The sequence below is a fragment of the Lolium perenne genome, chromosome 7 (assembly GCF_019359855.2).
Source record: "Lolium perenne isolate Kyuss_39 chromosome 7, Kyuss_2.0, whole genome shotgun sequence".
Lineage (NCBI taxonomy): Eukaryota > Viridiplantae > Streptophyta > Magnoliopsida > Poales > Poaceae > Lolium > Lolium perenne.
In genome coordinates, this window is record NC_067250.2 from 13,512,751 (window position 1) to 13,584,839 (window position 72,089).

General features: G+C 43.8%; 1 long non-coding RNA gene across 1 annotated transcript; it reads right to left on the reverse strand.

The window, feature by feature from the left end:
- Positions 1–10,504: 10,504 nt before the first annotated feature.
- LOC127311387 (uncharacterized) lies at positions 10,505–12,434 on the reverse strand. Its single transcript, XR_007857693.2, has 3 exons — positions 12,233–12,434; positions 11,974–12,142; positions 10,505–10,860 (listed from the first exon to the last, which is right to left on the reverse strand). It is a non-coding gene; the product is annotated as an uncharacterized lncRNA (long non-coding RNA).
- Between the last annotated feature and the right edge of the window lie 59,655 nt (positions 12,435–72,089).

A 72,089-nucleotide genomic window follows, 5' to 3' on the forward strand; every position in this document is an offset into this window, starting at 1 on the left:
ACTGTGGACCCCGGTCCATTCTTTTACATCTGAAATACAATCTACTGCAATCATTCTCCACACCATACGTTTAATCCTTTGTTTACAGTAAGCCGGTGAGATTGACAACCTCACTGTTAAGTTGGGGCAAAGTATTTTGATTGTATTGTGCAGGTTCCACGTTGGCGCCGAAATCCTTGGTGTTGCGGCGCACTACACTCCTTCACCAACAACCTTCACGTGGCCTTCATCTCCTACTGGTTCGATAACCTTGGTTTCTTACTGAGGAAAAACTTGCTGCTGTACGCATCACACCTTCCTCTTGGGGTTCCCAACGGACGTGTGCTTCACGCGTTATCAAGCATATTTTCTGGCGCCGTTGCCGGGGAGATCAAGACACGCTGCAAGGGGAGTCTCTCACATCCAATCTCTTTACTTTGTTTATTGTCTTGCTTTACTTTATTTTATTTTCTGTTTTGTTTGCTTTCTTTATATCAAAAACACAAAAAAATTAGTTACTTGCATTTACTTTATTAGTTTACCTTTTTTTATTTCATCATGCTTCACCCTAAGTTTACTTTGAAAGATATATTGGTAGGAAGTGGGTCTATGATTGGAAGAGATAATATAGAAGAATTTTTCACTCCTGGTAGTAGAGTTAAAGATTTTGAAGATAGATCCTTGGTAGAACTTGCTCCTAATTATGAAATTGCTACAGCCTCTTTAGTGCACGTGTTGGAAGCTAGATTTGTTAATCTTAATCCAATAATGCAACATATGTTTCTTACACTCGGTGATATGGAAGAAGGAGAGAAGAAATATTTTGTTTTAGAAACCCTTCTTAGATAATTTGGAGAAGTAGCTAGAGAAGCTAGGAAAGTCTTTATTCGACATAAGATGCTAGGCTTTTGTACCAATTTTGCAAATATCCTTGAAAAGAGGGAAAAAGATAGGCTAAGATACACTAATAAAGCCAATTGTGAGGGGGGGATTAAAATACCAATACCTTATAAACTCATAGGAATGCATGAGGCATTAGAAAAGAATTTTGATTGGATTGTTCCTGAAAATTTATTTGAGGAGGATAGTAAGCCTAAAGGTAATGAAAAAAGAGTTTCTTACATAGATAAGATACAATGCATAGTTGAGAAAACTCCAAACTCCTCTGTTGATGCTTCTTCTCTTGATAATATTTGATTTGCGCTTTCTGCGCCTAGCTGAAAGGCGTTAAAGAAAAACACTTCTTGAGAGATAACCCATGTATGTTTTTATTACTGTTTTGTTGTGTCTTGGAAGTTGTTACTACTGTAGCAACCTCTCCTTATCATATTGTTGTGCCAAGTAAAGTCTTTGATAGTAAAGTTGATACTAGATTTGGATTCCTGCGCAGAAACAGATTTTTACCTGTCACGAATTTGAGTAGCTCTCTCTGTAGAAGAATCAAAAAAATCTGTGAAAATTCAAGCGTGATCCTCAGATATGTACGCAACTTTCATTAGTTTTGAGCTTTTTCATCTGAGCCTGTTAAGTGCCTCTAAAAAATTCGTCTTTACGGACTGTTTTGTGTTGACAGATTCTGCCTTTTATTTCGCATTGCCTCTTTTACTGTGTTGAGTGGATTTCTTTGTTCCATTAACTTTTAGTAGCTTTGGGTAATATACAGAAGTGTTAAGAATGATTGTGTCCCCTCTAAACATGTGAATTTTTGATTATGCACTGACCCTCTAATGAGTTTGTTTTGAGTTTGGTGTGGAGGAAGTTTTCAAGAGTCAAGAGAGGAGGATGATATACTATGATCAAGAAGAGTGAAAAGTCTAAGCTTGGGGATGCCCCCGTGGTTCATCCCTGCATATTTCAAGAAGACTCAAACATCTAAGCTTGGGGATGCCCAAGGCATCCCCTTCTTCATCGACAACTTATCAGGTCACCTCTAGTGAAACTATATTTTTATTCCGTCACATCTTATGTTCTTTACTTGGAGCGTCTGTTTGTTTTTGTTTTTGTTTTTGTTTGAATAAAATCGGATCCTAGAATTCCTTGTATTGGAGAAAGACTGATACGTCTCCGACGTATCGATAATTTCTTATGTTCCATGCCACATTATTGATGTTATCTACATGTTTTATGCACACTTTATGTCATATTCGTGCATTTTCTGGAACTAACCTATTAACAAGATGCCGAAGTGCCGATTCTTTGTTTTCTGCTGTTTTGGTTTCAGAAATCCTAGTAACGAAATATTCTCGGAATTGGACGAAATCAACGCCAGGGTCCTATTTTGCCACGAAGCTTCCGGAAGTCCGAAGAGGAGACGAAGTGGGGCCACGAGGGGGCCACACCCTAGGGCGGCGCGGCCCCCTTGGCCGCGCGGCCCTGTGGTGTGGGGCCCTCGTGCCGCCTCCTGACCTGCCCTTCCGCCTACTTAAAGCCTCCGTTGCGAAACCCCCAGTACCGAGAGCCACGATACGGAAAACCTTCCAGAGACGCCGCCGCCACCGATCCCATCTCGGGGGATCCAGGAGATCGCCTCCGGCACCCTGCCGGAGAGGGGATTCATCTCCCGGAGGACTCTACGCCGCCATGGTCGCCTCCGGAGTGATGTGTGAGTAGTCTACCCCTGGACTATGGGTCCATAGCAGTAGCTAGATGGTTGTCTTCTCCCCATTGTGCTATCATTGTCGGATCTTGTGAGCTGCCTAACATGATCAAGATCATCTATCTGTAATTCTATATGTTGCGTTTGTTGGGATCCGATGAATAGAGAATACTTGTTATGTTGATTATCAAAGTTATGTCTATGTGTTGTTTATGATCTTGCATGCTCTCCGTTACTAGTAGATGCTCTGGCCAAGTAGATGCTTGTAACTCCAAGAGGGAGTATTTATGCTCGATAGTGGGTTCAGGCCTGCATTGACACAGGACGGTGATGAAAGTTCTAAGGTTGTGTTGTGCTGTTGCCACTAGGGATAAAACATTGATGCTATGTCTAAGGATGTAGTTGTTGATTACATTACGCACCATACTTAATGCAATTGTCTGTTGCTTTGCAACTTAATACTGGAGGGGGTTCGGATGATAACCTGAAGGTGGACTTTTTAGGCATAGATGCAGTTGGATGGCGGTCTATGTACTTTGTCGTAATGCCCAATTAAATCTCACTATACTCATCATAATATGTATGTGCATGGTCATGCCCTCTTTATTTGTCGATTGCCCAACTGTAATTTGTTCACCCAATATGCTGTTTATCTTATGGGAGAGACACCTCTAGTGAACTATGGACCCCGGTCCAATTCTCTATACTGAAATACAATCTACTGCAATACTTGTTCTACTGTTTTCTGCAAACAATCATCTTCCACACAATACGGTTAATCCTTTGTTACAGCAAGCCGGTGAGATTGACAACCTCACTGTTTCGTTGGGGCAAAGTACTTTGGTTGTGTTGTGCAGGTTCCACGTTGGCGCCGGAATCCCTGGTGTTGCGCCGCACTACATCCCGCCGCCATCAACCTTCAACGTGCTTTTTGGCTCCTCCTGGTTCGATAAACGTTGGTTTCTTTCTGAGGGAAAACTTGCTGCTGTGCGCATCATACCTTCCTCTTGGGGTTCCCAACGAACGTGTGAGTTACACGCCATCAAGCTCTTTTTCTGGCGCCGTTGCCGGGGAGATCAAGACACGCTGCAAGGGGAGTCTCCACTTCTCAATCTCTTTACTTTGTTTTTGTCTTGCTTAGTTTTATTTACTACTTTGTTTGCTGCACTAAATCAAAATACAAAAAAATTAGTTGCTAGTTTTACTTTATTTGCTATCTTGTTTGCTATATCAAAAACACAAAAAAATTAGTTACTTGCATTTACCTTACTTGATTCATCATGTTTCCTTTTAATTTTACCACGAAAGACATACCGGTAGGACGTGGGTCTATAATTGGGAGAAATAATATAGAAGAATTCTTCAACCATGTTAGTACCATTGACGATTTTGAGGATAGACACTTGGTAGACCTTGCCCCTACCTATGAAATTGTTGCTGCTGCTTTAGTTTGCATGTTGGAAACTAAATTTGTTAATCTCAATCCTATAATCCAACACATGTTTCTCACACTTGGTGATATGGAAGAAGGGGAAAAGAAAGATTTTGTTTTAGAAACCCTTCTTAGAGAATTTGGTGGTATAGCGAGAGAGGCTAGAAAGGTCTTTGCTAAATTCAATATGCTTGGTTCTTACACCAATTTTGTTAGTCTCCTTGAAAAGATGGATATGGATAGAATAAAGTACACTAATAATATTAATGATGAAGGGGAGATCAAAGCACCAATACCATGTAAACTCTTAGCTATGAATGATGCACTAGAAAATAACTATGCTTGGCTTGTCCCTGAAAATTTGTTTGATGAGAGTAGCACGCCTAAGACTAATGAAAAGGGAGATGCTAAAACTTATGTATCTAATATACTATGCCTGGTTGAGAAAACTCCACACCCCGCTGAGAATGCACCATCCTTTGATAATACTTGATACACACTTTCTGCGCCTAGCTGAAAGGCGTTAAAGAAAAGCGCTTATGGGAGACAACCCATGGTTTTTACCTACAGTACTTTGTTTTTATTTTGAGTCTTGGAAGTTGTTTACTACTGTAGCAACCTCTCCTTATCTTAGTTTAGTGTTTTGTTGTGCCAAGTAAAGTCGTTGATAGAAAAGTAAGTACTAGATTTGGATTACTGCGCAGTTCCAGATTTCTTTGCTGTCACGAATCTGGGTCTACCTCCCTGTAGGTAGCTCAGAAAATTAAGCCAATTTACGTGCATGATCCTCAGATATGTACGCAATTTTCATTCAATTTGAGCATTTTCATTTGAGCAAGTCTGGTGGCCTAATAAAATTCGTCAATACGAACTGTTCTGTTTTGACAGATTCTGCCTTTTATTTCGCATTGCCTCTTTTGCTATGTTGGATGAATTTCTTTGATCCATTAATGTCCAGTAGCTTTATGCAATGTCCAGAAGTGTTAAGAATGATTGTGTCACCTCTGAATATGTTAATTTTTATTGTCACTAACCCTCTAATGAGTTGTTCTAAGTTTGGTGTGGAGGAAGTTTTCAAGGATCAAGAGAGGAGTATGATGCAACATGATCAAGGAGAGTGAAAGCTCTAAGCTTGGGGATGCCCCGGTGGTTCACCCCTGCATATATCAAGAAGACTCAAGCGTCTAAGCTTGGGGATGCCCAAGGCATCCCCTTCTTCATCGACAACATTATCAGGTTCCTCCCCTGAAACTATATTTTTATTCCATCACATCTTATGTGCTTTGCTTGGAGCGTCGGTTTGTTTTTGTTTTTTGTTTTGTTTGAATAAAATGGATCCTAGCATTCACTTTATGGGAGAGAGACACGCTCCGCTGTAGCATATGGACAAGTATGTCCTTAGTTTCTACTCATAGTATTCATGGCGAAGTTTCTTCTTCGTTAAATTGTTATATGGTTGGAATTGGAAAATGATACATGTAGTAATTGCTATAAATGTCTTGGGTAATGTGATACTTGGCAATTATTGTGCTCATGTTTAAGCTCTTGCATCATATGCTTTGCACCCATTAATGAAGAAATACATAGAGCATGCTAAAATTTGGTTTGCATATTTGGTCTCTCTAAGGTCTAGATAATTTCTAGTATTGAGTTTGAACAACAAGGAAGACGGTGTAGAGTCTTATAATGTTTTCAATATGTCTTTTATGTGAGTTTTGCTGCACCGCTTCATCCTTGTGTTTGTTTCAAATAGCCTTGCTAGCCTAAACCTTGTATCGATAGGGAATACTTCTCATGCATCCAAAATACTTGAGCCAACCACTATGCCATTTGTGTCCACCATACCTACCTACTACATGGTATTTTCCGCCATTCCAAAGTAAATTGCTTGAGTGCTACCTTTAAAATTCCATCATTCACCTTTGCAATATATAGCTCATGGGACAAATAGCTTAAAAACTATTGTGGTATTGAATATGTAATTATGCACTTTATCTCTTATTAAGTTGCTTGTTGTGCGATAACCATGTTCACTAGGGACGCCATCAACTATTCTTTGTTGAATTTCATGTGAGTTGCTATGCATGTTCGTCTTGTCTGAAGTAAGAGAGATCTACCACCTTATGGTTAAGCATGCATATTGTTAGAGAAGAACATTGGGCCGCTAACTAAAGCCATGATCCATGGTGGAAGTTTCAGTTTTGGACAAATATCCTCAATCTCATATGAGAAAATTATTAATTGTTGTTACATGCTTATGCATAAAAGAGGAGTCCATTATCTGTTGTCTATGTTGTCCCGGTATGGATGTCTAAGTTGAGAATAATCAATAGCGAGAAATCCAATGCGAGCTTTCTCCTTAGACCTTTGTACAGGCGGCATAGAGGTACCCCTTTGTGACACTTGGTTAAAACATGTGCATTGTGATGATCCGGTAGTCCAAGCTAATTAGGACAAGGTGCGGGCACTATTAGTACACTATGCATGAGGCTTGCAACTTGTAAGATATAATTTACATGATACATATGCTTTATTACTACCGTTGACAAAATTGTTTCATGTTTTCAAAATCAAAGCTCTAGCACAAATATAGCAATCGATGCTTTTCCTCTATGGAGGACCATTCTTTTACTTTCAATGTTGAGTCAGTTCACCTATTTCTCTCCACCTCAAGAAGCAAACACTTGTGTGAACTGTGCATTGATTCCTACATATTTGCTTATTGCACTTATTATATTACTCTATGTTGACAATATCCATGAGATATACATGTTACAAGTTGAAAGCAACCGCTGAAACTTAATCTTCCTTTGTGTTGCTTCAATATCTTTACTTTGAATTATTGCTTTATGAGTTAACTCTTATGCAAGACTTATTGATGCTTGTCTTGAAGTGCTATTCATGAAAAGTCTTTTCTATATGATTCACTTGTTTACTCATGTCATATACATTGTTTTGATCGCTGCATTCACTACATATGCTTTACAAATAGTATGATCAAGGTTATGATGGCATGTCACTCCAGAAATTATCTGTGTTATCGTTTTACCTGGTCGGGACGAGCAGAACTAAGCTTGGGGATGCTGATACGTCTCCGACGTATCGATAATTTCTTATGTTCCATGCCACATTATTGATGTTATCTACATGTTTTATGCACACTTTATGTCATATTCGTGCATTTTCTGGAACTAACCTATTAACAAGATGCCGAAGTGCCGATTCTTTGTTTCTGCTGTTTTTGGTTTCAGAAATCCTAGTAACGAAATATTCTCGGAATTGGACGAAATCAACGCCCAGGGTCCTATTTTGCCACGAAGCTTCCAGAAGTCCGAAGAGGAGACGAAGTGGGGCCACGAGGGGGCCACACCCTAGGGCGGCGCGGCCCCCCCCTTGGCCGCGCGGCCCTGTGGTGTGGGGCCCTCGTGCCGCCTCCTGACCTGCCCTTCCTTCGCCTACTTAAAGCCTCCGTTGCGAAACCCCCGCACCGAGAGCCACGATACGGAAAACCTTCCCGGAGACGCCGCCGCCGCCGATCCCATCTCGGGGATCCAGGAGATCGCCTCCGCACCCCGCCGGAGAGGGGATTCATCTCCCGGAGGACTCTACGCCGCCATGGTCGCCTCCGGAGTGATGTGTGAGTAGTCTACCCCTGGACTATGGGTCCATAGCAGTAGCTAGATGGTTGTCTTCTCCCCATTGTGCTATCATTGTCAGATCTTGTGAGCTGCCTAACATGATCAAGATCATCTATCTGTAATTCTATATGTTGCGTTTGTTGGGATCCGATGAATAGAGAATACTTGTTATGTTGATTATCAAAGTTATGTCTATGTGTTGTTTATGATCTTGCATGCTCTCCGTTACTAGTAGATGCTCTGGCCAAGTAGATGCTTGTAACTCCAAGAGGGAGTATTTATGCTCGATAGTGGGTTCATGCCCGCATTGACACAGGACGATGTGAGAAAGTTCTAAGGTTGTGTTGTGCTGTTGCCACTAGGGATAAAACATTGATGCTATGTCTAAGGATGTAGTTGTTGATTACATTACGCACCATACTTAATGCAATTGTCTGTTGCTTTGCAACTTAATACTGGAGGGGGTTCGGATGATAACCTGAAGGTGGACTTTTTAGGCATAGATGCAGTTGGATGGCGGTCTATGTACTTTGTCGTAATGCCCAATTAAATCTCACTATACTCATCATAATATGTATGTGCATGGTCATGCCCTCTTTATTTGTCAATTGCCCAACTGTAATTTGTTCACCCAACATGCTGTTTATCTTATGGGAGAGACACCTCTAGTGAACTGTGGACCCCGGTCCAATTCTCTATACTGAAATACAATCTACTGCAATACTTGTTCTACTGTTTTCTGCAAACAATCATCTTCCACACAATACGGTTAATCCTTTGTTACAGCAAGCCGGTGAGATTGACAACCTCACTGTTTCGTTGGGGCAAAGTACTTTGGTTGTGTTGTGCAGGTTCCACGTTGGCGCCGGAATCCCTGGTGTTGTGCCGCACTACATCCCGCCGCCATCAACCTTCAACGTGCTTCTTGGCTCCTCCTGGTTCGATAAACCTTGGTTTCTTTCTGAGGGAAAACTTGCTGCTGTGCGCATCATACCTTCCTCTTGGGGTTCCCAACGAACGTGTGAGTTACACGCCATCAAAGACACGCTCCGCTTTTTCATATGAACACGGGTGTTCTTAGTTCTACTTTTAATGTTCATGGCGGAGTTGAAAACCGCTTCGTTGATTGCTATTTGGTTGGAAACAGAAAATGCTTCATGTGGTAAATGGTATATGGTCTTGAATAATTTGATACTTGGCAATTGTTTTGAGATCTCATAGATCATGTTTAAGCTCTTGCATCATGTAGTTTAAACCTATTAGTGGAGAACTACTGTAGAGCTTGTTGAAATTTGGTTTGCATGATTGGTCTCTCTAAGGTCTAGATATTTTCTGGTAAAAGTGTTTGAGCAACAAGGAGACAGTGTAGAGTCTTATAATGCTTGTAATATGTTCTTATGTAAGTTTTGCTGTACCGGTTCATACTTGTGTTTGCTTCAAACAACCTTGCTAGCCAAAGCCTTGTATTGAGAGGAAATGCTTCTCGTGCATCCAAAAACCTTGAGCCAAAACCCATGCCATTTGTGTCCACCATAACTACCTACTATGTGGTATTTCTCTGCCATTCCAAAGTAAATTGCTTGTGTGCTACCTTTAAAATTTCATTCCTTGTCTTTGCAATACATAGCTCATGGGAAAATAGCTTAAAAACTATTGTGGTATTGAATATGTCGCTTATGTATCTTATTTCTTATAAGTTGCTTGTTGAGCGGTAACCATGTTTCTGGGGACGCCATCAACTTTTTACACCTTTGTTGAATATCATGTGAGTTGCTATGCATGTTCGTCTTGTCTGAAGTAAGGGTGATTTATCATGATTTAATGGTTTGAGTATGCATATTGTTAGAGAAGAACATTGGGCCGCCAACCAAAGCCATGTATCATGGTGGAAGTTTCAGTTGAACAATAATCCTCAATCTCTTATGAGAATATTATCTGTTGTTGAATGTTTAAGCATTAAAGAGGAGTACATTATCTGTTTTCTATGTTTTCCCGGTATGGATGTCCTCAAGTTGAGATCTATCAAAACTGAGAAATCAAATGCGATCTATCTCCTTGGACCTTTGTACAGGCGGCATATAGGTACCCCTTTGTGACACTTGGTTGAAACATATGTAATGCAATGATAATCCATGGAAATCCAAGCTAATTAGGACAAGGTGCGAGCACTATTGGTATTCGATGCATGAGGCTTGCAACTTATAAGAGGTCTTATGCATAACACATATGAATTATTACTACCGTTGACACAATTGTTTCCATGTTTTCAAAATAAAAAGCTCTAGCACATGAGTAATCCATGCTTCCCTTTGCGAAGGGTCTTTCTTTTACTTTATGTTGAGTCAGTTTACCTACTTCTTTCTATCTTAGAAGCAAACACTTGTGTCAACTATGTGCATTGATTCTTACATGTTTACTTATTGCACTTGTTATATTGCTTTATGTTGACAACTATCCATGAGATATACATGTTACAAGTTGAAAGCAATTGCTAAAACTTAATCATCCTTTGTGTTGCTTCAAACACTACTAAGAAATGCCTTACCGCCGGCGTCCCAAAATGCCTTACCGCCGGCGTTTTCGCATTCGCCGGCGATCACCTCGCCGGTGGTAATGTCTTATCGCCGGCGTTTTCCAAATCGCCGGTGGTAACTGCTGTTATCCCCGGCGCTTTCCCAGAATCGCCGGCGGTAATGACTTAGCACAGGCGGTTTGCAAATTCGCCAGGGGTAATCTGCTACAGCGCTGGCGATTTCAATTTCGCCAGGGGTACAGTTTAGGGGTGCCGGTGGTATTGATTATAGGATTAAAAAAATAAAACTCGAAATGTACTGTATATACACCAGAATACACAGTACATACACAGGAATACACACATCAATCAATAACACAGTTATTACTAGAATTACAGCCAGATACACAGATACACAGTTATATAGAAAGTCCCAAATGTTCATAACCTCAAAAAAATGCATCAATAACACAAGTTTAGATAGTAGCTAGTTGACCAAATGGTTCAAACATCGTGACTCGAAGTAGCACATATTATACAAATACATATAAGTTCAGTCGACGACCTAGCTAAACAACAATGACATAGTAGACTAGAGAGGCGGTGGCGGCAAGCATCATCGCGATGAAAGGGGTCCTCCACATCTGGGCAACAAACTGCCATGACCAAGCATACAGTGAAGTCATTTCAAATGCAGCCATTTCTGGATGATCAAGCATCAGCTCCATTAGCATAAACCACATGATCAGAACTACACCACAATCACTTACAGTAGCTTCCAGAAAGTGCTACTATCATAAAATAAATGTCTAGCAAAATTCAGAAGTTCAGAACTACACCACAATCACTTAGAGTAGCTACCATGTTACTTAGACACATGAAGGACAATGTTTTTCAAGTCCAGGCAGTGAGTTGTAATTATTAACATCAAGATTTTCAAAGTTTTGGCTAATTTCAGTATTTTTATGGAGGATTGTTGAAGAGTACTGGGTACATGTCTTCATCTCACCCGAGTGTGATGCCAATGATACACGTCCTATCACTGCCAAATGAGCTACCAAAACTTCATAGTCCTAAATAATAGTACAACTGAACAATTAATTTCTCACTGAAACTAAACCAAGCTTGACAGCGAGTTTGTAATATGTTAGAAGATGCACTTATAGAAGTATTGCTTTATTCCCATCTAATGGACTCATAGTTGTCTTATCCTCTAAAAGTAAAATCTGTTAATATATCTTATTTCTCACTATTTTCACCCACAAAATTGTCAACCAGCCGTTGATATTGAATTAAATTAAAGCCCTGACCTGTTCTCACCCAAATGCAGTAGAATTCTGAACTTGACTGATTTAAGACCTCAGTTGTTGTTTAATCCTTATACAAATAACAATCAATCAGCATACCAACAAGTAAAGCAGTTAGTGTGCAATGAAAGAGGATCTCCATTTCTCTACCACAGTTATTGGACTATATCTGATTTGCAAAATTGCAGGGATTAACAGTAAGGAGATGGAAGAGCTACACGATGACATTGCGATGCATCTCGGTCTGGACAGGGAATGCCAAGTGAATGTCAAGTTCTAGGAGGTACATGTCCAGTTGGAATTATATACATGATAAACTAAATCCTATTTCAGTTGCAAATTTCAGTGAACAAACTAAATGAGCATGCCAATATTCAGACTCATGATTTCAGTTGCAAATTTCAGTGAACAAAATTTCCAGCAAACACCAGATCCATTCATTCATCCTTGAGCAGTCATGCACGCACATAGCACAAGATCGAAAATAAAGGAGTCAGATTTGGGGATACCTTGAGCAAGCGTCTGTGGAGATGCACGGCAGCGAAGATGTGGAGAAGTCAGGGGAGGGAGAGCTGAGGGAGACGAGGCGAGATGCTGCGACGGAGGGCGACGAGGCGAGCTGCTGCGACGGAGGGTGATGGGGCGAGGTGCTGCGACGGAGGGCGACGAGGCGAGGTGCTGCGGCGGAGGGCGACGGGGCGAGGTGAGGAACGGGGCAAGGGAGAGAGGGAGGCAGGGGAGAGGGGGAGGCAGGGGAGAGGGACGCACCTGCGGTGGAGGGCGACGGCAACGACGGCAGCAGGTGGCGGATCGACGGCGGCAGGGGATCGAGATGCGGTGGGGGATTTTTGGTCGATTTGGCTGTGGGGAACGACGGCCACACGACTTAAGTCGTGGAACGCGTACCCCGGCGTTTTGTCGTAAACGCCGGCGGTAACATTTCAGCCACTATCAGGTGGGACCAAGTGCAGTTACCACCGGCGAAAACGACTAATTCGCTGGGGACACGTTTAGTTCCGTAAACCATGTAGTTTCTCAAAAATGATTCAGTAACACAGTGGTTCCACTCACTTGTGCACAGCCGCAGCATCCAGGGTTCGAATCCCTGTGGGCGCAAAAAAGCCACCCTTTTTTACCCTTTTCTAAGACCTCTTTTATTGTTTCTAGTCATTTGAAGCCCACCCGTTACCCCCGGCATCTTCGGTTCGGGTTCGCCAGCGGTAAGGCCCGCTACCCCCGGCGTTTTTGGGCCAAAATCGCCGGCGGTAAGGCCAGGCCCAATTGGGATCCTGCGGCCCATTGCACCCCCGGCGCCTCCGTTCCCATTTCGCCGGCGGTAATGGAGTTACCCCCGGCACCTTCCTACCTCTTTCGCCGGCGGTAGTGTTAGGCCCCCCTGGAAGCTATTACCGCTGGCATCTTCAACTCGTATTTGCCGGCGGTAAGGAGTGCGGCTATAAGCTATTCCCTAGTAGTGAAAACCTTTTATTAAGAATCTATTGCTTGATGAGTTAACTCTTATGCAAGACTTATTGATGCTTGTCTTGAAAGTACTATTCATGAAAAGTCTTTGCTATATGATTCAGTTGATTAGTCATTATCTTTACCATTGCTTCGAATCACTTCATTCACTTCATATGCTTTACAATAGTATTGATCAAGATTATGATAGTAGCATGTCACTTCAGAAATTATCCTTGTTATCGTTTACCTACTCGAGGGTGAGTAGGCTGATACATCTCAAATGTATCTATAATTTCTTATGTTCCATGCTAGTTATATGACAATACTCACATGTTTTATATACACTTTATATCATTTTGATTCATTTTCCGGCACTAACCTATTAACAAGATGTCGAAGCGCCAGTTCCTGTTTTCTGCTGTTTTTGGTTTCAGAAATCCTACACAGGAAATATTCTCGGAATTGGACGAAACAAAAGCCCACGGTCTTATTTTGCACGGAGCCTTCCAGAAGTCCGAAGAGGAGACGAAGAGGGGCGACGAGGCGGCCACACCCTAGGGGGCGCGGCCCCACCCTTGGGCGCGCCGCCCTATGGGGTGGGCCCCTCGGGCGCCTCCCGACTCTGCCCCTTCGTCTATATATTCTCTCCGTCGCGAAAACCCTATCACCGAGAGCCACGATATGAGAAAAGTTACTGTGACACCGCCGCCGCCAATCCCATCTTGGGGGATTCAGGAGATCGCCTCCGGCACCCTGCCGGAGAGGGGAATCATCACCGGAGGGCTCTACATCACCATGCCCGCCTCCGGACTGATGCGTGAGTAGTTCATCCTTGGACTATGGGTCCATAGCAGTAGCTAGATGGTTGTCTTCTCCTCTTGTGCTATCATGTTTAGATCTTGTGAGCTGCCTATCATGATCAAGATCATCTATTTGTAATGCTACATGTTGCATTTGTTGGGATCCGATGAATATTGAATACTATGTCAAGTTGATTATCAATCTATCATATATGTGTTGTTTATGTTCTTGCATGCTCTCCGTTGCTAGTAGAGGCTCTGGCCAAGTTGATACTTGTAACTCCAAGAGGGAGTATTTATGCTCGATAGTGGGTTCATGCCTCCATTGAATCTGGGACAGTGACAGAAAGTTCTAAGGTTGTGGATGTGTTGTTGCCACTAAGGATAAAACATCGATGCTTTGTCTAAGGATATTTGTGTTGATTACATTACGCGCAGTACTTAATGCAATTGTCTGTTGTTTGCAACTTAATACTGGAAGGGGTGTGGATGCTAACCCGAAGGTGGACTTTTTAGGCATAGATGCATGCTGGATAGTGGTCTATGTTCTTTGTCGTAATGCCCTAATTAAATCTCATAGTAGTCATCATGATATATGTATGTGCATCTCTATTTGTCAATTGCCCAACTGTAATTTGTTCACCCAACATGCTATTTATCTTATGGGAGAGACACCACTAGTGAACTGTGGACCCCGGTCTATTCTTTTACATCTGAAATACAATCTACTGCAATCATTGTTCTCTGTTGTTCTTTGCAAACAAACATCATTCTCCACACCATACGTTTAATCCTTTGTTTACAGCAAGCCGGTGAGATTGACAACCTCACTGTTAAGTTGGGGCAAAGTATTCGGATTGTGTTGTGCAGGTTCCACGTTGGCACCGGAATCTCTGGTATTGCGCCGCACTACACTCCTTCACCAACAATCTTCACGTGGCCTTCATCTCCTACTGGTTCGATAACCTTGGTTTCTTACTGAGGGAAAACTTGCTGCTGTACGCATCACACCTTCCTCTTTGGGTTCCCAACAGACGTGTGCTTCACGCGTTATCAGCAACAACGTGGAACCTGCACACAACACAAACAAAGTACTCTACCCCAACTTACAGTGAGGTTGTCAATCTCACCGGTTTGGTGAACACAAAGGATTAGATGTATTGAATGAAAGGAGATGTTTGGATAAAGTAAACGTAACATGATTGCGGTTGGATTTATCAGTAAAGGAAATAGAACCGGGGTTCACAGGTCACTAGAGGTGTCTCTCCATAAAGAAATAGCATGGTTGGTGAACAAATTATAGCTGGGTAATTTACAGAATATCGACCATACATGACAAGATGATTACTATGATATTTGATATTGGGCATTACAACATAATACATATACCGTAATTCATATGCGTCTATGACTAATAATCCACCTTCATGTTAGCATCCGCAATCGCATTAAGCAATGTGTGTAAAGTAAACAATAAAATTACCCTTGGATAAAATATTGTTGTTTTCTCCCTAGTAGCAACATCACATCTACAACCTTAGAAGTTATAAATTCACTCTCCTAGGAACGGAGAGCATAAATACCCCCTCTTGGATTCACAAGTGTCCACTTGGCCAGAGTCTCTACTAGCAACGGAGAGCATGCAAGATCACAAATAACATATGACATGAATATATAATCAATCTCAACATAGTATTCAACATTCATCGGATCCCAGCAAACCAAACATAGAGGATTACATAAAGATGATCTTGATCATGTAGGGCAGCTCACAAGATCGATACATGAAGCACAAAGTGGAGAAGACAACCATCTAGATACTGCTATGGACCCATAGTCCAGGTATGAATTACTCACGCATCACTTTGGAGGCAGGCATGGCAATGTAGATGCCTCCAGCGATGATTTGCCCCTCAGGAAGGGTGCCGGAAGAGCTTCAAAACCCCCCGAGATGGGTTCTGCGATGGCGGCCGCGACGGAACTTTTTGTGGATGGAGGCTCGGGTATCCAGGGTTTTCTCGAGAAGATGTATAAATATGCAGAGGATTGAGATCGGTTGGGCACCTAGTGGGCCCAGACCACCCCTAGGCGTGGGCCAGGCCTAGGCCGCGCCTAGGGCAGGTCTGGCCGACCTGCTGCGCCTCTTCGCCCCCCTGGACTTCGTCTTCGTTTCGGTAAAATATTGACTTCGGCTTTTGTTTCGTCCAATTCCGAGAATATTTTCTGGACAACTTTTTTGAAATACAAAAACAGCAGAAAACAGGAACTAACACTATAGCATCTTGTTAATAGGTTAGTGCCGGAAATCATGTAAAAGTGCAACGAAGTGTAAACAAAACATATATGAATTGGTGTAAAACAAGCATGGAGCATCAGAAATTATAGATACGTTTAAGACGTATCACTTGCTTGCGAGGATGAAGTTCTTTATCCGACTTGCTTGCAAGAATAGGTGTTGTATGGTTCAGCGGCTCACCCACCAAGACATCCGCAAGCTGCTTGTTTTGCGACTAGGCAGTGCAGGCGATGGTACACACACTAGTAGAAAATAGTCTATAGGAGGAAAAGATGGCGGCGGTGCACCACAAGAGGACCACATCACCGGTATTTGGCTAAAATTATATATTAGAACAAATATACCATTGGATTCACAATCAAATCCAATGGTTTTCTAACATATGATTTCATATTTTGCTAACCAAATTTGTCTTTTGACCTTTCCCTTAAACTACATGTCAGCCTAATAAACCGGTACGGATAGTATAATTAGTAATAAAAAAGAGTTGGAATACTTATTGGATCAAAGATGTGCGAACCCATGGCAATTTGATTCAAACGAATGCACACAAGCAAGGTAGCCGCCCTACTTCATTGAGGCTTAAATGCTTCGATTTATGAACTTCCAGAGTGAATTCAACGCGAGGTTGATTTGGCGCAGGTGCGCTCATAAGAATTCAGGTTATTGTTGTGCCTCGCATCATCTCCTCTAGGCGACGCGGGGGCACTGGGGGGAGGGGGAACCTGCTCCCCTTCGCCCTCCCTCCCTTCCTCGCCGCCCCCGGAGGTGCTACCGGTCAAAGACCACGACGCTGATGAAGGGGATGACGGGGATTTCGGCCCTTTAGCTCCTCTGCGTGGCCACATGGAGGGAGGTCACTAAACGTGGCTCGTCGGTGCTAAGGTCATCGCTCCGCGGCTTCCCCTTCGACATGCACTTCTCCCTAGGTCGGTGGCTTCAGTGGCCGCCCTCTCCCATGCGGGGACGCGTGGATATGGACATGTCGAGGCTGGAGCGCTTGCTGGTGCGGGAGATGATGCTGATGGTGGCATCGGTAGGGGGCTCCTGGGCGCTAGAGCGGCGGCTTTGGGTGGTGGTTTTTGGCGATGTCTCTGTCAACACCCGGATTTTTAAGTCCAGATGCCTATTATGCCATTCATCGCAATCCCAGGAATATTGTTTTTGCGAGACATAATAGATTAATATTACAGAACATCATTCATTACAACATCGTAATTGTCTTACAACAAAGGATCACATGATCCAATCTCATTACAATAGTAGATGATCTATTGATCAATTACAAAACACATAGCGGAAGCGAAGTAGCGTAGTAGTAGTCCATCTATTCCACAGGCAACTGTTGACGTCAGGAGTGATCCTAGTTGTCGTAGACGTCCTGCTGTCCATCTTCTTCGTACTGCTGTTCTCCTTCATAGTCTGGCCATTTGAATAGCCAGGGACAAAGCCATGAGTACTTTAAAGTACTCGCAAACTAATACTAATGTAAGCACTATCAACTATTGTAAGGGGGTGCTAAGCTCTAAGTTTATTTGCATAAAGCCAATTTTAGTTCACAAACATTTAGTAAAAGCCTCTTCATTTGCTAACTAACTCAAGTGGGAACATTAGTGTCATTCCCACAACTCTGTTGTGATTCAAATCAAATTCACCATCTCAAGTTCAAATCACAAGTCACCCTTCACATGTCACATTTTTGAAAATGGTCTGATGACGGAACAGTATGGCCTTTCCAACCGTCCATAACCATGGACGCGGCTATTCGAATAGTTCTACACTCCGCAGAGATCGTACACTTGTGCCACAATATTTGCAATAATCCGTCAGGGTTAACTGGCCCTGATTTATCACACTCCGTGTGCGGACTACCAGCCATAACCTTTCACTTACATACCCTAGTATAGGCACCTCTCCCCATGAGCTTGGCCTCCCAGTGAAGACCAACTGTCAGCCTGGGAACTGCACAGGGCTTGGGGCGGACATTCACCTCGTTTCACGTCATTTCTCATCATTTCTTTTGTTGTAGAGGCAGCCTCCAGCCTAACCCCGGTGACGCTTGTTTAGAGGGAACCCATACTAAGATACATAAACTTCTAGTTAAGCCCTTACCCATATTCAGGTATTGTGGGGGTACTTGCAAAATTGGAATGGTATCGCATCCGAACCCAACCATCAGTTTTTGTAAAGTTCACCATGTCATTCACCAGTCATATTCACCTTCAAAATCTTTCAATAGAATGACTCATCATTCCAAGGTTTTCAAAGTCATTTCATTTCACAAGTTCCCATCTATAGTAGTCAATTTTATTTGTTAGCACTAGCAACTAATCATGAGGGGTGCTATCTAGCTTTCATTGCTCTAGGCTAAATTTGATGATCTTGTTCTACTCTAGACCAAGTGAATCATGAATCAAAAAGTAAACTTTGATAAATCAAAATCAATAAAGCTTGTAAAGTAAAACTTGGGATGGGATCATTAAGCATAAAGTAAAAGGTGGTGGTGCCTTGCTCTTGTAGAGCTTTGCACTTAGCAAGAATATTAGCTTGCCTTGGTTGGCGTATTGATCAAAGTGGTCTTCTTCTCCTTGGAAATAGACCTCCTCCTCCTCTTGATATTCCTCGGTACTAGCGTCTAAAATACAAATACGGGGTACACAATCATCATACCAAACTTATTTACTAAACTAAGCACACACATGATTCACACAACTTAAACTAGCATCACACATTACTATTAAGTGGGTAGATGTGTTTTTCTTATTTAAGAAAAATAATTTCCTCTCATACTAATTAGGGTGTTACTTTTAATTACTTAGAGAAATAATTTCCTCTCATTATCTTATTAAGATTTAATTTCTCTCATGAATAATATATGACCTTGGTTGACTAAGTCAACCTCTTCATACTCATCCTTTAAGAAAATGATTTAAATGAGGTGATGCACCTCATGCAATTTAATCCTAACATGGTAATGATTTAATATCATCAAACAAATCATATGAGACCTAAATGACCAGAGTCTCTACCTCATTTTGAATTGTTTGTGACAAGATTTAAATGAGAGAAACACTCCCATAGGATTTATTAATAGTTTTGGACAATATCTTTGACTAGAACTAGCCATATAGTCCTTTTAATTAAACTAGGCCATGATCATTCAAAGTAAGCATGGCATATTTTTGTAGAAACAATTAGTATAAGTGAAAAGTGAATTATAGGAGTTGGAATTAACTGAAAAGCATTTATGGTTGATTTTTTTAGAATTATTCTAAGGCAGAAAAGTCCCTGCCTTGTTTATTTTCTCACTTTAATTCTATAGCAGATCTAGGGTTCAATCCAGTGGCATTGTGTAGATAAAATCCTAAGCTTTCCAAATATATAAGATTTGTAAAATTTGGCCAAGTAGGTTTGTCCCTATTAAATTTCAAAGTTAACATCAGCTTGCATATTACATCTATATGGAAATTTCGAATTTGAATAGCTGGGCTGGCGGGAAAAGCAAATGGGCTGCACAGGGGAGAAAGAGGTGGGCCGGCCCAGTTCTGCGTCTAGCGCAACGGTAAGGGAGTTGCTGGCCGTGCGATTAGGCGACAGATCGACGGCCCAGAGGGGTCGTCATCTCCGGCGAGACGGGGACTTACTGGAAGCGGAGGTAGGGGGTCGGAGGGCGCGTCGGAGCTCCGGCGAGCGTCGGAGTGGTGCGCCGCGTCGTTGTCGAGGACGAGGATCACCCTGGTAGCAGCGGCGTGTCCTGGGGTGGCCTCCTTCTCCGGCGAGCTCCGTGTACTGGCGGCGGCGGCGAGCTCGCAATTGGAGCAGGGTGGTGGCTAATCGAACGAATTGAGGTGGCGAGGAGATCTGTGGTGAGGAGGGGAAGTGAATAGTGTGCTCGGATTGAGAGGAGGAGTCCTCCTTTTATAGGAGCGGGAGGTGGCTGTGGGGCGGAGCTAGGGTCGCCGGCGTCGTTGTCGGTCCAGGGCTGCGAAGGGGCAAGGAGTGGGTGCGTCTGGTTGCTGCTGTACTGGCGACGATGACGCGCTTGATCGTGGCTCCGCAGAGGCTCTGAGGCGATGGCGCGTTTGATGGGAAGGGGCAGTGCCGTGGCGGGTCTCGTCGACGATGACGACGGTCCTGGCGTTCCCGCGGTCAAACGGGGGTGTCCACGAGCGAGCTGGTGTCTTGGCGCGTCCACTGGCGAGAGATGGTGAGCGGAGGTTGATGACCCACAAGTATAGGGGATCGCAGCAGTCTTCGCGGGTAGTAAAACCCAATTTATTGATTCGACACAAGGGGAGACAAAGAATACTTGAAAGCCTTAACAGCGGAGTTGTCAATTCAGCTGCACCTGGAAACAGACTTGCTCGCAAGAGTTTATCAGTAGTAACAGTTTTATAGCAGTAGCAGTAGTGAAATAACAGCAGCAGAGTAACAAAGACAGCAGCAGTGATTATAGTAAACAGCAGGATTAAAATACTGTAGGCACGGGGACGGATGAACGGGCGTTGCATGGATGAGAGAAACTCATGTAACAATCAAAGCAGGGGCATTTGCAGATAATTATAAAACGGTATCCAAGTACTAATCAATCAATAGGCATGTGTTCCATATATAGTCGTACGTGCTCGCAATGAGAAACTTGCACAACATCTTTTGTCCTACCAGCCGGTGGCAGCCGGGCCTCTAGGGAAACTACTGGATATTAAGGTACTCCTTTTAATAGAGTACCGGAGCAAAGCATTAACACTCCGTGAACACATGTGATCCTCACATCACTACCATTCCCTCCGGTTGTCCCGATTTCTGTCACTTCGGGGCCATTGGTTCCGGACAGCGACATGTGTATACAACTTGCAGGTAAGATCATAAACAACGAATATCTTCATGAATCAATAACATGTTCAGATCTGAGATCATGGCACTCGGGCCCTAGTGACAAGCATTAAGCATAACAAGTTGCAACAATATCATAAAAGTAACATCTACGGATACTAGGCACCATGCCCTAACAATCTTATGACTATTACATGACCAATCTCATCCAATCCCTACCATCCCCTTCAGCCTACAGCGGGGGAATTACTCACACATGGATGGGGGAAACATGGCTGGTCGATGGAGAGGCGTCGGTGGTGATGATGGCGATGATCTCCTCCAATTCCCCGTCCCGGCGGAGTGCCAGAACGGAGACTTCTGGCTCCCGAGACGGAGTTTCGCGATGTGGCGGCGTTCTGGAGGGTTTCTGGCGACTTCGACTTCTCCCCGTGCGTTTTTAGGTCGAAAGCGATAAGTAGTCCGAAGGAGGGCGTCGGAGGCCGGCCGAGGGGGCCACACGCTAGGGCCGCGCGCCCCCCTCCTGGGCCGCGCCGCCCTAGGGTGTGGGGCCCTCGGGCCTCCACATGACTTGCCCTTCTGGCTCCGTAAGTATTCTGGGAAAATAGGGCCTTCTGTATAAATTCCGAGGATTTTCCTGAAAGTTGGATTTCTGCACAAAAACGAGACACCAGAACAGTTCTGCTGAAAACAGCGTTAGTCCGTGTTAATTGCATCCAAAATACACAAATTAGAGGCAAAACAATAGCAAAAGTGTTCGGGAAAGTAGATACATTTTGGACGTATCAACTCCCCCCAAGCTTAGCTTATTGCTTGTCCTCAAGCAATTCAGTTAACAACTGAGCAATAAAAGAACTTTCACGAACACATTTGTTCATATGATGTAAATATTCTCATGCTATGGCTAACACTTAGGCAGTTCATAATAAGATACATGCAAATAAGATCATCTAATAGCTATGTCAATCATGGAAAGGTACCAACAATTAATAATAAGCATCATGAATCATGTATATAAGCAGGATTGCAATGTTCATAAAAGAGTATGATAGAGTGGTATCTCGCTTGCCCATATTTGATCAGCAAAACATAAATGCTCAGGCACCTCTGAAGTTCATATAAAGACTAGAAATAGTGATTGTCAAAGATAAAAGCATCAAAGTTATACCACAATCAATCATATTTTGAGACAAGCATATTACACTAAGAATGACAGTTGTGCTCTCAAGAAAGTACTCAAAGAAAAGATGGAGACTCAATGTAAAAGTAAAAGATTGACCCTTCACAGAGGGAAGCAGGGATTAACATGCGCTAGAGCTTTTCATTTTTATAAAGACAGAAGTAAAATGGTTTTGAGAGGTGTTTGTTGTTGTCAATGAATGGTAATGGGCACTCTAACTACCTCATCAACCGGACTTTCAAGAGCGGCTCCCATGAAATTTTATTTTTGGGTGGCACTCCTTCCAACCTTGCTTTCACAAACCATGGCTAACCGAATCCTCGGGTGCCTGCCAACAATCTCATACCATGGAGGAGTGCCTTTTTATTTTAGTTTTATTTAGATGACACTCCTCCCCACCTTTGCTTTCTCAAGCCATGGCTAACCGAATCCTCGGGTGCCTGCCAACAATCTCATACCATGGAGGAGTGTCTATTTGTAAATTTATGAAAGTTAGTTAATTGGGGCTGGGAACCCCGTTGCCAGCTCTTTTTGCAAATTTATTGGATAAGTGGATGTGCCACTAGTCCATTGGTGAAAGTCCGTCCGGAGTAAATGACAAGATCGAAAGATAAACATCACATACTTCCTCATGAGCTATAAAACATTAACACAAATTGAGAAGCATTTTGAAGGGTTTTAAAGGTAGCACATGAGAATTTACTTGGAATGGTTTGAAATGCCATGCATAGGTATTTATGGTGGACACTCTGGAATAACTTGGTTTTCATGTGTTTGGAGGCATGAGCAGCGTTCCCGCTCAGTACAAGTGAAGGCTAGCAAAAGACTAGGGAGCGACAAATCAAGAGAGCAGTAACTGTCATAATCATGCTTGCGGCAAAATAAATTAACAGAGGCATAAAAGTGATACAAGGACTCTGAAGCAATGTAAATCATTGAGGCTTAATTGACTTTTGTTCAGTCATATGCATGCGTGAGCATGTGCCAAGTTAATTCAAACGAATTATTCAGAGGAGGATACCACAATATCATATCTATTTATGAATAAAACAATGCAAGCAAACATCCATGACATGCTACTCATATTAATAAATTGGAGCTTAACATGAGAGATCATGAACTACTAGACTTTCTTAAGTCACATATACCTCACATGAACCAACCAAGCATGCTCACATGGAATAGTATATGTACAAAAATGAAAACAAATAGAGTTCATACCAGCCTCTCACCACAATCAGATTGTCGTAGATCGTCATTATTGCCTTTTCACTTGTGTAGCTTGAATAATATGGAATGAAAACCACGCTCCAGCCACCGAAGACCATTGAACTCATAAAGAACTTTACAAAACCAAAGAAGAACAGCAAATATTTTTGGTGTTTTCGAATTTCAAACAAGAACAAAAGGAAACAAGCAAACAAAGCAAAATCTTTTTGGGTTTTCTTATAGCAAACTAACGATAGCAAATAAAGCAAAATGAAAGCAAGAAACCAAAATAACAAATGGTAAAGAGAAACAACAGAAATATTTTTGGTCTTTTTGTGTTTTAGGAAAGGAACAAAACAAAAACAAGAGAATGAAGACTAGAAGAAACACATAAAAGCAGGATGACAGAAATCTGCCAAAACCTGACAGCAGTACAGAAATCGATTTTTACAAAAATCTTCCGTAGCTCAGATCGAAAAGTGTTCAACTAATGAAAGTTAGATAACAACCTGGGGAACATGCAAAAAAATTGGCAGCTCAAAATAACGTTCTGGCTGTGCGCACGAATATTTCTAGTAACAGTCCAGAATCTGTTTTCAGGCAGCACCTCCCCAAATATCATCTCCCTCTCATTAGAAAACCACTCAAAGAAACTAAACAAGTATATACAAGTATCCAGCAACCATAATATACAAAGAATGAGTGATGCCGGTATACCTCCCCCCAAGCTTAGGTTTTTGGCCTAAGTGGAGATCAATCCCATGGTGCCCATGAAGTAGCACCTCCGTAGTACGAAGATGGATCATATTCCGGGCATGTGCTAGAAGAAGCACCCGGATACATGACGGTGTAGTCGTAGGAGGGCTCGGCGTCCTCGGAGTCATGCTGCTGGTGAAAGCCTTGTATCTTCAATTGCTCATCCACCTCCTCCTTAGTGCGCGACCATGGTTTCCTGTCAATACTGACCAAATCTGGCTGCGGCAAAAGGATTTCCCTCTCTTCCCCGTCAGCAAACAATATTCTATAGACAATCTTATCTAAACTAGAGTCTGTTGTAACAAATTGATGACTCTTCATAGCAGCATTATCGAGCCTCGTCGAAAAATAGGACCAACAGTATAATTTTTGTGAATTTTTGAAAACTTTGAAAAATGCACATTTCTGGGTATTAAGTTTATTATTACTGGCCAGGAATTTTTTTGAAATCTCTAACTAACTAAGGAACTTTACAAAACAAGAGTGCTACAGCAAGTAGAACAAGTGGAGGAAGAAAGAGATGTTGTTTACCTCCTCTATGCATATAAAAAGTATTTGTTAACAAGGTTGGTCAAGTCTTGCCACCAAATAAATTTTACATAGCATAAGAAGAAATAAACCTCAAATCAATCATGTTACCTTGAATTGTATTGATATGGATCCAATCACAAGAGTTTGATATTCTTCTTTAGGCTCATATATAGGACAATCAATGGTTCCCACTTTGATAGTTCTCACATTTGAAATAGTATTAACTCCACATACTTTATCAACCCTCTTGGGGAAATAGACAGTGTGCTCCCTATCATCAACATTGAAAGTAACCTTTCCTTTATTGCAATCAATAACAGCCCCTGCGGTGTTAAGAAAAGGTCTCCCAAGAATAATAGACATATTATCATCTTCAGGCATTTCCAACACAACAAAATCAGTTAATATCAAGCAGTTATTAGTAACTTGAACAGGAACATCCTCATATATACCAACAGGAATAGCAGTAGATTTATCAGCCATTTGCAGAGATATATCAGTAGGTATCAACTTATCTAAGTAAAGTCTCTTATAAAGAGAAAAAGGCATAACACTAACACCCGCTCCCAAATCACATAGAGCAGTTCTAACATAATTATTTTTAATTGAACAAGGAATAGTTGGTATACCTGGGTCGCCAAGCTTCTTTGGAACCTTACCATTAAAAGAGTAATTAGCAAGCATAGTGGAAATCTCCTCATTAGGAATTTTCCTTTTGTTAGTGACAATATCTTTCATATACTTTGAATAAGGAGGCAATTTAATAGCATCAGTCAAAGGGATTTGCAAGAATAAAGGTTTCATCCAATCACAAAATTTATTATAGTGTTCTTCTTCCTTTGATTTTAATTTCTTAGCAGGAAAAGGCATTTGCTTTTGAACCCAAGGTTCTCTTTCATTACCATGTTTCTCAGCAATAAAATCTTCTTTAGTGTACTTTTTATTTTTAACATGCTTTTCAGGTTCTTCTTCAACCTCTTCTTTATCAGAAGCATCATTCTTATCATTATCTTTATCATGTTCATTACCACTTTCAGTTTCAGCATCAGAAATAGAAATACTATTAGGGTCATTAACAGGTTCAGAGGATTCTACAACATTTTTATGTTTCTTTTTCTTTTTCTTGGATGGAGCACTAGTTTTAGTTTGTTGAGAATCTTGTTCAACTCTTTTGGGATGCCCCTCAGGATAGAGAGGATCCTGGGTAGAAACACCACCTCTAGTTGTTACTTCATAAGCATGTTTTTCTTTAGAATTATTTCCCAACAAGTCATTTTGCACTTTAGTGAGTTGATCAATTTGAGTTTGAACCATATGAAAATGTTTAACAAGTATCTTAACATCATTGGAGGTTCTCTCCACAATATCATGCAATTCACTAATAGCTCGAGAATTTTCCATTAAATGATTCTCCACTCTCATATTAAAATTTTCTTGCTTAACAATATAATTATCAAACTCATCTAAACATTGTGCAGGAGGTTTCGAATACGGAATATCTTCCCTAGTAAAGCGTTGAAGAGAGTGTACCTCAATCATGGATGAAGGGGGAGTTATCTTACATAAATCTTCTATAGGAGGTAAATTCTTCACATCTTCGGATTTAATACCCTTCTCTTTAAGAGATTTCTTGGCTTCCCTCATATCTTCATCATTTAATTTAATCATACCCCTCTTCTTCAATATTGGTGTCGGGGTTGGTTCAGGTGTAGACCAATCATCATGATTCCGGCCTATTCTAGCCAATAATTCTTTCGTCGTGCCTGAGTTCTTTTCCTGAAAACACAACCAACACAACTATCCAGGTATGCCCTAGACTCAATGGTTAGTCCACTATAAAATATATCAAGTAAATCATGCTTTTCCAAATCATGTTCAGGCCGAGCTCTAATAAGAGAGCAAAATCTCGCCCAAGCCTCAGGCAATTTCTCTCCATCTTCCTGGTCAAAATTATAAATTCTCTGCAAAGCAATATGTTGAGCACTAGCAGGAAAGTATTTCCGAAAGAAAACATCAAGCAATTCTTTTGGACTATTAATAGAATCAGGTGGCAAACTATTATACCAAGTTTTAGCGTCATCCTTTAATGAGAATGGAAAGATTTTAGCAACAAAGTAAGTACGCTTCTTAACATCATCAGAAAACAAGCTACTCAGAGTAGATAGCTCAATCATGTGTTCAACAGCACTTTCTTTTTCAGTACCACAAAAGGGTGTTTTCTCAACAATAGCTATATGAGATAGATCAAGAGAAAAATCATAATCTTTATCCTTAATGTTTATAGGAGATGTGGCAAATTTAGGATCAGGAGACAGTTTATATCTAACAGCATGTTCTGCAAGCAACTTTTTAATTTTTCTTGCATCAGTAGTAGCATTGCATTTTTCAATAAAATCATCATCAAGTTCCACATAATCTTCATCAAGATCATCACTATAGTATTCAACAGACTCAGGTGAATTAACAGGTGTAGCAGCATTTTCATTAGGAGTTTCAGTATTTTCAATTTGTCTAGACCTAGCAATTGTAGCATCTAGAAAAGATCCTAACGAACCATCATTATCAAGCATAGCAGAAGCATCATCAAAATTATAAGAGGAGTTTTCAGATTCAGCAGAAGTACCAGCATTTGAAGCTTGTGGTGGTGAAACAAGTTTACTTATCACAGATGGCGAATCAAGAGCTGCAGAGGTACTAAGAGTTGTACCTTTTCTTGTAGTGGATGGTAATATGGCGACCTTAGTATCGCGAGGTTTACCCATGATGGAGAATTTGCAGCGAACAATATCAATCCAATTGAACTTCCAAATAAAGCTATGCTCCCCGGCAACGGCGCCAGAAAATAGTCTTGATGACCCACAAGTATAGGGGATCGCAGCAGTCTTCGTGGGTAGTAAAACCCAATTTATTGATTCGACACAAGGGGAGACAAAGAATACTTGAAAGCCTTATATGAGTTGTCAATTCAGCTGCACTGGAAACAGACTTGCTCGCAAGAGTTTATCGAGGTAATGAGTTTTATAGCAGTAGCAGTAGTGAAATAACAGCAGCAGAGTAACAAAGACAGCAGCAGTGATTATTGTAAACAGTAGGATTAAAATACTGTAGGCACGGGGACGGATGAACGGGCGTTGCATGGATGAGAGAAACTCATGTAATAATCAAAGCAGGGGCATTTGCAGATAATAATAAAACGGTATCCAAGTACTAATCAATCAATAGGCATGTGTTCCATATATAGTCGTACGTGCTCGCAATGAGAAACCTGCACAACATCTTTTGTCCTACCAGCCGGTGGCAGCTGGGCCTCTAGGGAAACTACTGGATATTAAGGTACTCCTTTTAATAGAGTACCGGAGCAAAGCATTAACACTCCGTGAACACATGTGATCCTCACATCACTACCATTCCCTTCGGTTGTCCCGATTTCTGTCACTTCGGGGCCATTGGTTCCGGACAGCGACATGTGTATACAACTTGCAGGTAAGATCATAAACAACGAATATCTTCATGAATCAATAACATGTTCAGATCTGAGATCATGGCACTCGGGCCCTAGTGACAAGCATTAAGCATAACAAGTTGCAACAATATCATAAAAGTAACATCTACGGATACTAGGCACCATGCCCTAACAATCTTATGACTATTACATGACCAATCTCATCCAATCCCTACCATCCCCTTCAGCCTACAGCGGGGGAATTACTCACACATGGATGGGGGAAACATGGCTGGTCGATGGAGAGGCGTCGGTGGTGATGATGGCGATGATCTCCTCCAATTCCCCGTCCCGGCGGAGTGCCAGAACGGAGACTTCTGGCTCCCGAGACGGAGTTTCGCGATGTGGCGGCGTTCTGGAGGGTTTCTGGCGACTTCGACTTCTCCCCGTGCGTTTTTAGGTCGAAAGCGATAAGTAGTCCGAAGGAGGGCGTCGGAGGCCGGCCGAGGGGGCCACACGCTAGGGCCGCGCGCCCCCCTCCTGGGCCGCGCCGCCCTAGGGTGTGGGGCCCTCGGGCCTCCACCTGACTTGCCCTTCTGGCTCCGTAAGTATTCTGGGAAAATAGGGCCTTCTGTATAAATTCCGAGGATTTTCCTGACAGGTGGATTTACGCACAAAAACGAGACACCGGAAACAGGTTCTCAATAAAACAGCGTTAGTCCGTGTTAGTTGCATCCAAAATACACAAATTAGAGGCAAAACAATAGCAAAAGTGTTCGGGAAAGTAGATACGTTTTGGACGTATCAACTCCCCCCAAGCTTAGCTTATTGCTTGTCCTCAAGCAATTCAGTTAACAACTGAGCGATAAAAGAACTTTCACGAACACATTTGTTCATATGATGTAAATATTCTCATGCTATGGCTAACACTTAGGCAGTTCATAATAAGATACATGCAAATAAGATCATCTAATAGCTATGTCAATCATGGAAAGGTACCAACATATAATAATAAGCATCATGAATCATGTATATAAGCATCATGAATCAGAGGTGACGCAGGGGCTCTAGGCGGCTATCGCTCTGGCGCGTCCAGAGTTGGCGCCACGCGCGCTCTGGCGAGGCATGGGCGTGTTCTGGGCGCTACTAGGCGCGTGTGTTCTGGCGTCTCTGATTCAGGGTTTCGTCGAGTCATGGTCTGGGCAGTGTCAGGTGAGTGAGAGGGAAGGGAAGGGCATGGTGGTGCAGGCCAGAAGTGGCCAGAGGCGATGGTGGCATGCCATGCCACGACATGGCAAGCTTTGGTCAAGTTTGGTCATCTCCAGTGCTTGGCAAGTGGTGGCACTGGTGTGGGGAAGTGAGAGGGGGCTCCAGGGGTGCAGAGAGGCCCAGGCTTGGACCAAGTCCAAGGTAAAAATCAGTATGGGCTGCAATTTTACTGCTGCCAGCAAGGTGTTTGATGTAATGCCCGCAAGAAAATAAATTTCGAATTTTGAGAATATTTTTGGTGGAGTGTAATCATATATTAAATGGAGTATATTGGTGGTGATGGTGATCAAAATGGAATTGGAATGCAAAAACCCAATTTGCATATGATCTTGTATTTGTTAAAAAGTCTCCACTTTGCTTGCTTGTCATTTGAAATAGAGACAGAATTTGGGGTGATGGTTTTGGGCAAATTTGTTCACCATGTTGTTGTCTTGGATGAGGTGCAAAGAGTGGGCAAAGTGTAGAAGTGAAAACTCACAAACCAGGGGCTCAAAGTGAGCATCAGACTAAAATTCTCCCATATGACCATAATCACATGTGAGCTCATATTTGATTCAATTTTGATTTGAATGGAGTTTGATTGTTTCCAAAGTTGTTAATATGTGTTTAGTATCCATTTACAACCAATGGTGCAAACCAAAATGGTCTAGATTGAAGATTTGCCAAATTGGCCATAGCCACATATATGTGATGAAGTGCATTTTTCTTAATTTCTTATTTTCTTTTTCTTTGCTTCACTTAGGCATGGTTTAGGGTTTATTTAGTATTAGATTAGGTCTAGAGATGGTTTCACACCATTTGGGCAAAGTAGGAGTGCATAGGACAAGATTTGATAAAATGGCTAAGTGCCACATATGCTTCTATGCATATGTTTAATTTTCTTTTATTTCTTTTCGTTTCACCTTGGTTTTGATTGGGGAAGTACTAGATGAAGTTTGTTGATGTTTTCAAAACATCAAAAAAAAGGTAGAAAGGTCTAATTAGAAGTTTCACAAAAATAGTCATAGGCACATAGGCCTTTTTCTTATTTAATTTCTTTTTATTTTAATTTGACTTGGGTGGTGAGACTAGGGGTGAGGTTTAGGGTTTAAGATCATTTCAAAGTAATAAACAAACCATCATGGCAATAACACAAGTATCAAGCACAAGTAGTATGCATAGCACCTCATTCAGAAAAGTTTTTGTTGGTTCCAAAATTTGGAAATAGGGAAATTCATTTTCTTTGTTTTGAAATTTTTGAGATGTTACAAACCCTTCCCCCTTAAACAAATCTCATCCTGAGATTTTAAGAAAAGTTAGGTTCCTAAGAGAGATTGAGCATTTTGATTAACAGGAAAACATACTGGGCATGGTTTGGGGTGCTTCCTGGGCTTCAGTGGCAGTCATGTGGTAGTAACGACCGTTGCGGTTGTTCGGGTAGTTTGGGGCAAACTTCCTTCCAGTTGCGACACAGCGCTGCTGCTGGGCAGGTGCAACGGTATTGGGGGCAGTCTTGGCAAGCTTCTTGGAGCATTCATTGGAGTAATGACCTACAGTTCCACATTCATAGCAGGTTACCGTTGACTTGTCCTTTTGGGCAATGGGTACAACATTGCTTCCAGTCCTTGGGGCATTGTTGGCGGCTTTCATTGGGCACTTATTAGAGTAATGACCAGTAACACCACATTCATAGCAAGTCACAGTGGACTTGTCTCTGGGGGCATGGTTGGGTATTGGGATGAGCTGCTCCAGTGATGCTATCCTCACGCGGAGGCGAGCAAGGAGGTAGTCCTTCTTGGCGTGCTGATGGCGAAGTGCCTTGCGCTCCATTGCAAGGATGTTGATGGTGTCAGTCATCTTGGCGTGCTCAATGTGCATCCGGTTGGCCTGGGCACGGGAGTTGTTGCGGGTAGGAGGGGCCATCTGAACAATGAGGTAGATCATAAGATAAGAGGGAAATTTCTAGGGTTTGTTTGAGATAAAATTTGAAAAGTTTCAAAACTTGAGTAGTGTTGAGGGGGTAAAAGCCAACAACACTTTTTCATTCATACCAAACATCACACATTACAAAGCTAACACACCGTTGGTTTTAAGAACCATTCATCGCTCTATGATACAAGGGGATCCTAATACAAAACTCACTCTAGTGCTCTCTTGCGTAGGTGTGAGTTCTACTAAAGTGATCAAGTGTGCAAAATTTTAGGTAGAATTTCAAGGAAAAGTAGAGCATGGATTTCTTGTTTTTAAAAGATCTCAAGGATAAGAGTGAGAATAAGTTTTCATAAATATCTACTTCATTGGTTTTGAAACTAAGTTTTTCAGACGTCCATTCTAACTAGGGTCTCCTAAGGTCAAACAATGGCTCTGATACCAACTTGTCAACACCCGGATTTTTAAGTCCAGATGCCTATTATGCCATTCATCGCAATCCCAGGAATATTGTTTTTGCGAGACATAATAGATTGATATTACAGAACATCATTCATTACAACATCGTAATTGTCTTACAACAAAGGATCACATGATCCAATCTCATTACAATAGTAGATGATCTATTGATCAATTACAAAACACATAGCGGAAGCAAAGTAGCGTAGTAGTAGTCCATCTATTCCACAGGCAACTGTTGACGTCAGGAGTGATCCTAGTTGTCGTAGACGTCCTGTTGTCCATCTTCTTCGTACTTCTGTTCTCCTTCATAGTCTGGCCATTTGAATAGCCAGGGACAAAGCCATGAGTACTTTAAAGTACTCGCAAACTAATACTAATGTAAGCACTATCAACTATTGTAAGGGGGTGCTAAGCTCTAAGTTTATTTGCATAAAGCCAATTTTAGTTCACAAACATTTAGTAAAAGCCTCTTCATTTGCTAACTAACTCAAGTGGGAACATTAGTGTCATTCCCACAACTCTGTTGTGATTCAAATCAAATTCACCATCTCAAGTTCAAATCACAAGTCACCCTTCACATGTCACATTTTTTAAAATGGTCTGATGACGGAACAGTATGGCCTTTCCAACCGTCCATAACCGTGGACGCGGCTATTCGAATAGTTCTACACTCTGCAGAGGTCGTACACTTGTGCCACAACATTTGCAATAATCCGTCAGGGTTAACTGGCCCTGATTTATCACACTCCGTGTGCGGACTACCAACCATAACCTTTCACTTACATACCCTAGTATAGGCACCTCTCCCCATGAGCTTGGCCTCCCAGTGAAGACCAACTGTCAGCCTGGGAACTGCACAGGGCTTGGGCCGGACATTCACCTCGTTTCACGTCATTTCTCATCATTTCTTTTGTTGTAGAGGCAGCCTCCGGCCTAACCCCGATGACGCTTGTTTAGAGGAAACCCATACTAAGATACATAAACTTCTAGTTAAGCCCTTACCGATATTCAGGTATTGTGGGGGTACTTGCAAAATTGGAATGGTATCGCATCCGAACCCAACCATCAGTTTTTGTAAAGTTCACCATGTCATTCACCAGTCATATTCACCTTCAAAATCTTTCAATAGAATGACTCATCATTCCAAGGTTTTCAAAGTCATTTCATTTCACAAGTTCCCATCTAGAGTAGTCAATTTTATTTGTTAGCACTAGCAACTAATCATGAGGGGTGCTATCTAGCTTTCATTGCTCTAGGCTAAATTTGATGATCTTGTTCTACTCTAGACCAAGTGAATCATGAATCAAAAAGTAAACTTTGATAAATCTAAATCAATAAAGCTTGTAAAGTAAAACTTGGGATGGGATCATTAAGCATAAAGTAAAAGGTGGTGGTGCCTTGCTCTTGTAGAGCTTTGCACTTAGCAAGAATATTAGCTTTCCTTGGTTGGCGTATTGATCAAAGTGGTCTTCTTCTCCTTGGAAATAGACCTCCTCCTCCTCTTGATATTCCTCGGTACTAGCGTCTAAAATACGAATACGGGGTACACAATCATCATACCAAACTTATTTACTAAACTAAGCACACACATGATTCACACAACTTAAACTAGCATCACACATTACTATTAAGTGGGTAGATGTGTTTTTCTTATTTAAGAAAAATAATTTCCTCTCATACTAATTAGGGTGTTACTTTTAATTACTTAGAGAAATAATTTCCTCTCATTATCTTATTAAGATTTAATTTCTCTCATGAATAATATATGACCTAGGTTGACTAAGTCAACCTCTTCATACTCATCCTTTAAGAAAATGATTTAAATGAGGTGATGCACCTCATGCAATTTAATCCTAACATGGTAATGATTTAATATCATCAAACAAATCATATGAGACCTAAATGACCAGAGTCTCTACCTCATTTTGAATTGTTTGTGACAAGATTTAAATGAGAGAAACACTCCCATAGGATTTATTAATAGTTTTGGACAATATCTTTGACTAGAACTAGCCATATAGTCCTTTTAATTAAACTAGGCCATGATCATTCAAAGTAAGCATGGCATATTTTTGTAGAAACAATTAGTATAAGTGAAAAGTGAATTATAGGAGTTGGAATTAACTGAAAAGCATTTATGGTTGATTTTTTTAGAATTATTCTAAGGCAGAAAAGTCCCTGCCTTATTTATTTTCTCACTTTAATTCTATAGCAGATCTAGGGTTCAATCCAGTGGCATTGTGTAGATAAAATCCTAAGCTTTCCAAATATATAAAATTTGTAAAATTTGGCCAAGTAGGTTTGTCCCTATTAAATTTCAAAGTTAACATCAGATTGCATATTACATCTATATGGAAATTTCGAATTTGAATAGCTGGGCTGGCGGGAAAAGCAAATGGGCTGCACATGGGAGAAAGAGGTGGGCCGGCCCAGTTCTGTGTCTAGCGCAGCGGGCCACCTGATGGGGTGGGGGCCACCTGTCAGCGGGTTTTCCCCAGCGAAACGGTAAGGGAGTTGCTGGCCGTGCGATTAGGCGACAGATCGATGGCCCAGAGGGGTCGTCATCTCCGGCGAGACGGAGACTTACTGGAAGCGGAGGTAGGGGGTCGGAGGGCGCGTCGGAGCTCCGGCGAGCGTCGGAGTGGTGCGCCGCGTCGTTGTCGAGGACGAGGATCACCCTGGTAGCAGCGGCGTGTCCTGGGGTGGCCTCCTTCTCCGGCGAGCTCCGTGTACTGGCGGCGGCGGCGAGCTCGCAATTGGAGCAGGGTGGTGGCTAATCGAACGAATTGAGGTGGCGAGGAGAGCTGTGGTGAGGAGGGGAAGTGAATGGTGTGCTCGGATTGAGAGGAGGAGTCCTCCTTTTATAGGAGCGGGAGGTGGCTGTGGGGCGGAGCTAGGGTCGCCGGCGTCGTCGTCGGTCCAGGGCTGCGAAGGGGCAAGGAGTGGGCGCGTCTGGTTGCTGCTGTACTGGCGACGATGACGCGCTTGATCGTGGCTCCGCAGAGGCTCTGTGGCGATGGCGCGTTTGATGGGAAGGGGCAGTGCCGTGGCGGGTCTCGTCGACGATGACGACGGTCCTGGCGTTCCCGCGGTCAAACGGGGGTGTCCACGAGCGAGCTGGTGTCTTGGCGCGTCCACTGGCGAGAGATGGTGAGCGGAGGTGACGCAGGGGCTCTAGGCGGCTGTCGCTCTGGCGCGTCCAGAGTTGGCGCCACGCGCGCTCTGGCGAGGCATGGGCGTGTTCTGGGCGCTACTGGGCGCGCGTGTTCTGGCGTCTCTGATGCATGGTTTCGTCGAGTCATGGTCTGGGCAGTGTCAGGTGAGTGAGAGGGAAGGGAAGGGCATGGTGGTGCAGGCCAGAAGTGGCCAGAGGCGATGGTGGCATGATGGTGGCATGCCATGCCACGACATGGCAAGCTTTGGTCAAGTTTGGTCATCTCCAGTGCTTGGCAAGTGGTGGCACTGGTGTGGGGAAGTGAGAGGGGGCTCCAGGGGTGCAGAGAGGCCCAGGCTTGGACCAAGTCCAAGGTAAAAATCAGTATGGGCTGCAATTTTACTGCTGCCAGCAAGGTGTTTGATGTAATGCCCGCAAGAAAATAAATTTCGAATTTTGAGAATATTTTTGGTGGAGTGTAATCATAGATTAAATGGAGTATATTGGTGGTGATGGTGATCAAAATGGAATTGGAATGCAAAAACCCAATTTGTATATGATCTTGTATTTGTTAAAAAGTCTCCACTTTGCTTGCTTGTCATTTGAAATAGAGACAGAATTTGGGGTGATGGTTTTGGGCAAATTTGTTCACCATGTTGTTGTCTTGGATGAGGTGCAAAGAGTGGGCAAAGTGTAGAAGTGAAAACTCACAAACCAGGGGCTCAAAGTGAGCATCAGACTAAAATTCTCCCATATGACCATAATCACATGTGAGCTCATATTTGATTCAATTTTGATTTGAATGGAGTTTGATTGTTTCCAAAGTTGTTAATATGTGTTTAGTATCCATTTACAACCAATGGTGCAAACCAAAATGGTCTAGATTGAAGATTTGCCAAATTGGCCATAGCCACATATATGTGATGAAGTGCATTTTTCTTAATTTCTTATTTTCTTTTTCTTTGCTTCACTTAGGCATGGTTTAGGGTTTATTTAGTATTAGATTAGGTCTAGAGATGGTTTCACACCATTTGGGCAAAGTAGAAGTGCATACGACAAGATTTGATAAAATGGCTAAGTGCCACATATGCTTCTATGCATATGTTTAATTTTCTTTTATTTCTTTTCGTTTCACCTTGGTTTTGATTGGGGAAGTACTAGATGAAGTTTGTTGATGTTTTCAAAACATCAAAAAAAAAGGTAGAAAGGTCTAATTAGAAGTTTCACAAAAATAGTCCTAGGCACATAGGCCTTTTTCTTATTTAATTTCTTTTTATTTTAATTTGACTTGGGTGGTGAGACTAGGGGTGAGGTTTAGTGTTTAAGATCATTTCAAAGTAATAAACAAACCATCATGGCAATAACACAAGTATCAAGCACAAGTAGTATGCATAGCACCTCATTCAGAAAAGTTTTTGTTGGTTCCAAAATTTGGAAATAGGGAAATTCATTTTCTTTGTTTTGAAATTTTTGAGATGTTACAGTCTCTCCGAGCGGGTGGCCGTGCGTGGCTCACGTCCCTGGCCGTGAGGGCGGCGGGGCAACGCGGCCTTGGGTGCCGGGTGGAGCCCCAGGCAATCTGGTTGTCTCTGCTCCATGGGTGGGCATTGTTGTCGACGCTGCTCTAAGGGTGGACAGCGCTCGCTACAGCTCGATTGTTGCCTGCCATGGTCGTGCGGGCAAAATGGGCATGCCGCCGAACATGGTAGCCCCCGTTTTTGGAGACAGTATGCAGTTTAACATTTGTTTCGGCTAACCAAACTTCGGAGAACATTTACCCTTATTTGATATCATGATACTACTCTTCAAAATTTAAATTATAAGTGTTAAAAAATCTGGAAATAAAATTTTGGGTGTTCACAAGATGTGTGTTCAGAGAAACAAAAAAGAGAAATCCAACATGAATAATGTCACATAAAGACAAAAACACAAAATGCCACTATTTACATAGCATGTCTTTTTTTGTTTGTCTTTGTGTATTTTAAATTTGGATCTTGAAAATTCCAAACAATGTAAACACACATCTTGTGAACAGCCACAAATTTATTTTAAATTTTTATAACACGTACAAATTTGAATTTTATGAAGTGGTAGATATTTTCCCCCAACCTCGCAGAGAACTTGCAGTTGTAGGAGGCAGCACCATTTTCAGATTGTCCTCTGCATTTAGCTAGAAAAACATGCAAAAAAAAGAGAGCCGGCATATATGTGGGGCTAAGATGGGCGAACCTATGGGGCAGAGCCGAGTGGCCAGCAGAGGTACTTGTGTTACGGCTGGGAGCTATAGGCCCGCAGCACCATTGCCCTCCAAGCCATGGATGCTAAAGTTTCACACGCATTTTGATCCATGAAGAGCGACAGGCTCAAGAGTCCACCCCCAAGCCCGAAGCATGGATGCTAAATTTCGACAGAATCTTTTGATCCATCAATGCCCCGGGAGGCTCGAGCCCACCTCAACCCAAACTCACAAACATGCCGACCCTGGCCCTCCGAGGCTGGAGTCATAGGCGCGCACCACCGCGCCTGGCCGGTAACCCAGGTTAGAGTCACGTATATATGCTAGTTCGCGTGCATCTCAGCTACCGGTATGGTACTATTTATCTTTTCTGTGCTAGTATAATAAACCGAGTCGATGAGGCAGAGTGACCATTATGCTCTTTCTGAAAAACACAATGTATCCATTGTACTGAAGCCCGCTAGAGGCCCATCGTCTAGTGTGCGAGGCCGTTCACCGGATTTTGACTACCGCGTTCAGCCCTTCACTAGAGGAGCCTTGAGCTCCCTTGCCATTTGGTCAAATTGTTAGGCCATCTGAACCTACACGGATGGCTCCCCTAAGGTTTTGAGGATGTTCTCTTTACTCATGAAAGAAGTACTCCCTCCGTCCCAGTTCGCAAGGCAAAGTTCCAAAAAATATTTATCCTAAAATGCCTCACCTCCTAGGCACATTTCCATTTAATGTGGGAGTAAAACTGATTCATTATTGCATGCAAAAGACTCCTCCTTTCCTATCCCACCGTCTCCAACGTATCTATAATTTCTTATGTTCCATGCTAGTTTTATGACAATACCTACATGTTTTATTCATACTTTATATCGTTTTGATGCATTTTCCGGAACTAACCTATTAACGAGATGCCGAAGTGTCAGTTCCTGTTTTCTGCTGTTTTTTGGTTTCAAAAATCTTACAAAGGAAATATTCTCGGAATTGGACGAAATCAACGCTCAGTATCTTATTTTTCCCGGAAGCTTCCAGAGCACCGAAGAGGGGCCAGAGGGGAGCCAGGGGGCCCACCCCACAAGGCGGCGCAGCCAAGGGGGGGGCGCGCCCCCCTATGGTCTGGCTCCACCAGGACTCCTCCGAGGCTGCCCTTCCGCCTATATAAAGCCTCTGTCGCGAAAACCCTAAAAGAATAAGCCACGATACGAGAAACCTTCCAGATCCACCGCCATCGCGAAGCCAAGATTCGGGGGACAGAAGTCTCTGTTCCGGCACGCCGCCGGGACGGGGAATTGCCCCTGGAAGGCATCTCCATCGACTCCATCGCCATCTTCATCGCCGCTGCTGTCTCCCATGATGAGGAGGGAGTAGTTCTCCCCCGAGGCTAAGGGCTGTACCGGTAGCTATGTGGTTAATCTCTCTCTCATGTACCCCAATACAATGATCTCATGAATTGCCTTGCATAATTGAGATCCATATGATGAGCTTTGTATCACTATTAATCTATGTGCTACTCTAGTGATGTTATTAAAGTAGTCTATTCCTCCTTCATGATGTAATGTGGACAGTGTGTGCATCATGTAGTACTTGGCGTAGGTTATGATCGTGATCTCTTGTAGATTGTGAAGTTAACTATTACTATGCACTCTAGAGTTACTTTATATGAACTCCGGAATTACTCTCTATGGTGTGACAAAGGATGTTGTTTGCATCTTGTGTGATTCCTTTATGACGTTGTGGAGCTTGTTTACTCCGGCTTGAGGGTGCTCTCGTAGCCCTACACAATGAATGGTGTTTGTTATCCAACAATAGAGTCTTTGAAAGTAGTACAAAGGAAGAGAACTTATTTATTATGTGATCAATGTTGAGAGTGTCCACTAGTGAAAGTATGATGCATAGGCCTTGTTTCCAAGCACTGAAACTCCGTCTATCTACTGTTCTGTTGCATGTTTACTCGCTGCCATCTTTATTTCAGATTGCTATTACCACTCATATTCATCCATATCACTTGCATCTCACTATCTCTTCGCCGAACTAGTGCACCTATACATCTGACAAGTGTATTAGGTGTGTTGGGGACACAAGAGACTTCTTGTATCGTAATTGCAGGGTTGCTTGAGAGGGATATCTTTGTCCTCTACCTCCCTGAGTTCGATAAACCTTGGGTGATTCACTTAAGGGAAACTTGCTGCTGTTCTACAAACCTCTGCTCTTGGAGGCCCAACACTGTCTACAGGAATAGAAGCGTGCGTAGACATCAAGCTATTTTCTGGCGCCGTTGCCGGGGAGGTAAGGTAAAAGGTATTCACATCCTCCGACTACTAAGCTATTTCCTAGCACTGTTGCCGGTGTGTGAGTGCTCGAAGCTATTTCCTTTAGATCCTGCAATTGCATCTTTTTGTTTCTTGTTTTTATTTTTCACTAGTTAGGCATAATGGAAAACAACAAAAAATTTGGTGAGCTTTTTAATCTTTTTCCTGAGTTAGAATTGTTTGATGCGAAAATTAAAAAACCTATGGAACCTTATTTGCATGCTAGTAGCAATGTTATTAGTATGAACGCAATTACTGCTAATGCTATGGAGAAGTCTAAGCTTGGGGAAGCTAGTTTTCATGATCTTTTTAGCTTCCCATCTTTAGGGGAGAAAATTTGCTCTGATAATACTTTATCTTCCATATGCGATAACTCTAATAATGCTTGTGATATTTTAAATCCACCTACTGAAAGTGTTCCTTTCAAGATACCCATGAAAATTATTGAACGAGTTATAGATAACCGCTATGAAGGGGATGGAACTGTTCATCCTGGGGATCATTTACTGTTTCTACATGAATTATGCGGGTTATTCAAGTGTGCAGGTATTTCTATGGATGAAGTTAGGAAGAAATTATTCTCTATGTCGTTGTCTGGTAAAGCGGCGCATTGGTATAAACTGCTGAAGGATGGGCATTCTCTTGATTGGAAGGATATTGTGCCTCTATTTTATTCTAAATTCTATCCTCCAAGTGAAATTCACAAAGACCGAAACCGCATATACAATTTCTGGCCTCATGATGGAGAGAGTATTGCCCAAGCATGGGGAAGATTGAAGTCTTTAATGCTCAAATGCCCCATTCATGAGCTTCCTGGTAATATCATCATTGATAATTTCTATGCAAGACTTTCTTTTCAAGATAAAACCTTGCTGGATACTACTTGTTCTGGATCATTTACACGCAATGAAGAAGAGTTTAAAAGGGACCTTCTTGATCGGATTCAGGAGAATACTGAAGGATGGGAGAACAACAAAGGTAAAGAGTCAGGTATAAATTATGATTATGAATGCATTGAAACTTTTATGGATACTGATAAAATTCGAAATATGAGTGCTACTTATGGTCTTGACTCTCAAGTTGTTGCAAATCTTTATAAAGCTTTTGCCTCTCATTTTGAATTGCCTAGGAAGAATTTTGATAAGTATCATGAACCTTTCAAAGACACTTGCATGGAAAATGAAATTGTTGTTAATGATTGCAATAAACATGCTCAAACTTCTGAGAATGCTATTTCCTATAAGCATGATAATTTTTGTGGAATACATAGACCTTGTGGAATTAATCAAATCAAAGATGAATATTGTATCCATCACAAAAATGAAAAAACTAGAAAGTGGTCTAGGGCTCTAGATGATCTTGGTAAAAAAGTTTGTGCCCTCTATCCTTTTATTTGTGAACTTTGCCATAGAGCGGGACATTTTAATTTTCAATGCTCCTCCAATGATAATTCGAACCCCATGAGTGCTGCAAATTTGTATTGTGATGATGAAATTACTCCTAATCAGCATGATGAACTTACTTTATTTTTGTGGTGTGAAGAGTTATCAAGAAAAATCTCTTTGTTACATATGAGTGATCTTGATATTGATGATGTCCTGCATGGGTGTTTTTCTTATTGCATTGATAATTGCCATACAAATACTTACATACAAAGTATTTTAGAAGATGACACTTTGCCAAAATATGATAGGACCTCTGTGTGTTTTGAACTCATTAATGAAAAGGAGGAATCCTCCCAAGTTTCTTCTATTGTTTCTGGAAATAAAACAGGTTATGTGGAGAAGCCTCTCGTCAAGCCTCTCCCTCCTAAAGAAAGGAATGAGGAGAATGAGAAGAAGAAGAAGGGAACGAAGAAGAAGAAGAAGAGGAATAAAAAAAGAGGTAACAGCATATCCCCGCGTGTATGAGATAACGATAGGTAACCGTAAGTATGTTGCTCCTGATGATTATTATGATAATGAATCTGAGTACAATGATCTTTCTATGCCCTTTACCTACATTAGCGATCATGATTTGAAAGAGCACACTACTTTTGATATTGCAAATCTCAGGGAAACTAATTCTGAAAATGATAATGTTAATAATTGCCATAGTATCAGTACTATCCATGCTTCCTCCCATAATGATATAGAAAGCTCAAAGATTGGGGATGAGGTGTTTGAAAATCCTTTTGCTACTAATCATTATATGTTTGATACATCTCCTTCTAGTAACAATGATGGTATGGTCACAGATGAACATACTATGAAAGATAACTATTCTATTTCTTATGATGACACTGTGCCTCCAATCTTTGATAATTATTATAAAGAATGCTATGATATAGGTTATAACTATCCTTATGAAACTTGTCATAGTTATGATTGGATTGCCAAAAACAATTCCCTTAGTATGCAACTTGTTTACCATCTTCAAATTCTTGATAATGATCCTGCTCCAATTACTATTAATGAGAAGAATTCTTCTTATGCCAAAATTAATGATACTTTTATGCATATGAACCATGATAAGAATGTTTAAGTGATGGTTACATTGTGGATTTCATCAATGATGCTACTGAAAGTTATTATGAGAGGGGGAAACATGGTTATATGCATCTTAATAATATTAAGTTTCCCCTCTTTATGTTGAGAATCTTGAAGTTGCACTTGTGTTGCCTTTCTATGCTTGTTGCATTGTGCTTACATGACTTGTTTATTTACAAGATTCCTTTTCATAGGAAGTGGGTTAGGCTTAAATGTGTTTTGAATTTGCTTCTTGATGCTCTCTTTTGCTTCAATTCTTATTTCTTATGTGAGCATCATTAAAATTACTGAGCCCATCTTAATGGCTATAAAGAAAGCACTTCTTGGGAGATAACCCATGTTTTTATTTTGCTACTGTTTTGTTGAGTCTTGGAAGTTGTTACTACTGTAGCAACCTCTCCTTATCTTTATTTTATTGCATTGTTGTGCCAAGTAAAGTCTTTAATAGTAGGGTTGATACTAGATTTGGATTACTGCGCAGAAACAGATTTCTTACTGTCACGAATTTGAGTAGAATTCTCTGTAGGTAACTCAGAAAAATCTGCCAATTTACGTGTGTGATCCTCAGATATGTACGCAACTTTCATTCAATTTGAGCTTTTTCATCTGAGCAAGTTAAGTGCCCCAGAAAAACTCATCTTTACGGACTGTTCTGTTTTGACAGATTCTGCCTTTTATTTCGCATTGCCTGTTTTGCTATGTTTGATGGATTTCTTTGTTCCATTAACTTTCAGTAGCTTTGGGCAATGTACAGAAGTGTTAAGAATGATTGTGTTATCTCTGAACATATGAATTTTTGATTATGCACTAACCCTCTAATGAGTTTGTTTTAAGTTTGGTGCGGAGGAAGTTTTCAAGGGTCAAGAGAGGAGGATGATATACTATGATCAAGAAGAGCGAAAAGTCTAAGCTTGGGGATGCCCCCGTGGTTCATCCCTGCATATTTCAAGAAGACTCAAGCATCTAAGCTTGGGGATGCCCAAGGCATCCCCTTCTTCATCGACAACTTATCAGGTCACCTCTAGTGAAACTATATTTTTATTCAGTCACATCTTATGTACTTTACTTGGAGCGTCTGTGTGCTTTTATTTTCGTTTTTTTATTTTCATTCTCTGAATAAATTCATGCTTGTGTGGGAGAGAGACACGCTCCGCTTTTTCATATGAACACTAGTGTTCTTCGCTTTTACTTTTAATGTTCATGGCGGAGTTGAAAACCGCTTCGTTAATTGCTATATGGTTGGAAACAGAAAATGCTTCATGTGGTAATTGGTAGATTGTCTTGAATAATTTGATACTTGGCAATTGTTGTGCTCAAATAGATCATGTTTAAGCTCTTGCATCATGTACTTTGCACCTATTAATGAAGAACTACATAGAGCTTGTTAAAATTTGGTTTGCATGATTGGTCTCTCTAAGTCTAGATATTTTCTGGTTAAGGTGTTTGAACAACAAGGAAGACAGTGTAGAGTCTTATAATGCTTGCAATTATGTAAATTTTGTTGTACCGGTTTATACTTGAGTTTACTTCAAACAACCTTGCTAGCCTAAGCCTTGTATTGAGAGGAATTCTTCTCGTGCATCCAAATCCTTGAGCCAAAAACTATGCCATTTGTGTCCACCATACCTACCTACTACACTGCCATTCCAAAGTACATTACTTGAGTGCTACCTTTAAAATTCTATTCTTTGTCTTCGCAATACATAGCTCATGGGAAAATAGCTTAAAAACTATTGTGGTATTGAATATGTTGCTATGTATCTTATTTCTTATAAGTTGCTTGTTGAGCGGTAACCATGTTTCTGGGGACGCCATCAACTATTACACCTTTGTTGAATATCATGTGAGTTGCTATGCATGTTCGTCTTGTCTGAAGTAAGGGCGATTTATCATGATCAAATGGTTTGAGTATGCATATTGTTAGAGAAGAACATTGGGCCGCTAACTAAAGCCATGAATCATGGTGGAAGTTTCAGTTTGGACATTAATCCTCAATCTCTTATGAGAATATTATCTGTTGTTGAATGCTTATGCATTAAAGAGGAGTCCATTATCTGTTGTCTATGTTGTCCCGGTATGGATGTCTAAGTTCAAAATAATCAAAAAGCGAGAAATCCAATGCGAACTTTCTCCTTAGACCTTTGTACATGCGGCATAGAGGTACCCCTTTGTGACACTTGGTTGAAACATATGCTATGCAATGATAATCCATGTAAATCCAAGCTAATTAGGACAAGGTGCGGGCACTATTGGTAATCTATGCATGAGGCTTGCAACTTATAGGATGTATTATGCATAACACATATGAATTATTACTACCGTTGACAAAATTGTTTCTATGTTTTCAAAATGAAAAGCTCTAGCACAAAAATAGTAATCCATGCTTCCCTCTGCGAAGGGCCATTCTTTTACTTTATGTTGAGTCAGTTTACCCACTTCTTTCTATCTTAGAAGCAAACACTTGTGTCAACTGTGTGCATTGATTCTTACATGTTTACTTATTGCACTTGTTATATTGCTTTATGTTGACAACTATCCATGAGATATACATGTTACAAGTTGAAAGCAATTGCTGAAACTTAATCATCCTTTGTGTTGCTTCAACGCCTTTTACTTTGAATCTATTGCTTTATGAGTTAACTCCTATGCAAGTCTTATTGATGCTTGTCTTGAAAGTACTATTCATGAAAAGTCTTTGCTATATGATTCAGTTGTTTAGTCATTGTCTTTACCATTGCTTTCAATTACTTCATTCATCTTATATGCTTTACAATAGTATTGATCAAGATCATGTTGGTAGCATGTCACTTAAGAAATTATCCTTGTTATCGTTTACCTACTCGAGGGTGAGTAGGAACTAAGCTTGGGGATGCTTGATACGTCTCCAACGTATCTATAATTTCTTATGTTCCATGCTAGTTTTATGACAATACCTACATGTTTTATTCATACTTTATATCATTTTGATGCATTTTCCGGAACTAACCTATTAACGAGATGCCGAAGTGCCAGTTCCTATTTTCTGCTGTTTTTGGTTTCAGAAATCCTACAAAGGAAATATTCTCGAAATTGGACGAAATCAACGCCCAGTATCTTATTTTTCCCGGAAGCTTCCTGATACGTCTCCGACGTATCGATAATTTCTTATGTTCCATGCCACATTATTGATGATATCTACATGTTTTATGCACACTTTATGTCATATTCGTGCATTTTCTGGAACTAACCTATTAACAAGATGCCGAAGTGCCAGTTCCTGTTTTCTGCTGTTTTTGGTTTCAGAAATCCTAGTAACGAAATATTCTCGGAATCGGACGAAATCAACGCCCAGGTTCCTATTTTGCCCGGAAGCATCCAGAACACACGAGAACCGCCAGAGAGGGGGCACAGGGCCACCAAACCCTAGGCCGGCGCGGCCAAGGGGGGGCCCGCGCCCCCCTATAGTGTGGGCCCCCCAGAAGTCCACCGACCTTGCCCTTCCGCCTATTTAAAGCCTCCGTCGCGAAAACCCTGATACGTTCGACGAAACCAGAGAAAACCTTCCAGAGTCGTCGCCATCGCGAAGCCAAGATCTGGGGGACAGAGTCTGTTCAAGACGCCGCCGGGACGGGGAAGTGCCCCCGGAAGGCTTCTCCATTGACACCGCTGCCATCTCCACCGCCATCTTCATCACCGCTGCTGCTCCCATGAGGAGGGAGTAGTTCTCCATCGAGGCTCGGGGCTGTACCGGTAGCTATGTGGTTCATCTCTCTCCTATGTACTTCAATACAATAATCTCATGAGCTGCCTTACATGATTGAGATTCATATGATGATGTTTGTAATCTAGATGTCATTATGCTAGTCAAGTGAATTTTACTTATGTGATCTCCGGAGACTCCTTGTCCCACGTGTGTAAAGGTGACAGTGTGTGCACCGTGTGGGTCTCTTAGGCTATATTTCACAGAATACTTATTCACTGTTATGAATGGCATATTGAAGTGCTTATTTATATCTCTTTATGATTGCAATGTGTTTTGTATCACAATTTATCTATGTGCTACTCTAGTGATGTTATTAAAGTAGTTTTATTCCTCCTGCACGGTGTAATGGTGACAGTGTGTGCATCCGTGTTAGTACTTGGCGTAGACTATGATTATGATCTCTTGTAGATTATGAAGTTAACTATTGCTATGATGGTATTGATGTGATCTATTCCTCCTACATAGTGTGAAGGTGACAGTGTGCATACTATGTTAGTACTTGGTTTAGTCGTATTGATCTTTCATGCACTCTAAGGTTATTTAAATATGAACATTGAATTGTGGAGCTTGTTAACTCCGGCATTGAGGGTTCGTGTAATCCTACGCAATGTGTTCATCATCCAACAAGAGTGTAGAGTATGCATTTATCTATTCTGTTATGTGATCAATGTTGAGAGTGTCCACTAGTTAAAGTGTAATCCCTAGGCCTTGTTCCTAAATACTGCTATCGCTGCTTGTTTACTGTTTTACTGCGTTACTACTACTGCAATACTACCACCATCAAATACACGCCAGCAAGCTATTTTCTGGTGCCGTTGCTACTGCTCATATATATTCATACCACCTGTATTTCACTATCTCTTCGCCGAACTAGTGCACCTATTAGGTGTGTTGGGGACACAAGAGACTTCTTGCTTTGTGGTTGCAGGGTTGCATGAGAGGGATATCTTTGACCTCTTCCTCCCTGAGTTCGATAAACCTTGGGTGATCCACTTAAGGGAAAACTTGCTGCTGTTCTACAAACCTCTGCTCTTGGAGGCCCAACACTGTCTACAGGAAAAGGAGGGGGCGTAGACATCAAGCTATTTTCTGGCGCCGTTGCCGGGGAGGAAAGGTAAAAGGTACTCACACTCCGGATCTCAGCTACTAAGCTATTTTCGCCGTTGTAAGTACTCGAAGCTATTTCCTTTAGATCCTGCAATTGCAACTTTTTGTTTCTTGTTTACACTAGTTTGGCATAATGGACAAGAATGAGCTTCTTATGCTATTTTCTGATTTAAAACATGGATTGTTTGATGCGAAAATTAAAAAACCTATGGAATCTTATTTGCATGCTGGTAGTAATATTAGTATGAACGCTTTGAACACCATTGTTGATAATGATATAGAAAGTTCTAAGCTTGGGGAAGCTGGTTTTCATGATCTTTTTAGTCCCCCAAGCATTGAGAAGAAAATTTTCTTTGATGATACTTTGCCTCCTATTTATGATGATTATAATGATAGTAGTCTTTTGTTGCCACCTACTATGGAGAGTAAATTTGATTATGATTACAATATGCCTCCTATATTTGATGATAGCTACTTTGTTGAATTTGCTCCCACTATTACTAATAAAATTGATTATGCTTATGTGGAGAGTAATAATTTTATGCATGAGACTCATGATAAGAATGCTTTGTGTGATAGTTACATTGTTGAGTTTTCTCATGATGCTACTGAAAGTTATTATGAGAGAGGAAAATATGGTTGTAGAAATTTTCATGTTACTAAAACACCTCTCTATGTGCTGAAATTTTTGAAACTACACTTGTTTTATCTTCCTATGCTTGTTACTTTGCTCTTCATGAACTTGTTTATTTACAAGATTCCTATGCATAGGAAGCATGTTAGACTTAAATGTGTTTTGAATTTGCTTCTTGATGCTCTCTTTTGCTTCAAATACAATTTCTTGCGAGTGCATCATTAAAACTGCTGAGCCCATCTTAATGGCTATAAAGAAAGAACTTCTTGGGAGATAACCCATGTGTTTATTTTGCTACAGTACCTTGTTTTATTTTTGTGTCTTGGAAGTTGTTTACTACTGTAGCAACCTCTCCTTATCTTAGTTTTGTGTTTTGTTGTGCCAAGTGAAGCCTCTAATCGAAGGTTGATACTAGATTTGGATTTCTGCGCAGAAACAGATTTCTATCTGTCACGAATCTGGGCTGTTTTCTCTGTAGGTAACTCAGAAAAATATGTCAATTTACGTGCGTGTTCCTCAGATATGTACGCAACTTTCATTAGTTTTGAGTTTTCTTATCTGAGCCACGGAAGTATTTATTAAAAATTCGTCTTTACGGACTGTTCTGTTTTGACAGATTCTGCCTTTTATTTCGTATTGCTTCTTTCGCTGTGTTGGGTGGATTTCTTTGTTCCATTACCTTCCAGTAGCTTTGAGCAATGTCCAGAAGTGTTAAGAATGATTGTGTCACCTCTGAACATGTGTGTTTTTGATTATGTACTAACCCCTCTAATGAAGTTTATGAGAAGTTTGGTGTGAAGGAAGTTTTCAAGGGTCAAGAGAGGAGGATGATATACTATGATCAAGAAGAGTGAAAAGTCTAAGCTTGGGTATGCCCCGGTGGTTCACCCCTGCATATTCTAAGAAGACTCAAGCGTCTAAGCTTGGGGATGCCCAAGACATCCCCTTCTTCATCGACAACATTATCAGGTTCCTCCCCTGAAACTATATTTTTATTCCATCACATCTTATGTGCTTTTCTTGGAGCGTCTGTGTGCTTTTGTTTTTGTTTTTGTTTGAATAAATGCTTGTGTGGGAGAGAGACACGCTCCGATGTAGCATATGGACAAGTATGTCCTTAGTTTCTACTCATAGTATTCATGGCGAAGTTTCTTCTTCATTAAATTGTTATATGGTTGGAATTGGAAAATGATACATGTAGTAATTGCTATAAATGTCTTGGGTAATGTGATACTTGGCAATTGTTGTGCTCATGTTTAAGCTCTTGCATCATATGCTTTGCACCTATTAACGAAGAAATACATAGAGCATGTTAAAATTTGGTTTGCATATTTGGTTTCTCTAAGGTCTAGATAATTTCTAGTATTGAGTTTGAACAACAAGGAAGACGGTGTAGAGTCTTATAATGTTTACAATATGTCTTTTATGTGAGTTTTGCTGCACCGGTTCATCCTTGTGTTTGTTTCAAATAACCTTGCTAGCCTAAACCTTGTATCGAGAGGGAATACTTCTCATACATCCAAAATACTTGAGCCAACCACTATGCCATTTGTGTCCACCATACCTACCTACTACATGGTATTTTCCGCCATTCCAAAGTAAATTGCTTGAGTGCTACCTTTAAAATTCCATCATTCACCTTTGCAATATATAGCTCATGGGACAAATAGCTTAAAAACTATTGTGGTATTGAATATGTAATTATGCACTTTATCTCTTATTAAGTTGCTTGTTGTGCGATAACCATGTTCACTGGGGACGCCATCAACTACTCTTTGTTGAATTTCATGTGAGTTGCTATGCATGTTCGTCTTGTCTGAAGTAAGAGCGATCTACCACCTTATGGTTAAGCATGCATATTGTTAGAGAAGAACATTGGGCCGCTAACTAAAGCCATGATCCATGGTGGAAGTTTCAGTTTTGGACATACATCCTCAATCTCATATGAGAAAATTATTAATTGTTGTTACATGCTTATGCATAAAAGAGGAGTCCATTATCTGTTGTCTATGTTGTCCCGGTATGGATGTCTAAGTTGAGAATAATCAATAGCGAGAAATCCAATGCGAGCTTTCTCCTTAGACCTTTGTACAGGCGGCATAGAGGTACCCCATTGTGACACTTGGTTAAAACATGTGCATTGCGATGATCCGGTAGTCCAAGCTAATTAGGACAAGGTGCGGGCACTATTAGTATACTATGCATGAGGCTTGCAACTTGTAAGATATAATTTACATGATACATATGCTTTATTACTACCGTTGACAAAATTGTTTCTTGTTTTCAAAATCAAAGCTCTAGCACAAATATAGCAATCGATGCTTTTCCTCTATGGAGGACCATTCTTTTTACTTTTATGTTGAGTCAGTTCACCTATTTCTCTCCACCTCAAGAAGCAAACACTTGTGTGAACTGTGCATTGATTCCTACATACTTGCATATTGCACTTATTATATTACTCTATGTTGACAATATCCATGAGATATACATGTTACAAGTTGAAAGCAACCGCTGAAACTTAATCTTCCTTTGTGTTGCTTCAATGCTTTTACTATGAATTATTGCTTTATGAGTTAACTCTTATGCAAGACTTATTGATGCTTGTCTTGAAGTACTATTCATGAAAAGTCTTTGCTATATGATTCATTTGTTTACTCATGTCATATACATTGTTTTGATCGCTGCATTCACTACATATGCTTTACAAATAGTATGATCAAGGTTATGATGGCATGTCACTCCAGAAATTATCTTTGTTATCGTTTTACCTGCTCGGGACGAGCAGAACTAAGCTTGGGGATGCTGATACGTCTCCGACGTATCGATAATTTCTTATGTTCCATGCCACATTATTGATGTTATCTACATGTTTTATGCACACTTTATGTCATATTCGTGCATTTTCTGGAACTAACCTATTAACAAGATGCCGAAGTGTCAGTTCCTGTTTTCTGCTGTTTTTGGTTTCAGAAATCCTAGTAACGAAATATTCTCGGAATCGGACGAAATCAACGCCCAGGTTCCTATTTTGCCCGAAGCATCCAGAACACCCGAGAGCCGCCAGAGGGAAGCCCTGGGGGCCCCACACTACACCCTGGCGCGGCCAGAGGGGGGGCCGCGCCGCCCTATGGTGTGGTGGCCCCAGGCCCCCTCCGAGGCTGCCCTTCCGCCTATTTAAAGCCTCCGTCGCGAAAACCCTAGGACGTTCGACGAAACCCACAGAAACCTTCCAGAGCGGCCGCCATCGCGAAGCCAAGATCTGGGGGACAGGAGCCTCTGTTCCGGCACGCCGCCAGAACGGGGAAGTGCCCCCGGAAGGCTTCTCTATCGACACCGTGATGGCGTGTAACTCACACGTTCGTTGGGAACCCCAAGAGGAAGGTATGATGCGCACAGCAGCAAGTTTTCCCTCAGAAAGAAACCAAGGTTTATCGAACCAGGAGGAGCCAAGAAGCACGTTGAAGGTTGATGGCGGCGGGATGTAGTGCGGCGCAACACCAGGGATTCCGGCGCCAACGTGGAACCTGCACAACACAACCAAAGTACTTTGCCCCAACGAAACAGTGAGGTTGTCAATCTCACCGGCTTGCTGTAACAAAGGATTAACCGTATTGTGTGGAAGATGATTGTTTGCAGAAAACAGTAGAACAAGTATTGCAGTAGATTGTATTTCAGTATAGAGAATTGGACCGGGGTCCACAGTTCACTAGAGGTGTCTCTCCCATAAGATAAACAGCATGTTGGGTGAACAAATTACAGTTGGGCAATTGACAAATAAAGAGGGCATGACCATGCACATACATATTATGATGAGTATAGTGAGATTTAGTTGGGCATTACGACAAAGTACATAGACCACCATCCAGCATGCATCTATGCCTAAAAAGTCCACCTTCAGGTTATCATCCGAACCCCCTCCAGTATTAAGTTGCTAACAACAGACAATTGCATTAAGTATTGCGCGTAATGTAATTAGTGACTACATCCTTGAACATAGCACCAATGTTTTATCCCTAGTGGCAACAGCACATCCATAACCTTAGAGGTTCTTGTCACCCCTCCAGATTCACGGAGACATGAACCCACTATCGAGCATAAATACTCCCTCTTGGAGTTACTAGCATCAACTTGGCCAGAGCATCTACTAATAACGGAGAGCATGCAAGATCATAAACAACACATAGACATAACTTTGATAATCAACATAACAAGTATTCTCTATTCATCGGATCCCAACAAACGCAACATATAGAATTACAGATAGATGATCTTGATCATGTTAGGCAGCTCACAAGATCCGACAATGAAGCACAATGGGGAGAAGACAACCATCTAGCTACTGCTATGGACCCATAGTCCAGGGGTAGACTACTCACACATCACTCCGGAGGCGACCATGGCGGCGTAGAGTCCTCCGGAGATGAATCCCCTCTCCGGCGGGTGCCGGAGGCGATCTCCTGGATCCCCGAGATGGGATCGGTGGCGGCGGCGTCTCGGAAGGTTTTCCGTATCGTGGCTCTCGCACCGGGGTTTCGCGACGGAGGCTTTAAGTAGGCGGAAGGGCAGGTCAGGAGGCGGCACGAGGGCCCCACACCACAGGGCCGCGCGGCCAAGGGGGGCCGCGCCGCCCTAGGGTGTGGCCCCCTCGTGGCCCCTCTTCGTCTCCTCTTCGGACTTCTGGAAGCTTCGTGGCAAAATAGGACCCTGGGCGTTGATTTCGTCCAATTCCGAGAATATTATGTTACTAGGATTTCTGAAACCAAAAACAGCAGAAACAGAATCGGCACTTCGGCATCTTGTTAATAGGTTAGTTCCGAGAAAATGCACGAATATGACATAAAGTGTGCATAAAACATGTAGATAACATCAATAATGTGGCATGGAACATAAGAAATTATCGATACGTCGGAGACGTATCAGCATCCCCAAGCTTAGTTCTGCTCGTCCCGAGCAGGTAAAACGATAACACAGATAATTTCTGGAGTGACATGCCATCATAACCTTGATCATACTATTTGTAAAGCATATGTAGTGAATGCAGCGATCAAAACAATGTATATGACATGAGTAAACAAGTGAATCATATAGCAAAGACTTTTCATGAATAGCACTTCAAGACAAGCATCAATAAGTCTTGCATAAGAGTTAACTCATAAAGCAATAATTCAAAGTAAAAGCATTGAAGCAACACAAAGGAAGATTAAGTTTCAGCGGTTGCTTTCAACTTGTAACATGTATATCTCATGGATATTGTCAACATAGAGTAATATAATAAGTGCAATAAGCAAATATGTAGGAATCAATGCACAGTTCACACAAGTGTTTGCTTCTTTGAGGTGGAGAGAAATAGGTGAACTGACTCAACATTGAAAGTAAAAGAATGGTCCTCCATAGAGGAAAAGCATCGATTGCTATTTTTGTGCTAGAGCTTTGATTTTGAAAACATGAAACAATTTTGTCAACGGTAGTAATAAAGCATATGTATCATGTAAATTATATCTTATAAGTTGCAAGCCTCATGCATAGTGTACTAATAGTGCCCGCACCTTGTCCTAATTAGCTTGGACTACCGGATCATCGCAATGCACATGTTTTAACCAAGTGTCACAAAGGGGTACCTCTATGCCGCCTGTACAAAGGTCTAAGGAGAAAGCTCGCATTGGATTTCTCGCTATTGATTATTCTCAACTTAGACATCCATACCGGGACAACATAGACAACAGATAATGGACTCCTCTTTTATGCATAAGCATGTAACAACAATTAATAATTTTCTCATATGAGATTGAGGATATTTGTCCAAAACTGAAACTTCCACCATGGATCATGGCTTTAGTTAGCGGCCCAATGTTCTTCTCTAACAATATGCATGCTTAATCATAAGGTGGTAGATCTCTCTTACTTCAGACAAGACGAACATGCATAGCAACTCACATGAAATTCAACAAAGAATAGTTGATGGCGTCCCCAGTGAACATGGTTATCGCACAACAAGCAACTTAATAAGAGATAAAGTGCATAATTACATATTCAATACCACAATAGTTTTTAAGCTATTTGTCCCATGAGCTATATATTGCAAAGGTGAATGATGGAATTTTAAAGGTAGCGCTCAAGCAATTTACTTTGGAATGGCGGAAAATACCATGTAGTAGGTAGGTATGGTGGACACAAATGGCATAGTGGTTGGCTCAAGTATTTGGATGCATGAGAAGTATTCCCTCTCGATACAAGGTTTAGGCTAGCGAGGCTTATTTGAAACAAACACAAGGATGAACCGGTGCAGCAAAACTCACATAAAAGACATATTGAAAACATTATAAGACTCTACACCGTCTTCCTTGTTGTTCAAACTCAATACTAGAAATTATCTAGACCTTAGAGAAACCAAATATGCAAACCAAATTTTAGCATGCTCTATGTATTTCTTCCTTAATGGGTGCAAAGCATATGATGCAAGAGCTTAAACATGAGCACAACAATTGCCAAGTATCACATTACCCAAGACATTTATAGCAATTACTACATGTATCATTTTCCAATTCCAACCATATAACAATTTAACGAAGAAGAAACTTCGCCATGAATACTATGAGTAGAAACTAAGGACATACTTGTCCATATGCTACAGTGGAGCGTGTCTCTCTCCCATAAAGTGAATGCTAGGATCCATTTTATTCAAACAAAACAAAAAACAAAAACAAACCGACGCTCCAAGCAAAGCACATAAGATGTGATGGAATAAAAATATAGTTTCAGGGGAGGAACCTGATAATGTTGTCGATGAAGAAGGGGATGCCCAAGGCATCCCCAAGCTTAGACGCTTGAGTCTTCTTGATATATGCAGGGGTGAACCACCGGGGCATCCCCAAGCTTAGAGCTTTCACTCTCCTTGATCATGTTGCATCATACTCCTCTCTTGATCCTTGAAAACTTCCTCCACACCAAACTTAGAACAACTCATTAGAGGGTTAGTGACAATAAAAATTAACATGTTCAGAGGTGACACAATCATTCTTAACACTTCTGGACATTGCATAAAGCTACTGAACATTAATGGATCAAAGAAATTCATCCAACATAGCAAAAGAGGCAATGCGAAATAAAAGGCAGAATCTGTCAAAACAGAATAGTTCGTATTGATGAATTTTATTAGGCCACCAGACTTGCTCAAATGAAAATGCTCAAATTGAATGAAAGTTTCGTACATATCTGAGGATCATGCACGTAAATTGGCTTAATTTTCTGAGCTACCTACAGGGAGGTAGACCCAGATTCGTGACAGCAAAGAAATCTGGAACTGCGCAGTAATCCAAATCTAGTATGAACTTTTCTATCAACGACTTTACTTGGCACAACAAAACACTAAACTAAGATAAGGAGAGGTTGCTACAGTAGTAAACAACTTCCAAGACACAAAATAAAAACAAAGTACTGTAGGTAAAACATGGGTTGTCTCCCATAAGCGCTTTTCTTTAACGCCTTTCAGCTAGGCGCAAAAAGTGTGTATCAAGTATTATCAAAGGGTGGTGCATTCTCAGCGGGGTGTGGAGTTTTCTCAACCAGGCATAGTATATTAGATACATAAGTTTTAGCATCTCCCTTTTCATTAGTCTTAGGCGTGCTACTCTCATCAAACAAATTTTCAGGAACAAGCCAAGCATAGTTATTTTCTAGTACATCATTCATAGCTAAGAGTTTACATGGTATTGGTGCTTTGATCTCCCCTCCATCATTAATATTATTAGTGTACTTTATTCTATCCATATCCATCTTTTCAAAGAGACTAACAAAATTGGTGTAAGAACCAAGCATATTAAATTTAGCAAAGACCTTTCTAGCCTCTCTCGCTATACCACCAAATTCTCTAAGAAGGGTTTCTAAAACAAAATCTTTCTTTTCCCCTTCTTCCATATCACCAAGTGTGAGAAACATGTGTTGGATTATAGGATTGAGATTAACAAATTTAGTTTCCAACATGCGAACTAAAGCAGCAGCAGCAATTTCATAGGTAGGGGCAAGGTCTACCAAGTGTCTATCCTCAAAATCGTCAATGGTACTAACATGGTTGAAGAATTCTTCTATATTATTTCTCCCAATTATAGACCCACGTCCTACCGGTATGTCTTTCGTGGTAAAATTAAAAGGAAACATGATGAATCAAGTAAGGTAAATGCAAGTAACTAATTTTTTTGTGTTTTTGATATAGCAAACAAGATAGCAAATAAAGCAACTAATTGTTTTGTATTTTGATTTAGTGCAGCAAACAAAGTAGTAAATAAAACTAAGCAAGACAAAAACAAAGTAAAGAGATTGAGAAGTGGAGACTCCCCTTGCAGCGTGTCTTGATCTCCCCGGCAACGGCGCCAGAAAAAGAGCTTGATGGCGTGTAACTCACACGTTCGTTGGGAACCCCAAGAGGAAGGTATGATGCGCACAGCAGCAAGTTTTCCCTCAGAAAGAAACCAAGGTTTATCGAACCAGGAGGAGCCAAGAAGCACGTTGAAGGTTGATGGCGGCGGGATGTAGTGCGGCGCAACACCAGGGATTCCGGCGCCAACGTGGAACCTGCACAACACAACCAAAGTACTTTGCCCCAACGAAACAGTGAGGTTGTCAATCTCACCGGCTTGCTGTAACAAAGGATTAACCGTATTGTGTGGAAGATGATTGTTTGCAGAAAACAGTAGAACAAGTATTGCAGTAGATTGTATTTCAGTATAGAGAATTGGACCGGGGTCCACAGTTCACTAGAGGTGTCTCTCCCATAAGATAAACAGCATGTTGGGTGAACAAATTACAGTTGGGCAATTGACAAATAAAGAGGGCATGACCATGCACATACATATTATGATGAGTATAGTGAGATTAAGTTGGGCATTACGACAAAGTACATAGACCGCCATCCAGCATGCATCTATGCCTAAAAAGTCCACCTTCAGGTTATCATCCGAACCCCCTCCAGTATTAAGTTGCTAACAACAGACAATTGCATTAAGTATTGCGCGTAATGTAATTAGTGACTACATCCTTGAACATAGCACCAATGTTTTATCCCTAGTGGCAACAGCACATCCATAACCTTAGAGGTTCTTGTCACCCCTCCAGATTCACGGAGACATGAACCCACTATCGAGCATAAATACTCCCTCTTGGAGTTACTAGCATCAACTTGGCCAGAGCATCTACTAATAACGGAGAGCATGCAAGATCATAAACAACACATAGTCATAACTTTGATAATCAACATAACAAGTATTCTCTATTCATCGGATCCCAACAAACGCAACATATAGAATTACAGATAGATGATCTTGATCATGTTAGGCAGCTCACAAGATCCGACAATGAAGCACAATGGGGAGAAGACAACCATCTAGCTACTGCTATGGACCCATAGTCCAGGGGTAGACTACTCACACATCACTCCGGAGGCGACCATGGCGGCGTAGAGTCCTCCGGGAGATGAATCCCCTCTCCGGCAGGGTGCCGGAGGCGATCTCCTGGATCCCCCGTGATACGTCCAAAACGTATCTACTTTCTCGAACACTTTTGCTATTGTTTTGCCTCTAATTTGTGTATTTTGGATGCAACTAACACGGACTAATGCTGTTTTCAGCAGAACTGTTCTGGTGTCTCGTTTTTGTGCAGAAATCCAACTTTCGGGAAAATCCTCGGAATTTATGCAGAAGGCCCTATTTTCCCAGAATAATGACGGAGCCAGAAGGACAATTAAGGTGGAGGCCCGAGGGCCCCACACCATAGGGCGGCGCGGCCCAGGGGGGGCCCGCGCGGCCCTGTGGTGTGGCCCCCTCGGCCGGCCTCCGACGCCCTCCTTCGGACTATTTATCGGCCTCGACCTAAAAACGCACGGGGGGAAGTCGAAGTCGCCAGAAACCCTCCAGAACGCCGCCACATCGCGAAACTCCGTCGCGGGAGCCAGAAGTCTCCGTTCTGGCACTCCGCCGGGACGGGGAATTGGAGGAGATCATCACCGCCATCACCGCCAACGCCTCTCCATCAACCAGCCATGTTTCCCCCCATCCATGTGTGAGTAATTCCCCCGCTGTAGGCCGAAGGGGATGGTAGGGATTGGATGAGATTGGTCATGTAATAGCATAAGATTGTTAGGGCATAGTGCCTAGTGTCCGTAATTGGTACTTTGATGATATTGTTGCAACTTGTTATGCTTAATGCTTGTCACTAGGGCCCGAGTGCCATGATCTCAGATCTGAACATGTTATTGTTTCATCAAGATAATCATTGTTTATGGTCTTACCTATAAGTTGTATACACATGTCGCTGGCCGGAACCGATGGCCCCGAAGTGACAGAAATCGGGACAACCGGAGGGAATGGTAGCGATGTGAGGATCACATGTGTTCACGGAGTGTTAATGCTTTGCTCCGGTACTTTATTAAAAGGAGTACCTTAATATCCAGTAGTTTCCCTTGAGGCCCGGCTGCCACCGGCTGGTAGGACAAAAGATGTTGTGCAAGTTTCTCATTGTGAGCACGCACGACTATATATGGAACACATGCCTATTGATTGCTTTGTACTTGGACACCGTTTTATTATTATCTGCAAATGCCCTGCTATGATTGTTACATGAGTTTCTCTCATCCATGCAACGCCCGTCATCCGTCCCCGTGCCTACAGTATTTTAATCCTGCTGTTTACTAAAATCACTATTGCTGTCTTTGTTACTCTGCTACTGTTATTTCACTACTGCTACTGCTATAAAACTGTTACTACTGATAAACTCTTGCGAGCAAGTCTGTTTCCAGGTGCAGCTGAATTGACAACTCCGCTGTTAAGGCTTCTAAGTGTTCTTTGTCTCCCCTTGTGTCGAATCAATAAATTGGGTTTTACTTCCCTCGAAGACTGTTGCGATCCCCTATACTTGTGGGTCATCAAGACTATTTTCTGGCGCCGTTGCCGGGGAGCATAGCTTTATTTGGAAGTTCACTTGGATTAATATTGTTCGCTGCAAATTCTCCATCATGGGTAAACCTCGCGATACTAAGATCGCCATATTACCATCCACTACAAGAAAAGGTAGAATTCTGAATACCTCTGCTGCTCTTGATTCACCATCTGTGATTGATAAACTTGTTTCACCGCCGCATGCTTCAAATGCGGGTACTTCTGCTGAATTTGAAAACTCTCATAATATTGATAATATTTCTGCTGTGCTTGATGATAGTGGTTCTTTGGGATCCTTTCTAGATGCTACAATTGCTAGGTCTAGACAAATTGAAAATACTGAAACTCCTAATGCTACTACACCTGTTAGTTCACCTGAACTTGATTATTTTAGTGATGATCCTGATGAAGATTATGTGGAGCTTAATGATGATTTTATTGAAAAATGCAATGCTACTACTGATGCAAGAAAAATTAAAAAGTTGCTTGCAGAACATGCTGTTAGATATAAACTGTCTCCTGATCCTAAGTTTGCTACATCTCCTATAAATATTAAGGATAAAGATTATGATTTTTCTCTTGATCTATCTCATATAGCTATTGTTGAGAAAACACCCTTTTGTGGTACTGAAAAAGAAAGTGTTGTTGAACACATGACTGAGTTATCTACTCTAAGTAGCTTGTTTTCTGATGATGTCAAGATGCGTACTTACTTTGTTGCTAAAATCTTTCCATTTTCATTAAAGGATGACGCTAAAACATGGTATAATAATTTGCCACCTAATTCTATTAGAAGTCCAAAAGAATTGCTTGATGTTTTCTTCCGCAAATACTTTCCTGCTAGTGCTCAGCATATTGCTTTGCAGAGAATTTATAATTTTGACCAGGGAGATGAAGAGAAATTGCCTGAGGCTTGGGCGAGATTTTGCTCTCTTATTAGAGCTCGGCCTGATCATGATTTGGAAAAGCATGATTTACTTGATATATTTTATAGCGGACTAACCATTGAGTCTAGGGCATACCTGGATAGTTGTGCTGGTTGTGTTTTCAGGAAAAGAACTCCAGACGACGCTGAAGAATTATTGGCTAAAATAAGCCGGAATCATGATGATTGGACTACGCCTGAACCAACTCCAACGCCAATATTGAAGAAGAGGGGTCTAATTAAATTGAATGATGAAGATATGAGGGAAGCCAAGAAGTCTCTCAAGGAGAAAGGTATTAAATCTGAAGATGTGAAGAATCTGCCTCCTATAGAAGATATATGTGAGATAATTCCCCCTTCATCCATGATTGAGGTAAACTCCCTTCAACGCTTTACTAGGGAAGATATTCCGTACTCGAAACCTCCTGCACAATGCTTAGATGAGTTTAATAATTATATTGTTAAACAAGAAAATTTTAATATGAGAGTAGAGAATCATTTAATGGAAAATTCTCGAGCTATTAGTGAATTGCATGATATTGTGGAGAGAACCTCCAATGATGTTAAGATGCTTGTTAAACATTTTCATATGATTCAAACTCAAATTGATCAACTCACTAAAGTGCAAAATGACTTGTTAGGAAATAATTCTAAAGAGAAACATGCTTATGAAGTAACAACTAGAGGTGGTGTCTCTACCCAGGATCCTCTATATCCTGAAGGGCATCCCAAAAGAATTGAACAAGATTCTCAACGCATTGAACCTAGTGCTCATTCTAGGAAGAAAAAGAAGAAGAAACATAAAAATGTTGTAGAATCCTCTGAACCTGTTAATGATCCTAATAGTATTTCTATTTCTGATGCTGAAACTGAAAGTGGTAATGAACATGATAATGATAAAGATAATGATAAGAATGATACTCCTGATAAAGAAGAGGTTGAAGAAGAACCTGAAAAGCATGCTAAAAATAAAAAGTACACTAAAGAAGACTTTATTGCTGAGAAACATGGTAATGAAAGAGAACCTTGGGTGCAAAAGCAAATGCCTTTTCCTGCTAAGAAACTAAAATCAAAGGAAGAAGAACACTATAATAAATTTTGTGATTGGATGAAACCTTTATTCTTCCAAATCCCTTTGACTGATGCTATTAAATTGCCTCCTTATTCAAAGTATATGAAAGATATTGTTACTAACAAAAGGAAAATCCCCAATGAGGAAATTTCCACTATGCTTGCTAATTACTCTTTCAATGGCAAGGTTCCAAAGAAGTTGGGCGACCCAGGTATACCTACTATTCCTTGTTCTATTAAGAATAATTATGTTAAAACTGCTCTATGTGACTTGGGAGCAGGTGTTAGTGTTATGCCTTTTTCTCTTTATAAGAGACTTTACTTAGATAAGTTGATACCTACTGATATATCTTTGCAAATGGCTGATAAATCTACTGCTATTCCTGTTGGTATATGTGAGAATGTTCCTGTTCAAGTTACTACTAACTGCTTGATATTAACTGATTTTGTTGTGTTGGAAATGCCTGAAGATGATAATATGTCTATTATTCTTGGGAGACCTTTTCTTAACACCGCAGGGGCTGTTATTGATTGCAACAAAGGAAAGGTTACTTTCAATGTTGATGATAGGGAGCATACCGTTTATTTTCCCAAGAGGATTGAGAAAGCATGTGGAGTTAATACTATTTCTAATGTGAGAACTATCAAAGTTGGAACTATTGATTGTCCTATATATGAGCCTAAAGAAGAATATCAAACTCTCGTGATTGGATCCATATCAATACAATTCAAGGTAACATGATTGATTTGAGGTTGCTATGAAAAAGTTATTTGGTGACAAGACTTGATCAACCTTGTTAACGAATACTTTTCATATGCATAGAGGAGGTAAACAACATCTCTTTCTTCCTCCATTTGCTCTAGTTGCTGTAGCACTTTTAGTTTGCAAAGTTCCTTAGTTATTTGAAGATTTCAAAAAATTTCCTGGCCAGTAATAATAAACTAAATACCCAGAAATGTGCATTTTTCAAAGTTTTCAAAAATTCACAAAAATTATACCGTTGGTCCTATTTTTTGACGAGGCACCTGGGAGCACCAGAGGATGACCTGTGGGGCACCAGAGGGCGCCAAACCACAGGCCGGCGCGGCCAAGGAGGTGGCCGCGCCACCATGTGGTGTGGGCCCCCCTTTGCCCCACTTTGTCATCTCTTTCCCCCAGCACCTTCTCTCTCCCGAAAAAACTCGTACCAAGTTCCTCTCTCTCGCGTTTTTGCTCCAGAGCTCCAGATTTCTCGATCTCTTTGCTCAGCCCAGATTTCCTGCTGAAATTTGGCACATTTGCTCCTTGGTATGTGACTCCTCCACCCATCCAAGTAGAATTTTGTTTGGTTGAGTATATCTTGAATATTTTGCTGCTGTAGGTAACATGTTTAGTGAGCATGCATGCTTGTTCTAAGTGGTAGAAACTAGTTTTGATGCATGATTAGTACTCTAGCAAGTTCCTATGGTAGTTTCCCTCAATTATATGTCACCAAATCAAATTTTTATATCATTTGTTGAAATTTCAGAAAATGGAGTGGAGTAGATATCACTTGAACCAGCAAGAATTGGAAGTCCAACAAGTTATGAGAGTCAATCGTGAAGAGGGAGTATACCCCTCTTACTACCCGTGCGCGGATTTTATGAGAAGCGCGGGAATACTTGAAGATGTTCAAAGTCTAATTTCTCGTGCAGGGCTGAGTGACTTTGTTGAAGGAGAGCCAAGACAATATGTAAAATTAACCATGTCTTTTGTGCAGGACTTCAAGTTCAATTGGTCGCGATCTAACCCCACGGTCCAGTATAAAATTTACAATAAAGCTGTCAACTTGCCATTTAGTGTTTTTTGTGCAGCAATTAGAGTACCGCAATGGGGGTCATGTGAGAAGATAAGGGGATCGCCGCAAGAACTCTTGGACCTCTTCAAGACGATTTGCGATGGAAGGAGTTTCTTAGGGGACAATGGTAAAATCACTAGTATTCAGCTCCCGGCTATCCGCTACTTTGCCTATTTTATTACTAAATGCGTTCTTGCTAAAAAGATTGGTGGTAAACTTTCTATCCCGGATTTGGCTTTTCTAGCTGCAGCACTTCAAGGTAGTAAGACTTATAATTTGGGGGCATTGATAGCTTATAGACTTGCTACTAACCGTGAGAAAGGTGGAATTTGTGGAGGTCTCATCGCCTCTCGTTTACTAGCTTTTCATAATGTAGAACCTCATCATTTTGATATTCCATTCCCCATAGAAAAACTTGACATAGCCTCTATGATTAAACATGAATTTGTTTCAGATTCCTCCAACTTGGGTAACCTGTTTTACAAGATGACATTTTATAAGAAAGTCTGGAGAATAACTAAGAAAACTGAGAAAATAGTAAGATTGCCTGCTTTGTTTTGTCTAACCTTGATTCCAGGGGAGATTGGTCGGTCACAGAAGGTGCACTGGATGCACACATAGAGAGAGGAGGTCAACATGCAAGAGACGACACGGAGGTCGAGGAGCACCTCGACTCATCATCCGATGCAGCAAGTTCCTCGCATCAACATGGTGGATATGCGGAGCCTCCACGCTTTTCTTCTGCACAGGAACTTTACTATGACTACTCCATGAATTACCCACCGGCAAGGAACAACGATCCTCGTTGGGGTTGAACTCCACTTAGGCCAAAAGCCTAAGCTTGGGGGGAGGTATACCGGCATCACTCATTCTTTGCATATTATGGTTGTTGGATACTTGTACATACTTGTTTTGTTCGTTTGAGTGGTTTTCTAATGAGAGGAAGATGATATTTGGGGAAGTGCTGCCTGAAAACAGATTCTGGAATGTTACCGTAAAAATTCTCAAAAATAGCCAGAGCGTCATTTTGAACTGCCAATTTTTGAGCAGGTTCCCCAGGTTGTTATCTAACTTTCATTAGTTGAACACTTTTCGATCTGAGCAACGTAAGATTTTTGTAAAAATCGATTTCTGTACTGCTGTCAGGTTTTGGCAGATTTCCGCCATCTCGCTTTTCTGTGTTTCTTTTAATTTGCTATTTCTTGTTTTCGCTTTGTTTCTTTCCCAAAACACAAAAAGACCAAAAATATTTCTGTTGTTTCTTTTCACCATTTGTTTGCTTTGGTTTCTTGCATTTGTTTCGCTTTATTTGCTATTGCTAGTTTGCTATAAGAAAACCCAAAAAGATTTTGCTTTGTTTGCTTGTTTCCTCTTGTTCTTATTCTCAAATTCGAAAACACCAAAAATATTTGCTGTTCTTCTTTGGTTTGTAAAGTTCTTTATGAGTTCAATGGTCTTCGGTGGCTGGAGCGTGGTTTTCATTTCATATTATCCAAGCTACACAAGTGAAAAGGCAATAATGACGATCTATGACAATCTGATTGTGGTGAGAGGCTGGTATGAACTCTATTTGTTTTCATTTTTGTACATATACTCATCCATGTGAGCATGCTTAGTTGGTTCATGTGAGGTATATGTTATTTGAGAAAGTCTAGAAGTTTATGATCTCTCATGTTTAGCTCCAATCTATTAATATGAGTAGCATGTCATGGATGTTTGCTTGCATTGTTTTATTCATAAGTAAGTATGGCATTGTGGTATCCTCCTCTGAATAATTCATTTATATCGACTTGGCACATGCTCACGCATGCATATGACTGAACAAAAAGTCAATTAAGCCTCGATGATCTATATTGCTTCAGAGTTCTTGTATCACTTTTATGCTTCAGAGCTGTGCGTGGCCCGGGAGTCATGGCGCCGGCTTGGTCCTGGGGAGGCGGACTCGGCCGTGTCCCTGGCGCCTTCCCTGTCGTTGCCTGCAGCTCCACGAGCGTGAGAAGCTCTGGGGGCATTGACATACCTGGGGTCGGCGATCTGCCTGTTGGCTGCGTTAAGCAGCTCAGTCACCCGCCTGGTCTGACGGCGTAACTCTTCGCCTTCAAGGCGGTTCAGCTCTTCCGCGGCGGCTTCTGCCGCGCGCATGTTCTTGTCGGGCGTGTTGTAGACGGGGAGCTCCATGGACGGAGCCGGCGAAGGAGCGCCGTCGCGGGCGATCTCAGCGCCAAGGTCGCGGCCCCTGCGGCGGATATGGCCGGCTCGGCTTGGCTCGTCGCCGCCTGGAGTGAGGCCGTGGGCGCGGTTGTACTCGCGCTGGGTGATCTCCATCTGGCGCTTAGCAGCAGCCAGTTCTTCGGTTTGCTTGAGGAGGAGCTGGCGGTGCGCCTCCAAGTCCGCCTCGACGGCGGTGGGATCTCCGCCAGGCGTGAGCGGGGTGCTCAGTTTTGCCCGGACTGCATCCAGCCGGGACGGTGGTGGTGGCGCTTTCGGGCCCGAGCCGGAGGCGTTGGGGTCGATGTTGCGCTCCAAGCCGGGGCCGCGGGTGCGCGGGTTCTTCTCGGGGAGCTCCTCGCCAGCCATCATGACTTGCACGACGGCGGGGCTGGCGGGAGCGCTGCTGCCGGCTCGCGGAGGAGGGCTAGCGCAGCGCAGCACCTGCCGCGGGTAGCGCGGCGGTGCGACGGTGGCGACGTAAACGTCGAAGCCGCCGAAGGAGATGACGCTGCCGCCGGCTGGGAAGGGCCGGTCAGCGAAGCAGCCAGCGTTGTCGGCGCGCTTGAGGGAGCCGATTCTCCACCTCACGCCTGAAGCGACTCGCTCGCCGGTGGTGATGGTGAGGCCCGTCCGGATGAAGACACCGGCCGAGGATGCTGAAAGCCCCACGGTGGGCGCCAAATGTCGTGGTATCGTCACGGCATATGCCATAGGGTGGCTAATCGAAGTGGTTCCTGAGGGATCTCACGGCGGTATCCGGAAGCGGGTATGGGCACGAGCGACACGGCGACGTACCCAGGTTCGAGGCCCTCCGGTGGAGGTAAAACCTCTACTCCTGCTATGAGTGTATATGATGATCACACAGTACAGTGGTGCTCCTAGAGCTGTGTCCGGCTGGCCCTGAGAGGCTAAGGAAGACGATGGTCTCTCTCACAGGGCAGCTCTGTAGGTAGGTGAAAGCAATAAATGATCGATCCCCTGCACGAGAGGGGGTAGTGCGGCTTATATAGGCACCGGCACTTTACATATAAGACCCTATAGTTTACTGGCCGGCTGGGCCGGCTTCGGCTTCCGCTCCTTCCCGAGGCGGTGACGTCAGGAGTGGTTGAGGCATCGTGGCCTGTCCCATCCGGCTGCCACGGTCAGCGGTATGGAGGAGGTGTCCCTGTCGCCGTCAGCCATCGTAGCCGTGACGGATCGTCGTAAGCCCCGACGGCCTGTCCATCGCGCGGCACTATTGTTCCACGGTGCCCCGCGCTTTACGGAAGATGGAGTCAGCGTGGACTTTAGGAACCCGGATCACCAACCCGGTTCCTTCCGGTGCAAGACTCGCCACCTCGAGTCGGTCCGAGGTACAAACCCCGATCGGATATGGCTTGTAGAAGCCGGCCCAGCTACAGCATTGGTGGCCGCAGCCAGGCCGACTAGGACCTAGAGCCAACCGGCTTCCGGACCAGCCGGCCACGGCGCCAGCCGGCTGCTCCTCAGCCGGCCTTGCCGCGAGCCGGCCAGTGGCCAGCCGGCTGCTCCGCGTCCATTGCCCTATCCGGGGTCTTCCCCCCGACATTAGCCCCCGAAGCTGGCAAGGTCCTGCGTTTAGAAGGACCTAGGCAGGTTTTCCCGGCTTCTCGAATATATTAGACGGCACTTGGAGGGGCCGACTGAGAATTTCCATTCAGCCGGCTGCGCCCTCATCCGGCTCGTTCCTGCCGGCTGCTTCCCACCGGCCGCTTTTACACTTGTACAGTTTTGCTTTCTTGCAAGATCGACGGCGCCTCCGCCTTGCTGATGAATTTTGGCTTGAGTGGAACTTTTGGTCCGGCTCCGGCTTGCGGCGCGCCGGAGTCTCCGCCGCCTCGGGTCCTGCGCCCGACTTGACGGGTCTGTCGCCTGGCCCGGTGGTCGGTTCGTCTGGTCACATCAATGTTCCCCCGGATCCGGTGCGGTAGTGGGCGACGTGGTGTGGCCGTTTCGGTAACCGTCGTGGACGTGGGAGGAGTTACGGCGCGATTACGGCGCAGTAAATCCGGCGACGTGGGAGGAGTTACGGCCCACGACCGCCACTTGGAGGCCAACCGCCCGCGTCGGGTGGCTATAAATGCCGCGGGGGGGCGCCTCGAGGCGACCACTTGCCATTTCTTCTTCCTCGCACTCTTGCTCCCATCGCTATCCTCTGCGCGCTCGAGCTCGCTCGCTGCTGCTCCGGCGAACATCTTCCGCTGGCGAACTCCGGCGGGCGAATCTCCACCGATCCGCCGCCGCCACCCCGCCAATCCGGCGCCACGGGGCGCGCGTCTCGACGGAGCGTCCTCAGCCGCCGCTGTCGCCGCCGCGATCGCAAGGTTCTTCCTCGCCGTTCAGCCTCTCCTGGTCATCTTCTTCCTCGACCTCGTCAATGGCGTCCCCGGTGGATCGTGGAGGGCTCCTACATGCGGGAGGACGACATCGAACCCCTGGTGCGCCTCCGGCGAGTCCCGCGCTCGATCAACACCCGGGTGCCCGGCGAGGAGACGGAGCCCGAGCCGAGGAACGGCGAGCGCGTCGTCTTCGGCGCGCACCTCGACCGCGGGCTGGGTCTGCCGGCCGCCGTTCTTCCGGCAATTCCTCGACCACTTCGGCCTTCAGCCGCATCACCTGCCGGCCAACGCGTGCGTCCTCCCGAGCTGCTTCGTAGCGTTCATGGAGGCTTACGCCGGCTTGTGGCCCGACATCGACTTCGGAGCCGGCTCTTCTTCTTGAAGGCGCAGACCAACGACGGCCGCTGCGAGCCTGCGGCGCCGCCTCGATCTACACCCGGCCTGGTACGCCTTTCCCCAAGATCCCCACCGTCGACTCGGTGAAGAACTGGCAAATGTCATTCTTCTACGTGCGCAACGAGGGGGAGCTCGTCGACCGGATCAACCTGCCGGAGTTCAATCCGGCTCCTCCAGTCGGCCGGATCAACTGGAGCCACAACGCCCGCTCGACGGACCAGAACGCCGAGGTGAACCTGCTCTGGGATCTCTGGCGACAGCCACCGCTGGCGGGCTGATCGCCGAAGATCTTCTCTGCACCATCGCCGAGCGCCGGGTGCTGCCGCTCCAGATGCGCACCCACAAGATCGGGCACATGTCCGGCCGGTTCGATCCGAACCGGACGTCCAAGGTGCCGCTCACCAAGGCCCAGGTGGCCAGCCGGGTGAACCACATCACCAAGGCGAACCTGGCGGAGGATCGGAGCTACGGGCTGGTGCCTGCGACAGAACCATCCACCCGCGCGGGTAGGCTTCGTGTCTTTGCCATTTTCCGGCTTGCGGCTGCGAGGCCGACTTCCTTTTCTTCTGCCGACTTCCGGCTATGCTCATGTTTTTCTGTCTTTCTAGGTTTTGAGCGCCGAACGCCGAGGACGGCGACACTGGCGACGAAGAGGTGGATGCCGGATCTCGTCGATCCGGCTGACCAAGCCGGCGACCATGCCGGCGACGACGACCTGCCGCAGGCGCCCGATCTAGGCGGCCGGGGGAGCACAATCCGCCCCCTTCACTCGTAGCACCAGGAGGAGGAGGAGCCGGCGACGTCCGGCACGGGGCCAATCCCCGCCGTGCCTCGCGCACGAGGCCGCCAAGCGCCACGGCGACTTCAGCGCCCAAGGGCACGAAGAGAGCCGGCTCCACCGCCGCCGCGGAGTCGAGGGCGAAGAAACAGCGCCGGCATCAGCCGAAGAAGGTCCCGGAGCAAGCCGGGTGAGCTCTCTCTCTCTTTCTTGTTTGATTCCTTTTCTTTCCTTACTTTTGTGCTTATTATCTTTCTGTTTAACCGGCGAGGGCCCCTAGCCAGATTGCCCAGGGCGGCGGCTCCCGGCAAGCTCCACGCGTGGTGTCGCCGCTTCCGCGCCAGAGGAGGGAGCAGACGCCACAGCCTTCCTCGCGCGCACCTACGCCGCCGCCGCCGCCTGCGACAGGGGCGTCTTCCTTTGCCGTGCCGCTGGCCTCCGCGCCCGATCGCGGCATGCGGGTCGAACCAACGCGGCAGCCGACGCTGGACGACATGTTCCCGCGCCGGACGCCTCTTACGGACCCAGCCGCCGGGGCCGGGCGGGGCATGCCGCCTTCGGCCGGGGCCGGAGCCGGCGGGGCTGCTCCTAGGACCGGCGCCGGCGGGGGCCGCGCCGCTGCGGCCGGAGCCGGCAGCAGGCCCACCGTGGTGGAGTTGGACGAGAGTCGGAGGCGCCCTGTGCGCCGGAGACAATCGGGCCGGCTGGGCCATCCGCTGCGCCCGAGCGACGCCGCCGCCGCAGCCCGACGAGGGACGAGCCGACCAGGCAGGAGCCGGCGAGGGACGAGCCGGCGCGCACGGAGGGCGCAGACTCGCGCGCGCTGGTGAGGACGGAGGGCGCAGCGGGCCCGTCTGAGGGCCTTCATGTGGCCAAGGGTGCCCGGCTGGTGGCTGTGCCGTCCGCCTCCGACTCCAGCTTCGGGTCGGCAGAACCATGGAGAGGGCATGGCATCGGGCGAACTCTGCGAGGTACTCAGCCGGGAGGGGCAGCTCGGCACGGCGCCCATGAAGATGCTTTTCTCCGGCTATCGGGCCAGTCTCAAGACCAAGGCCGCCGAGACCCTTGCCCAGTGGCGACGCCGGAGGATGCGAGAAGGTGTGTTTTCTTTTCTTCTGCGATTTTCTTGTCCTGGTAGCCCTCCGAGATGTGGGTCGGCTGCACAAGCCGGCTCAGGTTTCGTCTAAACAACTGATTCTTTCAGACGGTTGAGGAGCGGCGCACCCTCTTGTACAACCAGGTGGTGACCAGCTACCACCGGGCCAAGATCGAGCGGGCCGCCTTGGCTCGTGAGCTGGAGGTCGTCAAGGGTGAGCTCTACGCTTCTTTCGACTTGATGTCTTATTTTCTTTTTAATCTTGGTTGGCTGATATTTCTTTCCGGCCGCCCGCAGCTGAAGCCGCCAAAGTCCCGCAGCCTGGAGTCGGATCTCCGAGCCGCTCGCGCGCGATCGCCGAGAGCGAGGAGGCGGGCCGATCCGCCGCCGGCAAGCTCAAGCTGGCTGAGCAGGAGCGACACGGCTGCGCTCGCCGGAGAAGAACCACATCACCGAGCTCGACTCCCTCAGGACGGTGGAGAAGGAGAAGGTGGATGATCTGAGCCGGCGGCTGTCGGAGGTGGAGAAGCGGCGGCTTGCTTGCGCTGCAGAGGAGGTCACTGCCAAGTCCACGGAGCTGACGGCTACCGCCAAGCGTTGGACCGACGATTTCAGTGCGCTTGATCGCGGCTTGGCGGGTGAGTGCATCTTTATGTTCCTTCCCTTTGCCGGCTTTCGGCTGTCGACTGCCGACTTTCGTTGGTAGCCGGCAGCAGAAACTTCTTATTTCTTCGCTACCCTCATCTTCGGGCTGGCGGCAGTCGGTTCTTGCCGGCTGCCGCCAGGCTTTTCCTTTTGGTTTAGGACTTCGAAAATTTGCATTTTTCAGCTTATTTCGGCTTTGATGGTTTCTGACTTGCTTCTTCTTCTTGCAGCGGCCTTCCCGGAGACGCAGGAGGCGGCTTTGGCAGCCGTTGGCGTCGCGCGCGATTCCAGGAGGCGGGAAACCGGCGAGGGCAGCTCGGAGTACTTCTCCATGGAGGACCATCTGGCGTCCATGGCTGCCCGCATCGAGCCCGTCACCAAGCTCGGCTGGGAGCTGCGGAAGGCGGCCGAAGAGCTGGTGCCCATGCCGTGGCTCGGGGAGGCGGCGCCGCAAGACATCTCCGGCCTCATCTCCTCGATGGAGCGGGCGCCGGACCGCTTCCTCGATCGGGAAAGAGTCGGCCACGCGCGCCGGTGCCGATATGGCGCTGTCCTTCGTCCTCTCCTGGTACAACGAGGTGGACCTGGGGCAGCTTGAGTTCCGGCGAGCCGGCGTGGAGGACAAGCTCCCAGCCGACTTCAAGGCCGCCCGCCTTGCCCGAGCCAGCACCATCGCCGACTTCGTCGACAAGACGCTCTTCGTCGCGGACCCGAACCCTCCTCCATCCGATGGAGAATACCTGGATGATGAGGAGGCGGAAGGTGTGCCTGAGGACGACCCGGCCGCCGGCTCCACTGATGCCCCTCCGGCTTAGATTTCCTGACATTCTGTTGTTCTTTTGCAAGACAATTTATTAAATCCCCGGGATGCCGGGTGCAGATGTAAGACAATATTATCGCCTTTTAATTATGCCACACTTTAATGTGTTTGTTAACCAATTATGTGCCGAGTTGCTTTCTTTCGACTCGTTCGCTTTTTCCCATCCGCCCCACTCTTTGGCTGTGCCCTTGCCGGTCGTACGTCCGACTTGCGGTCCGTCGCCGGATCAAGAGCGGGCCGCTGGGTGAGGCCGATAGTATTTCAGTCGAACGAGCTGAATTTGGCAATCCGGCACTTATAGGAAAAGTTGCAAGTCAACTCGCTTTTACTCTTTCCCTTAGTCGTTTTTCGCGTGCCGGCTCCCTAGGCCTTACTCCCGCCAGCCGGACAGCCGGGTTGCGGTCTGTAGCTGGTCGGAAGCCGGCTGTCGGAAACCGGATCACGTTACTGAGCCGACCGCGTGAGAGGGTTCAAGCCAATTGGCGAAACAAGGTAAAGTATGCGAAAAACTTGTCGGAAACGGCGCTCTTGGCGCAAGCTTTTTCATAACTCACAAAGGGGATACAAGGGATACATACATTCCTGCTCTCATGCGTAAAATGGGCGGAGTAACCTGATATTCCAGGGACGTTTAGTCTCCTCGTCAGCCTTGTCCGGCTTGTTTTTCTTAGCCTCTTGGGCATCTATGAGATAGTAGGAATCATTGCCTACTGCCTTGCTCACGATGAAGGGACCCTCCCATGGGGATGACATTTATGCCGTCCGGCTGTCCATTGGATCAGCCGGAGCACTAGGTCTCCTTCTCGGAATGCTAAGGGCTGGACCTTCCGGCTGTGATAGCGTCGGAGGCTTTGCTGGTAGATGGTAGATCTAGACTCAGCCAGCAGCCGGGCCTCTTCGACCAGGTCGACTCCGTCTTCGCGAGCTTCTTTGGCTTCGGCTTCTGTGTAGAGCTTGATCCTTGGCGCGTCGTGCTCGATATCGATCGGCGGGCGGCTTCGGCCCCGTATACGAGGAAAAATGGTGTGAAGCCGACCGAGCGATTTGTCGTTGTGCGCAGCTCCACGGCACCGGGCAATTCTTCAATCCAAGCAGCCGGCTGCTCGCTCGAGCGGCTCCACCAGCCGGGGCCGGATGCCGGCTAGGACTAAGCCGTTAGCCTTTTCCACTTGTCCGTTGGACTCGGGTGTGCCACGTAAGATAGGGCCATCCGGATTCCCATTTCCCCGCAATAGCGAGAGAAGATGCCTTGGGAGAAGTTGGTGCCGTTGTCGGTGATGATGGTGTGGGGGTAGCCGAATCTCACAATGATTTCCTTGAGGAATGTGACGGCTGTGGACCCGTCCAGTTTCTTGATTGGCTTGGCTTCGATCCACTTGGTGAATTTATCAATCATCACCAAGAGATGTGTCATGCCGCCTCGCGCTGTTCTGAATGGGCCCACCATATCCAAGCCCCATACGGCAAATGGCCATGTGATGGGGATGGTTTTCAAGGCGGAAGCCGGCTGGTGTCTTTGCTTTGCGAAGCGCTGACAGCCGTTGCACTTCTTCACCAAATCTTCTGCGTCTCTAAGCGCCCGGCCGATAAAAGCCGTGCCGGAAGGCTTTGGCCACTATGGCTCTGGATGAGGCGTGATGTCCGCACTCTCCTTGATGGATTTCCGTAGGAGTTCAATCCCTTCAGCCGGCTCGACGCACCGCTGGAACACCCCACTTACGCTGCGTTTGTACAGC